At 46.4% G+C, this 68277-nt stretch overlaps 7 protein-coding genes across 11 annotated transcripts in view; 2 read left to right on the top strand and 5 right to left on the bottom strand.

Annotated features, from left to right (window-relative positions):
• Positions 1–9270, bottom strand: part of QPRT (quinolinate phosphoribosyltransferase) — a 14717-nt gene extending 5447 nt beyond the window's left edge. Inside the window, exon 1 of the mRNA XM_043977887.1 lies at positions 9113–9270. Within this exon, the coding sequence (XP_043833822.1) occupies positions 9113–9125 (13 nt within the window). The 5' untranslated portion in view covers positions 9126–9270. The remainder of the gene's footprint in view (positions 1–9112) is intronic.
• Positions 9271–14863: 5593 nt separating this feature from the next.
• On the bottom strand, positions 14864–16865 carry SPN (sialophorin). Its single transcript, XM_043982135.1, has 2 exons — positions 16730–16865; positions 14864–16311 (listed from the first exon to the last, which is right to left on the bottom strand). The coding sequence occupies exon 2, from the start codon at positions 16243–16245 to the stop codon at positions 15163–15165; it is 1083 nt and encodes a 360-aa protein (XP_043838070.1). The 5' UTR covers positions 16246–16311; positions 16730–16865; the 3' UTR covers positions 14864–15162.
• Positions 16866–24157: 7292 nt separating this feature from the next.
• Positions 24158–27671, bottom strand: CD2BP2 (CD2 cytoplasmic tail binding protein 2). 5 transcript variants are annotated; one of them, XM_043978592.1, is made up of 7 exons: positions 27562–27671; positions 26796–26906; positions 26419–26554; positions 25630–25787; positions 25024–25444; positions 24581–24687; positions 24158–24456 (listed from the first exon to the last, which is right to left on the bottom strand). In XM_043978592.1, the coding sequence occupies exons 2-7, from the start codon at positions 26865–26867 to the stop codon at positions 24346–24348; spliced, it is 1005 nt and encodes a 334-aa protein (XP_043834527.1). In that variant the 5' UTR covers positions 26868–26906; positions 27562–27671; the 3' UTR covers positions 24158–24345. The 5 variants fall into 5 exon arrangements, with proteins under 5 accessions (XP_043834527.1, XP_043834526.1, XP_043834529.1 ...); XM_043978591.1 differs by having other exon boundaries at positions 26796–26939; positions 27562–27664; XM_043978594.1 differs by having other exon boundaries at positions 27462–27592.
• On the top strand, positions 27500–29480 carry LOC122751242. The gene is made up of 3 exons (XM_043998222.1): positions 27500–27917; positions 28182–28376; positions 28771–29480. The coding sequence occupies exons 1-3, from the start codon at positions 27500–27502 to the stop codon at positions 29433–29435; spliced, it is 1278 nt and encodes a 425-aa protein (XP_043854157.1). The 3' UTR covers positions 29436–29480.
• A 118-nt stretch (positions 29481–29598) lies between these two features.
• On the bottom strand, positions 29599–37680 carry TBC1D10B (TBC1 domain family member 10B). Its single transcript, XM_043976289.1, has 9 exons — positions 36075–37680; positions 34826–34925; positions 34291–34398; positions 34003–34109; positions 33129–33243; positions 32841–32906; positions 32511–32700; positions 31540–31694; positions 29599–31427 (listed from the first exon to the last, which is right to left on the bottom strand). Exons 1-9 carry the CDS (start codon positions 37325–37327, stop codon positions 30819–30821), a joined length of 2703 nt encoding a protein of 900 aa, XP_043832224.1. The 5' UTR covers positions 37328–37680; the 3' UTR covers positions 29599–30818.
• Positions 37681–41633: 3953 nt separating this feature from the next.
• Positions 41634–45762, top strand: MYLPF (myosin light chain, phosphorylatable, fast skeletal muscle). The gene is made up of 7 exons (XM_043975663.1): positions 41634–41789; positions 43581–43673; positions 44091–44166; positions 44850–44954; positions 45092–45170; positions 45382–45430; positions 45544–45762. Exons 1-7 carry the CDS (start codon positions 41787–41789, stop codon positions 45646–45648), a joined length of 510 nt encoding a protein of 169 aa, XP_043831598.1. The 5' UTR covers positions 41634–41786; the 3' UTR covers positions 45649–45762.
• Positions 45763–47752: 1990 nt separating this feature from the next.
• On the bottom strand, positions 47753–61048 carry SEPTIN1 (septin 1). The gene is made up of 12 exons (XM_043974782.1): positions 61010–61048; positions 54763–54878; positions 54415–54508; positions 54220–54306; positions 53719–53842; positions 51898–52032; positions 50502–50619; positions 49821–49922; positions 49569–49668; positions 48651–48816; positions 48378–48468; positions 47753–48252 (listed from the first exon to the last, which is right to left on the bottom strand). Exons 2-12 carry the CDS (start codon positions 54763–54765, stop codon positions 48172–48174), a joined length of 1101 nt encoding a protein of 366 aa, XP_043830717.1. The 5' UTR covers positions 54766–54878; positions 61010–61048; the 3' UTR covers positions 47753–48171.
• Between the last annotated feature and the right edge of the window lie 7229 nt (positions 61049–68277).

Here is a 68277-nt window from a genome sequence, read left to right as displayed (position 1 = left end):
TTAATTGTGTCTACAACCTGATAATTAAAAAATAATCTCTCAGGAGAAAGGTTCATAAGTTATAGTTTTAGGAATGGGTACCCAGAAGGTACGCTTGGAACCCAAGGTAGTAGTCACCTCCCTGGGGACCCAACCTGCAAACTTGTGAGCACCAGGTTGAAGAGGCAAGCCCAGATTGGGTGCTACATTCAAAATAAATAGCAGGTAATTTGTCGGGGGTGGGGAGGCACTTTCTGCTGGGGGAATTGGGATGGCATCATGTAGGAGGTGGTACTTAAGGGAAACTTCGAAGGAAGCCAGGGTAACTAAGATGAAGAGGGAGTAAACACATTTAGGAAGGCCCCCCTCCATTTTCTGCCCCGTTCTACACACATAGACATATCCCCTAGGCATGAGAGGCAATTTATACAAAAACACATAGATGGAATATCAAGTGTGAGGAGCAGTAGAAAGACCAGTATAGCTACACCATCAAGTAAAAGGGGGAGCGATAAGCCTGAAAAGGAAAAGTGAAATCAGATTGTGATAATCTTTAAATGCCAAACAGAAGAGTCTGTACTTGAGTTTGTATTTGTATTGGACGCTGAGGTCCTTTTTCAACAAGAATGGGCAAGCAATCAGTCTCTACTACAGAGAGCACAACTCTGATGTGCTGGCCACAGTTCAAATGCCAAATGTACATTTGCCTAAGAGAGTATTTTATGGAAAACTCACACAAGGCAAGTGCTCACAGAAGACCCCATACAAGGACACTCTCAAGGTCTCTTTGAAGAACTTTGAAATAGTGAGACATGGGATACACTGGCACAGGACCACCCAGGATAACGTGCCCACATCAAATAAGGCACTGCGCTCTATGAGCAAAGCAGAATTGCAGTAGCTCAAAAGAAACGTGAGATGCACAAATATAGAGACATCTCCATTCCAAATGTTCATATGGATGATCTGTGCCCCACCTGTGGTAGAGCCTTCAGAGCTGGTCAGACACACTGTACCTTGACCCCAGTATAGTGATATCATTTTGGTCATCTTCAAGCATGAAGGACAACAAACAGCCAATCATTTGAACGCAGAAGTAATACAGAGCCACAGAAGTTTATTGAGCAGAGAAGGCATATGTTCAAACTTGTGCTTTAGGAATATCACTTTGACAGCTGTATGGAGGATGGATAGGAGAGAGAGAGACTAAAGGCAGGGAAACCAATTAGGAAGTTATTGTATTAGTCCAGGAGAAAAGTCTGAACTAATGTGATGGCTAAGTAAGTAGTAAGAAGGGGATGGAACCTTAAAGTCTAAATCCCTCATTTTAAAAACAAGGAAGTGGGGGCGGCTAGGTGGTACAGTGGATAAAGCACCGGACCTGGATTCAAGAGTACCTGAGTTCAAATCCGGCCTCAGACACTTGACACTAGCTGTGTGACCCTGGGCAAATCACTTAACCCCCATTGCCCTGCAAAAAAAAAAAAAAAAAAAAACAAAACAAGGAAGTGTGACTTCCCCAAGGTCACAAGGCAGCAGTAGCAGAGCTAGGATTCAAAGTCAGGTACTTTGGCTCCAGATCCAGCTCTCTTTCCACTGTACCAGGGAATAGATCCAAGAGATGCTGTAGGGGAAGAATCATCAAGACTTGGCAACTGATTGGCTATTCAAAACCCTACTCCCACATTTCCTGTCTAACCTCTCCCCAAAGTCCCCAATGCAAACCTACCCCCACTCCAGCCCACCTGACCTCCTCACTCTCCCTGCGCCAACAAATAAAAAGAAATAAAGGTGGGTGGTGGAATACTATAAGAAATGATGAGGTGGGTGGTTTTAGAAAAACCTAAGACATGAACTGATGCAAAGAGAAGTGAGCAGAACCAGGAGAACATTGTAGATAGTGTAACAATTGGAATGATGCCACCTGCTGGAGAGCTACTGTAGGAAAGCTCTGCCATGAGGAAAAGGCTTCTGAGGGCAAACCATGTGGTCAGTTCCTTGGTGTCAGGAAGTGATGCTTGCTCGTGGGTACTGTCTATCAAAGCTACCAGCCAATCAACTTGAGGAGCCTCCCATTTCTGGGAAGAGGACACAAAGTAGGAAGCAGATGCTGGTGGAGGGGGTCTCTCTCTTTTGGTTCCTGACCTCGCCATGGCAGGTTGGATGATGGGGTCTCTTAGAAATAGTTAGATTTTTACCTTTCTCTCTGATCCTAATGCTCTTTAATAAATACTTAAACACTTAAATACTTTTGCTAAAGCTTATAATTTATTGGTGACCACTCATTAGATTTTAGATAGTATAGCTAGAGCTTTAGCTCCTTACAATAGTAACAGCAATATTGTAACAATGATCAACTTTGTCTTAGGTACTCTAATCAATACAATGATCCAAAGGATGAATGAAGAAAAATGCTATCTACATCCAGAGAAAGAACTGATTAACTCTGAGTATAGATTGAAATATATTTTTTTCCACTTTATTTTTTCCTGTTTTTTTTTCCCCTACAGCATGGCAAATATGGAAATGTTTTGCATGATTTCACATGTGTAATTGATATCATATTGCTTGCCTCCTCAATAGGTTGGGGAGAGGGGAGAGGGGAGAGGGAAGGAGAGAATTGGAAATGCAAAAAAAAAATTAATGAATGTTAAATAATTATTTTTTAATTGAGAAAAGCAGTTTGCTAATACTAATAAACATATCAACTGAGTCTGACAGTATATGCAATGTTCTACACCACAGCCTCCCATCTAGGTTAAGTCTCCTTTTTTAAAATCACCAAACTCTCCTCCATTTAAATTCAATTCAACAAACACATATTATGTACCTGCTACATACATTATGCTAAACACTGGGGATGCAAACACAAAAAATATGAACCATTACCACAGAAGGATATAATGTAGACAGTAAAGTTAATACATATAATAATACAACTGGCCCTTCCTCTCTGCCTGCAAACACTCTCAGAATTCCCCAATCCTAAAAAAAAAAGAAAGTCGTCCTTTAACCCTTCTCCCTAATTCTGCCATTGCCCCACATCCCCACTGTCAAAACTGTAAGTTGTGTATTCAAACTGACTCAAGTGCTTTACCACCCATTGTCCTCCATGCCTTGCACTCTAACTTGTGTCCAACCACTCTACTGAAGTTACTTCCTCTGAGGTCTATCAGTGACCCTGCCCGCTAATCACCAAATCCAGTTGCAACCTTTATGGTCCTCGACCTCTTGGTAGGTTGTGAACCTGTTAACCACACCGTTCTCTGCTTGGATCCTCTCTTTACCCTTGGCTGCAAAGACATGATTCTTCTGGTTTTTTTTTCTGTCTCAACCATTTCTTTTGTCTCCATCACTAACTTGACATCCCCTCTCCAAGTCCTTTCTCTCAATACATTCCTCTGACAATCTCATTTTATCCTCAATTTAAACTATGCAGATGACTCCCAAATCTGACTTCTTTTCTGAGATCTTGACCCATATCTAGAGGGAAACCAAATAGTAATCAATCAATTAGTAAGCATTTGTTTGGTTTTGGGTTTTTTGTAAGGCAATTGGGGTTAAGTGACTTGCCCCAGGTCACTCAGCTAGTAAGTGTCAAGTGTCTGAGGCCAGGTTTGAACTCAGGTCCTCCTGGCTCCAGGGCCAAGCACTGGTTAAATACCCATGTGCTAGTTAGAGGGAATACAAAGACAAAAATGAAATCCCTGCCCTCAAGGCGCTTATGGTCTATAGGGGAGACAACATGTACATGGATAAGTATATGTAACCCAGGTTTCCGGATGAATCTAGAGCATTTTGCATGAGACTCTCCTAACTGAAAAGAATGTCTGAGTGTCTATTGAGGTGATGTTAAAGTTGTTTTTTGTTTGTTTTTCTTTTTTTGTTTGTTTGTTTGTTTGATGTTAAGGTTTTAAAGAGAAAAAAATATTCTTTATTCCTGCTTCAAGAAAGAAAGACAAATTAGGTTTCAGACTTTCTTGGGGATCAACTCCAAATATGTGGGGAGAGAGACAGACAGACAGACAGACAGAGACAGAGGAAGAGAGGGACAGAGATAGAGACAGCGACAGAGAGAGACAGAAACAGAGAGAGAGAGAGACAGACTTTGGAAAGCAAATATGTTGCAGAAAGATGCTCAATGTATCCCCTTATTTCCAGCTTGCTTCCCTAGACACTGGGGAATTTCCCCTTGAGTGAGATCAGGGCCTCACTCTTGGTTGAGCCCCATTTAAGATCAGATCAAATTTTTCAGGGGCCCAGTCATAACTGGAAACTCACATCAAGCTTGCAGCCCACTAGAACGCCACACTACCCCCAGAGTTTGCTCAGAAAAGAGGAAGAGAGAAAGAAGAGTTTTGAATTTGAATATGATATTAGAGCTCCAATTGGTTTAGAACATAAAATACCAAATGGCTATGCTGGCAGTAATATGAAATAAGGTTAGAAATGCTATACTAAATGAGGCAGGGCTTTGAATGCCAGGCAAAAGAGTTTGAAATATACTTGATAAACAAGAGAACAGGGAACCATTGAAGTTTCTTTAGAAGAGTGTTAAATCCATACCGCCTAAGGCAACAGAATGAAGGAAAGGTTGGAGACAGGAAGAACATGAAGGTAGAGACCTTTTTAGGAGACTATCACAACAATCCAGGCAGATGTGTGTGAGGGTAGTGGCAGGGGGTACAGAGAATGGAAGTTCTGAGACATATTGTGAATGCAACATCAAAAAAGCACTCTATATTTAATATCTCAGAGGATCCTCATAACAGCCCCGTTTAAGATCAGATTGACTTTACCAGGTACCCAGTCATAACTGGAAATTCATATCAAGCTTGCAGGGGCAGCTAGGTGGTGCAGTGGATAGAGCACTGGCCCTGGATTCAGGAGTACCTGAGTTCAAATCTGGCCTCAGACACTTGACACTTACTAGCTGTGTGACCCTGGGCAAGTCACTTAACCCCAATTGCCTCACCAAAACAAAACAAAAACATATCAAGCTTGCAGTCCACTAGACCCCTCCATCCCACACCCAGATTTTCTACCTAAGCTCACATCGAACCTCCCACACCTTCTACAGCCTCTTTTTGTGATCCTGGTGTTTTAATCCTATACAACTTAAAGTGCTGTCATCAACCCTTCTAAATTCTGGCAATTCTGGTTGCCCAAGCTTAGTTGTTGCTCTGCAAAGAAGTCAGGACAAGGGTTTTGTTGTTGTTGTTGTTGTTGTTGTTGTTTTTGGCAGTTTTGAACATGTTGAATTCACTCAACTTACATTTGTGACCTTAGAGCTTAGTGCAGTGTACTGCACTTAGTGGACAAAAAAGGTATAAGACACTATTTTAGGTGCTTGGGATCCAAAGACAAAAAATAGGAACTTACACTTTATTGGGTTTGAGATGCTTACAGGACAACCAGGGGGTGATTTCCATGAGACAGTTGAAAATGGGGCCCTGGAGCTTGAGAGAGAAGTTGGGCTATAGATAAAGATTTGGGAGCAGGGAAAAATGTGATTTCTTTGGTAAACATGAGGATGGATTCACAAGAGACTTGATCTGTAATAACCAACATGCCATACATACACATGGTTCTGATGGGGAAGGAAGGAATGCAAAGATAATGATGTCATTATTGTCATTGTGTTCATATGATGGGGGAGAAAGATAGGGCCAGGTAAGGCTTCCCCTCTGATTAATTGATAAGAAGTGAGCCACATAGCCAAACCAGCTCTCAGTCATACAAATCAGAAGATGAGCTGAGCCAGGACCTTTACTGAGCATCCCAAGTGGAAAAAGAAATGTGTGGCCAAGGCTTGGGAGGAAACACATTTTTGTTTGTTTGTTTGTTTTCGGGGCAATTGGGGTTAAGTGACTTGCCCAGGGTCACACAGTTAGTAAGTATCAAGTGTCTGAGGCCAGATTTGAACTCAGGTCCTCCTGAATCCTGGGACAGTGCTTTATCCACTGAGCCACCTAGCTGCCCCCAGGAAACACATTTTTCCTGTACAGAAATGGTGGCCTTGCCTTAGGAGACTGGACCTTTCTCAGGATGTCAGGAGATGTCAGGATGTCAGGATGTCAGGAGACTTAGCTTAAATTAGGGAAGTTAGCGTTTATTGATCTCTTACGTGTTGTGGCAAATGACAAAAATATGTATAAACAGGGGAAGCTGGGTGGCACAGTGGATGAAGCACCAGAGTCAGGAGGACCTGAGTTCAAATGTGACTTTAGACACTAACTGTGTTACCTTGGGCAAGTCACTTCACCTCTGTTTGCCTCAGTTTCTTCAACTATAAAATAGGAATAATAATAGCACCTACCTCAGGTTGACTGCCTCCCCCCAAAAAAGTTGAATAAACTAAGAGCTCTGCCCACATCAAACTAAGATGAGCGAACATGAAACATCACTCTATTATCCTATTTACCTAAGAAAATATCAGAGGCAGTAACAGTATAATGGCAAGAGGAGATAAGTGCTCTATTCTCAAGTCTGCTGTGAATTCCCTTTGTCACCTTAAGACAGTTCATATCCCTTCTCTGGGCTTCAGTTTCCTTCTCTGTAACATGAGGGAGTTTGGATTATAGGCTACTGTTCTCACCTTTTTTTTTTTTTAATTATGCCCCTAAATGCTGTCAGATTGGCTTCCTTGCCTCCATCTCTTAGAATACCTGGTTTCCTTCCAGAGTTAGCCAAAATGTCCCCTTCTACAGGAATACCTTCCTGATTCTCCCAACTGCTAGCCTCGTGGCCTCCTTGGCCAAATAAAACAAACAGACAAATAAGTGAGTGAATGAATGAATGAATGAATGAATGAATGAATGAATGAATGAATGAATGAAATCTGACTTCTATTTTTCAGTGTAATGAGGACCAGTCACTGGGTCCTCATGAAACTGTGCAAAGTATATCAGCCTACTCAAATGTTGAAATTCCCCACATGAAAGTCTAGGGGGCCCCTAGAGGTATGCTGACATGGGTCTCAGAAAGACTTTGGAGTCTCTTCTATAACTGGTTTTAGTCTGCTAACCACATGTTTGACAGTAGCCTCTTTGATTGTGTGACTCTTCCCTGGTGGCAGGCAGTGAGAGACGGCACTGGAAGGGAAGAGGCCCTGCATACTCTCTCTCTTTCTCTCTCTCTCTGAAACCAACACGTGGCCCCATGAAAACAGGCCTCTGTCTTTCACCTCAGTATTTGTTCTTTCCTTTTGGGTGGAGGAATTGGAGGCTCTAATTTTATGAATTTCAGAAGGTGAAGAGAGTGAGTATTCTGTACATCCAGGAGTTTGGAGAGTCTTGGGAGTGTGAAAGTCAAGTCCATTCTGGGTTTTACAACCAGCCCAGTGTGGATGCCCTAAGAGGTAACCTTTAGGACCCAGCCCAGCAATAGCCTAAATAAGGGGTTCATCCAGCATTGGTATTGCATTTAATGCTATGGAGAAATTGTGTTAAGTCTGAGCCCATTCTATCCAGGGACTGAGGTGGTATAGAAGAGTGTGGTTCTTGTTAGATCTTTGAAATAAATATTCTTTTGGAAAAGTTAATGTACGGGCAGCTAGGTGGCACAGTGATAGAGTACCAGCCCTGGAGTCAGGAGGACCTGAGTTCAAATCCAGCCTCAGACACTTGACACTTACTAGCTGTGTGACCCTGGGCAAGTCACTTAACCCCAATTGCCTCACCAAAAAAAAAAAAAAGTTACTTGATCTTAATTGGTTAAATAGAAATGGGGGCCTAGTCACTGGCACCTAGGAGGAACATGGCCAGTGGAGGCTTGACTGGACAATGTTTAGAGAAGAGATACCCCAGTCCCTAAATGGTATCCCTGGATTCTTGAGGGGAAGATGTACCCAGACTGGTTCTGAGATAGTTAGCCAAGAGATAAGCTCACTAGACTTTATATTCATGTTATCTCCCCCTAGAGAACATAGGTTCCTTGAGCGGAGAGACTGCCACATTCATCTGTATATCCAACATGGCACAGTACATAGAGTTGGCCTAAAAGTCAAGGATACTTGAGTCCAAGTCTCGCCTCTGGCTGTGTGACCCTGGACAAATCACTAAGTCTCTAAGACTAAGTTGCAGACATAGCAGAGTCAACTCACGTTGCTTCCTCATCTGAGAGTTTCATATCCCACTGGATCACGGGTCCAGTCTCTATCCCCAGTGTCTAGCACAATGCCTGGCACACCACTGACCCTTAATAAATGCTTATTGATCAGCTGATGATGCCCAAGGTCCCTTTCAGCTCTGACATCTGATCTTTCTCCCTCCTTTGTAATAGCAAAATAATATGTTCCCATCAAATGGTCAGAATGGCCAACCAAAACATAGAAATGGGGACTGGAAGGGGCCTTAGAAATCATTTGATCCTTCATGTGACATAAGAAGAAACTGAGGCCTAGAGAGAGGACACATACAGCATAGCAGAGCTAGGAATAAGTTCTGGGTCTCCCCACTCCTCTCCTAGTATTCTTTGCACTTGCAAAAATGAGTTGTTGTGGCAGCCAGGTGTCCTAGTGGATAGAGCATCAGCCCTGGAATCAGGAGGGCCTGAGTTCAAATCCAGGCCACTTGACACTTACTAGCTGTGTGACCCTGGGCAAGTCACTTAACCCCAATTGCTTCACACACACCCCCGCCCAAAAAAAGAAAAAAAAAGATGAGGAAACAGAAACGAGTTGTCACGATCCTGTGGTGTCACATCTGTGCAGATGTTATACCGAATCATGTTGGCTTCCCACCCCTGGGGAAGACAGCAATACCCAGTAGACAGGGTCCCTTCCCCCACTCCTCCGCAGCCTCACCAGAACTTTGCCCCTCCTCCTTTCAGGTTGGTAATTGGAAGGCGAAGTTCAGAGACAGCTCTGCAAATACCAACTCTGGCCTCTTCCCTCACTCCCTTTCCAGGAGACAAAAACCTCCCCTGTTGCCCCGTCCTCCATTTCGTGAGGTCCCTGAGACTTCCTTCTTCCCTATGCCTCTTTTTGGGAAGCAGAAAGAAGAAAAGAGAGGAATCCAGAGAGTCTTCCACAAGGAAGGAAATACAGGTGTTTAGGAGGAAAAGATGAAAGGTGAGAAAGAGGCAAGGTATTGGAAGGTGGGGGTGAGAGGCTGAAGAGATGGGTTTTTACCTTCCTTGTCCATGGGTGAACTGGGCTTTGTACCTCTCAGTTCTGATCACAAAAACCAGGTGAAGACAGAAGAATGGGGGTGGCGAGTGGGGTAAGGGAATGGGTTAAGCACAGTCCCTGGTCTACCCTTTCCCAGAACTCCAGAGCCTGTTGATTGGCTTGCCTCACCCCCTCCCTCCTCCCATTGATCCCCCAATCCCCGCCCAGAACCTCGGCCAGGCCTCTGGCTCCAGACTCCCTGGGCCCCAGAGGAGTACTGACCTCCTGCTGTACCGGGCTGTCCATGTCTCCTCTCTACCTCCAGGTCCTTCCTCCCCCCGGTTTTCCCTGGAACGTCCCTCCCTTCTCCCCACATATGGGGAACTGACAGTGTTTTAGTGTGTGCGTGAAAGGGGTTGGGGGAAGGTATGTATTCCTGTCTTCTAAGTGTGTATATGTCTTTTGTAAATGTTGAGGGCTATCTGTGTTTGAAATTGAATTACTCTGATTTTTGAGGTGATGGAATCCCTGTCTATAATCATTCTATCCTTTATGGACCTATTGTCTCCCAGAGCTAGAAGGGACCCAACAAGTCACCTTGGATGAAATCTAAGCAGGAATCACCAACATGAGGGGATTCCCTCTTCCAGAAGCAACTCATCCCACTTCTGAACAGTTTTTGTTGTTAGAAGTTTCTTCCTGTATCGAGGTCAAATCTGCTGATCTACAATTTCTACCCAGAGCTCCTTTTTCTGTCCTCAGGAGCCAAAAAGAAAAAGTTGAATCCTCCTTCCACATGATAGTCTTTCAAAATACTTAAAGACAACCATCAAGCCCTGTCCTACCCCATACCCTGAAGTCTTCTCTTCTCCACGTTAAAATATTTCTAGTTCTTTCAGAGATCCGTAGATCTATGACACATTCTCTTCTTTTAACCAAAATCTGCTTCTTCTCCCCACCCCTTTACTCTTTCCTCCTTCCCCACCTCCCCCCAATTGAAAACAGAAAGAAAAACAAAACCCTTTTTGTTTGTTCGTTTGTTTGTTTGGTGAGCAATGAGGATTAAGTGACTTGCCCAGGGTCACACAGCTAGTAAGTGTCAAGTGTCTGAGGTCAGATTTGAACTCAGGTCCTCCTGAATCCAGGGCCGGTGCTCTATCCACTGCACCACCTAGCTGCCCCCCAACAAAACCCTTTTAAATAAATATACATAATTAATGCCTGTGTTGTCCATGTACAACCCAAGGGCACTCTAATAGAGGTCCCTCTCTATATTGTATTATCTTGATTGTGGAAAGGAAAAAGAGAGAAATGGGCTTTTAATTTTTTTTTTTGTCATGAACCCATTTGGAAGTCTGGTGAAAACTATGAACCCTTTTGCAGAATGTTTTTAAATGCATAAAATAAAATACAAAGGATTACAAAAGAAAATCAAATATATTGATATAGACCCCAGGTTAAGAGCCCCTGCTCTAGAACCAAAAGGGGCATCAAAGGTTGTCTGTCCAGTCCTCCCATTTTACAGCTCAGAAAATAGCCCGAGGCACAGACAGTTGACCAGTTGGCTAAGAGCCTAGGATTGGAATGTAACCAGAGTCTCAAAGTCCATTTATAAAAGTTTCCTCATTGATGGAGATTGATTAACCAATGTTCCAAGCCTGCATATAAGGGCAAAAACTTGGGAGGAGAGGAAGAGAAGATAGAATAAAGAAGGAAGAAAAGAGGGGAAAGAGAGAGAGAAAGGAAGTAGAGAGGTTGAGAAGGAGGAGGGAAGGATGGGCAAGACGGGGAAGGGAAGGAGGAGGAAAAGAGAGGAAGGAGATAGAGGAAAGTGGAGAGAGAGAAAGAAACAGAGAAAAGGAGGGGAGAGAATGAGCTGGGAAGAGAGAGGGAAGGGGAAGGAAAAGAGGAATGGAGGGGAAAAGAGAAAGAGAAATTCATACAAAAGAGCTTTGAGACTCTTATTGCTGGAAGAACCAATCAATTAGCTCAATATTGGCTTGGGGAAAGGTCAAAAAAGCTTTGATCCTGTTTGGGCAGGAGAGGAACCTGGGCATGAAACCTGGGAAGACTTGTGTGAACTGATGCAGAATGGAGTGAGTAGAGCCTAGAGAACAATTTTTTTAATGACAACATTGTAAAGAAAAACAGCTTTGGGGACAGTTAGGTGGCACAGTGGATAAAGCACCAGCCCTGGATTCAGGAGAACCTGAGTTCAAATCCAGCCTCAGACACTTGACACGTACCCTGGGCAAGTCACTTGACCCCAATTGCCTCTCACACACACACACACACACACACACACACACACACCACAAAAACAAAACAAAACAAAAAAGTTACATGTTGAATTTATTGTATACTTAAAGCGAGCTCTACATAATAGAGATTTGAAATTTCATGTATAATCTTCTGTTCTTCAATGTTAGGTGCAAATGCTCGTTTTATTTGGTGTTTGTTAAATTCAAAATAAAAAAATGAAATATAATTTTGAAAAAGGAGATAAATCAGCTATCATCAGACTAGAACATCTGGTTACAAGTGGCCCCACCTTTAGAAGTGGGGTGGGGAAAGGTGGGGAGGTGTTAATTAGGGATAGAATGCAATAGGGAGGAACCAGAAGGGTCCATGCCTCAAGCTGCATTTCACTGCTTTGAAAGCAGTGAAAACTTTTGTCTTGGGTCTGCTGGCAAAGGTCCTTAGCCTGGTTCCAAGTAGAGCTGAGGGAGGACTACCTGACTTGTTGATTTAGGTCAGGAGCTGGATCTTTCACTTACATAAGCTAGAAATACTGTTAAGTCTTTTCCAGGTCCTTCCTCCTCATGTAGACTTGATGCGCAATCATTCTTCACCATCACCACTCAAACCCCATCCCCAGAAGGACTGGACCATTTTCTGGACTGGGATGGTTCAGATTGACTCCCAATTATTCTCCCCCTCACCCCCAATCTGATTTCATTCCCCTCCTCCCTATCAATATAACAGTCACATTCTATTTCTTTTTCCCACAAGGTCACAAACCACACACACTGACTCAATAGCTTCCTTTCTTTGTAAATTTCCCCTTTGCATGTCAACACCACCCAAGAACCCCTACACACCCATTCACCACAGCCTGAGTTGGGCTAGGTTAGGCTGGGCTGGACTTTCTTAGGATGGGCTTTGGGCTTTGGGTTTGGACTGAGCTGGGTTGGACTCATCTCTGAGTTTAGCTAGGGCCAAAGTGATGAGACCAACCTAAACAGCCTAAGCCTATTTTAAAAAATGGTATCACTCTTCTGCCAGTCCCCTGAACTGAGGAAGGAAGCTGCAGGTTCCCCAAACCTGGTCTGACTTCCCTATCGTGGTCACAGTTTATTCTCTTAGGTTAAGACAATATCTTAGGAACCTAGACATGCTTGACCAGGAATAGGAGGTTTATTCAGGGGAGATAGACAGATCTAGTCCAGCTGGAGTGGCTAGTGGGGTCTATGGGGCAGGACTAGGTCACCAGGCAAGAAGGCTCAAAGCCTGGATGCAGAGCCTCTAAATACCCAGAATGGAGTCTTGTTGTTGAGTTGTTTCAGTCATGTCCGACTCTTCATGACCCAATTTGGGGTTTTCTTGACAAAGATACTGGAGGGGTTTGTCATTTCCTTTTCCAGCTCATTTTAGAGATGAGAAAACGGAGGCAAACAGGGTTAAGTGACTTGCTTAAGGTCTCATAGCTAGTGTGTGTTCTGAGGCTAAATTTGAACTCATGAGGATGAGTCTTCCTGACTCCCAGTTCAGTAATCTATCCAACTCTGGCTCCTAGCTGCTCTTCCAGGATGGAGTAAGGAACTGAAAGAATGCAAAGGCTAACGGAATAAACTTCTTTGGAAAAGTGACCAAAGATATTGCTGGGATGATTAATAATAATAATGATACAACACACACTTTACCTTTCTAATAAACTCTTTTTTTTTTTTTTTTTTTAGTGAGGCAATTGGGGTTAAGTGACTTGCCCAGGGTCACACAGCTAGTTAAGTGTTAAGTGTCTGAGGCCGGATTTGAACTCAGGTACTCCTGATTCCAGGGCCGGTGCTCTATCCACTGCGCCATCTAGCTGCCCCTCTAATAAACTCTTGAATTCTTTATTGTACCATAAACAAGAGGCATCCAATTCCCTCCCATCTCCTCCCACTCCACAGCTATCAGACGTAACTCTAGCCTCATTCCTAACTCTATTCCCCCCCACACACCCCCTGGGGTTGCAGACTCTACTCCCACCCAGTCACTTTATAAACATTCTCTCAGCACCTTCCCTCTCCACTACCTCCCCAGGCTTCTCCCTGGTATTTATTCCTGTCCCTTCACATCCCTGGGAGCTCTTAGGAAGAAACCCTTTGGTCTGGACCTTCCAGTGACAGCATGATTTGGATTCTCCCTTTGGGAATACAAAACAAGGCCTAAGGCCTCTTTGCTGCTGTGGTGTTTGTAAATATCAATCATTTAACAAGCCTTTATTGAAACTAGAGTAAATGAACTACTGAGTGGCAGCACCGCATGGCATGTTGGAAAGAGATCTGCTCTCAAAGCCAAGAACATTTGGGTTTAAAGCCTACTTATGCCACGTGTGCGACCCCAGGCCAACATCTGGGCAGCTCTCAAAGACAACACATTGCAGAGAGGGTGTTGACCTGCTTTTTTTTGTTTTTGTTTTGTTTGGTTTTGGTGGGCAATGAGGGTTAAGTGACTTGCCCAGGGTCACACAGCTAGTAAGTGTCAAGTGTCTGAGGTCAGATTTGAACTCAGGTCCTCCTGAATCCAGGGCCGGTGCTCTATCCACTGCGCCACCTAGCTGCCCCTCTGACCTGCTTTTGCTGAGGCAGTTGCCTCCCTAGTAGTTTCTATACTAATGAAATCAGACATCTGGTCACTCACTATTCCTATCCCTATCCCTACTATGTGCCACACACTAGGACTACACAGACAAAAATGAAACAGTCCTGGCCTTCAATAAGCTTATAGTCTGTAAAAAAAGAGACAATGGGTACACATAGAAGCGAATTCCAAATCTGTATACAAACACAGTGACGTGGTTCTGGCTGAGGAGGCACCAACAGCTTTGAGGATGAGAAAAAGCTTCATGTAGGAAGTGGCATGTGGGTTAATCTTTACAGGAAACTATGGATTCTAAAAGTCAGTGTTGAAGAGAGAGGGCATTCCAAGAATGGGGGACCACCTGTGCAAAGGCATGGAGGTGAGAGGCAGAATTATATGTGTGAGCAACAAGTCAGTCAGGTTGGCTGAGCCACAGAAAGCATGGAGTGCAGTAACGTCTGGAGAGGCAGGCTGGAACTCGGTCATGAAGCTACCTCAGGGATGGCTTGGGCCAATCCAGGGTCAGTTTCATTAGAATTAAAGTTAGCAGGTGGGCTGGTCATTAACTGGGCCATTGAACCAAGGAATAGAGAAGGTTCTGTCAGAGATACAAAGGGTGTGTCAGTGGCCCAGTGGGAACTAGCGTCCTGAGCTGAAGCACAGCCGATGGCTCCTATGGTAGACCCTGGATGAGTCTTTTGGGGCAAATCCATGACATGAACTTGTCAAAATATCTTTTTCTTGAAAATTAGGCAGTCGGGGCAGCTAGGTGGCGCAGTGGATAGAGCACCAGCCCTGGATTCAGGAGGACCTGAGTTCAAATCTGACCTCAGATACTTGACACTTACTAGCTGTGTGACCCTGGGCAAGTCACTTAACCCCAATTGCCTCACCAAAAAAAAAAAGAAAGAAAGAAAGAAAATTAGGCAGTCCAGAAATGTTGTCCCATGAAGATTTTACTGGAGAGACCCTGGGTTTCCCAAACAATATTCCGGGACTGTAATGGTGAAGAGGAAGATGACAAAAATTATGGTCATGGAGACAATGAAGGTAGGGTGGATGGAGGTAATCATGGTGATGAAAAAAAGGTTGTTAAGATGATTACAAGAGTTGATAAAGAATGGGGAAGTTAAATTCTTGAAGGCGGGATCTTACACTTGTCTCACAGTGCCTAGCACTGTGCCTAGAACACCTTCATATATGCCTCATTGATGACCCTGGTTCCTTCACACCTTGGTCACTGGGGCTGAGGGCAAGTTCCCATCTCCTGCTACAGACCCATCAGCACTTGAGTCATCAGCTTCAGAAGGCTTTACAGCTCCATCCACATTTTCCACAAGGGGTTCGCTCTCATCTTTGAGGTTGTTGTTGACTGTCCCAGCCTCCAGGTCCTCCAGCATCACAGAACCCTGTCTCGACTTCCGCCTGCCAAAGAAGGTGGTGAGTGTGGGCCTACGGCCAGTCCCCTCCCCTTCAGGGGTCCCGATCTCCCCTTCCACTGCTGCTGACCCAGATGCAGCCTGCTCCTCTGTAACCTGAGCTGGCCCAGCCCAAGCATCCCCAGCTCCCTTATGTTTCCCACTCCCTGAGAGTATCAGAGCCCCTGTCCTTCTCTTTTGCCGCCGCCGCCACAGAAAGAACAGGACTGCCAAGAGAGTCATCGTCAGGACCACCACAACCAGAATTACCAGCACAGAGTTATTTCTATCTTGTTTCAGTTGGTTTGCAGGAGACACATTGGTCAATGAGGTGGAAGATGTGAAGGTGGTCGGGAACACTTGGGAACTTCTTGTCATGGTGAAGGTGGTTGTGTTAGCTGAAATAACCTCAGAGGAGGTTGTTTCTTTAGTGACCAGGGTGGTATTCTCCTCCTGCCCTGAGATGTCGGCCTTCTCCTGCTTTACGGTGGGATCGAAGGTTGGGAGTGAAGAGAAGGGAGTCGTTACCATGGTAACTGCACTTGATGGATGTGTAGCCAGTTCCTTGGTGCTACTGGGCCCTTCGGTAGAAGCCAAAGTGGTGGGGGATGCCGCTTCTGTAGTAGAAGTACTTTCCCTGACCTCTGTCATCAAGGATGTCAAGGGCCCAGCATCCAGGATGGGAGAGGGCTCGGGGGCCATATCTGAAGTTGAAGCCGGTAAGGATGTGGCTTGCAGGGCCAGGTGAGAGGATGGGGGGTACAGATCCGAAGAGACTGACACAGACGTCATATCCAGGGTCTGGGTGTCATCCATGGCTACTGAGGCTGTCGAAGCCCAACAGCACTCAGTGAGGATGAGGAGCAGCAACAGAGACAGAGGGGACACCATCTCCACAACAACAGGCGGGATCTCCCAAGGACCCAGAAAGCTTCTGGGGTGTCTGGGAGTCAAAACCTATGAGGAGAAACACAAGGAGGGATCTGCAGAGGCTAGAATATCCTCCCTAATCTGCCCACACCTCCACCAGCTGCCTGGTTGAGTTTGTGGTTCAACGGCTTTTTCCAGCCTCAGAAGTAATCGGGGTGGAGATGCCCAACATGAATGCCCTCCCACTTGCTGAGTGCCCCTGGATCTGGCTCTCACTACAAACTCCTCCAGTTTTAGACCTAGTGACCAATCAAGCCCTTGACCTCCCCCATCCCCAACCCTCCTATTACCCCCTTGGATAAGGACGCTTCATCTATTCTGCTCCAATTCGCCCTCCTCCTTCCTTCTATCTTGAAAGATGCTCTTCCCTAGCCTCAGCCTTGCCTGGGGTGGCCCAGCTCATCACAGCCCTGACCTTGACCCAGCCAGTCGTCTTCATTCTTACCTGCAGTTGGAGGTTCTCACAGCCCTAGCTGGAGATCCTGAAGGGAGCCTGGTAGTCTGTCTGAGTTCAGAGCCCTTCTCAGGCTGATGGGCAGGACTTAGCCTAGGTTCCCCCCCCCCAGAAGGGAAGGAAGTGACCTAGCTCCACCTCCTTGTAAAAGGGCCTCAACCCTCAACATCCTGCACCCTTCATCTGCCCATATCTCAGCAGTGAAAGTGTAAGAAGAGCCACAATATGAACTCTCCTTCCCATCTGCCAATGTAGTTGAAAATGGGTATTCCTGGGTCCACGCTAGGGGAACTTCTAAATCAGCTAGAAGACTAGTATACCTAGGTCTGAACTGGTGGGAAAGCTTTGAGCTGAAGGACAGGAATGCTGACTGGGGACAGGGCAGGATCACTCATCTAGAATTGGAAGAGATCCCAGAGGCCATCTAGTCTAACCCCATTATTTTACAGACGAGGAGACTGAGGCCCAAGGAAGTTAAATGACCTGCCCAAGGACACACATGTGGCAAGTGTCAAAGACAGAACTCAAATCAGGTCCTCTCATGAGAAAGCCAGTAAGTCCTCTTTCCACTGGACCAGCTTGGTGTGGATCTGAGCCAGCCGCACCTCTGCTGAGGACTAGAACAAGGACTTCAGTAAATGTCTGCACTGAGGGACAGGGATGCACCCACCTGCCTTGCACTGGGGTAGAGGGCCAGGGATGGCATTCCCTGTTTATGGTCCTTGCCCCACCCCTTAATTCTCACTACAAATGAGCCATATCCTGCCCTAGGGCTTTCCTCATTCCCTGACCCCAGATCCTAGAGAAAACAGAAGTTAGTTTCTTCCCACCAGGACCTGTGTACCTTTGAGAGAAGCATCTGGGGGCAGGGTCAGAGAGGAACACAGGCTGAACCCCAGCTACCCAGGCACTCTAGTGAGTTTGATTTGGATTCAGAGGTCCTGGGTTCAAGTCCTAATTCTGTCACTTACTATTTGTGGGCTACTGGGCAAGTCACTTAATCCTCAATTTCTTCGTCTGTAAAATAAGGGGATTGGGGTGGCTGATCTCAAAAGTCACTTCTGAATAGAATTTTATTTTCCAAAATATATATAAATCTATGATCCTGTGAGTGCAGGAGAAGCTAATGGAGCTTGATGTGAGCCTGGCAATGAGCAGGCTGAGAGAACCAGGTCCCAGTTGTTGGGAAGAGGCAACATAAGGTCTAGTCTCGACTCTACCCCTAACCTACTATGTGACCTTGGGAAAGTAATGACCTCTCTGAGCTTCAGGTTCCTATAAAAAGGGAGCAATGATACATGAACTACCTACCTTAACAGGGAAACCAATTTGCAAAATCTTAAAACTAAATAAATGGTATTATTACATTGTGGTCTATTATCACTACTAGTGATTCCTTCATCGCCATATAGGATTGGGGAGAGCTCTGAGGAGTCACTGCCTGTCCTCCACCATCTTGGCTCCACCCAGGAAGTGACCCATCTCCATATAGGATGGAACTGAGTAACCAAAACTGCTAGGGATGGGTGGAAGGTGGAAGGTGGGAAGGAGGGAGGGGAAAGCCCCAGGTAGGTCCACAGAGAGTAGATGGGCTGATACCATCCTAGCACACAGTCAAAACCTCAGTGACAGCAGGACAAACTGCTCAGGCCAGGGGAGAAGGGCTGCTTCCTTTTGCAGCTGCACAAACTTCATTCAATTCAATCCAAGGAAACCCAGTATGTGACCTAGTCCTTGCCTCCTTGAATTTGGGAGTTCACAGTCTAGCTGGAGACATAAGACATACTGCACCATCTGAAGAAAACATCCCTTGGTGCCTGAACCTTAGAATGTCAGAACGGGTCTCATCCCATTCTAGCAAGGGGAAAAAGAGGGACCCAGAAAAGAGAAGGAATTTACCCAAGGTCATACACTGAGTTGAGTCAGAAGCAAATTGGGAATTACTCTAGGACATTGGTTCTCAACATGTGAACCTTTGACAACAGAAGGGGGAAAGAGAAGGGCTGATTACTACAAAGGGATCCATTTCACCACATGACTCAGTATATCAAACAAACCTTCAGTAGATCAAATACATATTCAAATGTTACTTATTTTCCAAATCTATTCAGAGGTTATTGTAATAAAATACAATTTCATGTTAAAGGTCTGGCTGAATTTAAAGCAGCCTTTTCTCATTATGTATTCTCTCAAACAAGAGGTATTAATGATGCAGGTCCATATCCCCTGAGTGGGTGTGGGGGGAATGGGCGTATCCCAGAAAAGTTGTTGTCGAAAACAGGTCTCTATAACCATTTTGTTATGCTAAAAAGGTTAGGAAGAACTACTATAGAAAAGAGATGCTGTGTCAAAGACCAGTCACTTAGAGATGCAGTGTGAAAGACTAGCTTGTAGAAAAGGCATATTTTTTATTCATGCATTGATGGCTGCCTTTCTCAGCAAGGAAGTATTAGATAGCCACTGATTAGGTAGAAATGTGAGCAGCGCCTGTACTATCCATTAAGGAGGCTTCCTGATTGGCTGAGGAGGAGCCTAGGATTTTTTTTTTTTGGTGAGGTAATTGGGGTTAAGTGACTTGCCCAGGGTCACACAGCTAGTGTCAAGTGTCTGAGGCCAGATTTGAACTCAGGTCCTCCTGAATCCAGGGCCAATGCTTTATCCACTGCACCACCTAGCTGCCCCTAGGATTTTTTTTTTTTTAAGGCAATGGGGGTTAAGTGACTTGCCCATGGTCACACAGCTAGTGAGTGTCAAGTGTCTGAGGCCAGATTTGAACTCAGGTACTCCTGAATCCAGGGCCGGTGCTTTAACCACTGCGCCATCTAGCTGCCCCGCCCCTAGGATTTTTTAAGTGAACCAATGATCTGGAGAGCAACTTGGAACCATGGCCAAAATGCTATAAAACTGTGTATCCCGTTTGACCCAGCAATACCACTACTAGGTCTATATCCCAGAGATCATAAATAAGGGGAAAGGACCCACATGTACAAAAATATTTATAGCTGCTATTTTTGTGGTGGCAAAGAATTGGAAATTGAGGGGATGCCCATCAATTGAGAAATGGCTAAACAAGTTGTGGTATATGGATGTAATGGAATACTATTGTGCTGTAAGAAATGATAAGCAAGGAGCAGCTAGGTGGAGCAGTGGATAAAGCACCGGCCCTGGATTCAGGAGGACCTGAGTTCAAATCTAGTCTCAAACACCTGACACACTAGCTGTGTGACCCTGGGCAAATCACTTAACCCTCATTGCTCTGCAAAAGAAAAAAAATATAAGCAGATAGGTTTCAGAAAAACCTGGAAAGACATGAATTGATGTGGAATGAAATGAGCAGAACCATGAGAACATAGTATACAGTATCAACATTTCGTGATGACCAACTGTGATACTTAACCCTTCTCAGCAATACAATGATCCAAGACAATGCCAAAAGACATCCTGAAAAATGCTCTCCACATTCAGAAAAAGAACTGTGGAGTCTGAATGCAGATTGAAACATACTATTATCACTTTTGCTGTTGCTTTTTTTTGTTATTATTGTTTATTCTTCCTTGCATTTTTTCCCTTTTGTCCTGATTCTTCTCTTACAACATGACTAATGTGGAAATGCTTAACATGACTGTAATGTATAACCTGTATCAAATTGCTTGCTGGTTTCAGGATATAGGAGGGAAGGGTGGGAGAAAAATTTGGAACTCAAAAAATATCTTTACATGTAATTGGAAAAAATTTTTTCAATAAATTTTTTTTTTTAAAGAGTGAAAACAGGGGGGCGGCTAGGTAGTGCAATGGATAAAGCACCGCCCCTGGAGTCAGGAGTACCTGAGTTCAAATCCGGCCTCAGACACTTGACACTTCCTAGCTCTGTGACCCTGGGCAAGTCACTTAACCCCCATTGCCCCGCAAAACAAAACAAAACAAAAAAAGAGTAAAAACAAACAAACAAAAAAATAAAGTGAACCAATGAGTTGAGTTCTGAGAGCGTAAGGGCCTTCTGGGACAGAAAATGACTCTCCTAGGGGCCCATGGCCAGGAAAACACAAGCTAGATATAGATACCTCATAAATACCCAGTCTGGGATTGGGCTGATCTGTTCTAGTGACATCTAATAACCTTGCTCTGGTGCATTATTTCTGAACTTCTGCTCTTTCCCCTTGTAAATAAATCCTGGAAAACTGCCCCTTTGTGAGATGGAGAGTATAAAGGGTAGGATTGGAGGACAGGGTGAAGGGAGAAGGGAAGAGCAGAAACCAGGCCAGGGCATCGAGTTCCAGTGGAATATCTCTGAACCCAGGGCCCAAGCCAGTTCAGAGTCTGAGATGGTCCAGGATACTCAGGTACAAAGTAAAGCGTTTACCTAGAAAGTAAGCTTCCCTGCTGTGTGTGACTCAATACTTCCATTTTTGAAAAGTATTTTGAAATTATGCAAATAAAGTGACTAAAATATCCATACCCTTTAGCCCAGAGATTCTATTATTAGGCTTATACCTGGAGGAAGTAATTTAATTAAATATTTATAGCAGCACTTTTTTTGAGAGCAAAGAATTGGAAACAAAGTAGATGCCTATTGATTGGGGAATGGTTAAACAAATTATGGCACACGAATGTTGATGGAATATTACTGTGCCATAAGAAATTATGAATGTGAAAGTGTGCAAAGATCTACATGAACTGAAGCAGAGTGAAGTAAGCAGAGCCAATAAAACAGCATACATCGTGACCATAACTGAGTGGGAAGAAGAGCCACACAAAAAAGCGTAGACTGAAACGTTACAAAGAACAAGCATGACTCAAAAGAAGAAATATTAGAAGACACCTCCCTTCCCCTTTGCAAAAGTGGGAGGTCCAAAGTATACAACGCACACATTTTCTGATATGTAGATCAGTTTTGCTCATTCCCCCAGCTTCACCCCCCACCTTTTTTTGTCTTTAAAAATTGTCATGTGACATAGCTTTCTGACTATGGTGTTATAGAAAACAAAAGACATCCATTAAAAATTTTTTTTTCAACGAGTTTTCTGAGGCCAAGGATAGGTCCGTTTTTATCTTTGTATTTCCAATGCCAATCATAGGGTGGGCGTGGTTAACTGGGGGTTCAGTGATTGGGAAAACAGCTAAAATAAATAGCAAAAACCCTGGAGCTAAAGGTATGATTTCCAAAGGAGGCAGCTAGGTGGCACAGTGGATAAAGCACTGGCCCTGGATTCAGGAGGACCTGAGTTCAAATTCAACCTCAGACACTTAACACTTACTGTGTGACCCTGGGAAAGTCACTTAACCCTCATTGCCCCATCAAAAAAAAAAAAAAAAAAGGCAAACCTAAGGGTGGGAAGCTAAGGTTGGCTAGGTCTTTTACAACCTCATACCCTGCCTTGCTTGTCTCTACCCCTCCCCTCAATTTTTTCCCATGAGAACACTGTGATGAACTAAAAAGTCTGAACCTGGGGTCCATAAGGTATAGAACACTTATAACAACTTTTTATATGGGGGACAGAGGGGAAATATTGTTAAAAGGTCCTTAAAAGGTGGAATAGGTTAGCCTAAAGGAAAGTACTGTCGGGCCAGCTAGTGGCACAGTGGATAAAACACTGGCCCTGGATTCAGGAGGATCTGAGTTCAAATCTGGCCTCAGACATTTGACACTTACTAGCTGTGTGACCTTGGGCAAGTCACTTAACCCTCATTGCTCCACCCAAAAAAGAAAGAAAGAAAGTACTGTGAATTGTGAAGTTTCAAGCATAGGGATTGGGTTGGTCATTCCTCAGCTTCAACTCCAGGAATCCCAAGCTCTCTTTAAGTCTGAGCTCAGGTGCCAATTCCCCATGCTCCCCAATAACACCGTACAGACATTGTGCTTAACTGTCTATTGTCATATCCCCCAGAAAAATGTAAGTTCTTCTAAGGCAAAGACTGCTTCACTTGATGTTTGCTGAACCCAACACCAACTGGTAGACTAGGTGACCCTGGAAGTGAGGTCTCATCACAGCTGGAGGTGAAGGGAGGTGGGAGGCAGGAACTTGCTCCCCACCACCTGGGAAAGCAGGAGGCCCCTGGACCCAAAGAGGGACTTTGGTATTATTTCCCCATTTTCTGACAAAGGGAGGAAAATGAAGGAGACCAACTGGAAGCATCACATCCAACTTTTCCAGGGACTTTTTTTTTTTTTTTGGTGGGGCAATGAGGGTTAAGTGACTTGCCCAGGGTCATACAGCTAGTAAGTATCAAGTGTCTGAGGTCATATTTGAACTCAGGTACTCCTGAATCCAGGGCTGGTGCTTTATCCACTGCGCCACCTAGCTGCCCCAAATCACAGGATTTTTTTTTGGGGGGGGGGGGTGAGGCAATGGGGGTTAAGTGACTCGCCCAGGGTCACACAGTTAGTGTCAAGTGTCTGAGGTCAGATTTGAACTCGGGTCCTCCTGAATCCAGGGCTGGTGCTTTATCCTCTGCACCACCTAGCTGCCCCCAAGGTTACTCTTATAAGTCCCTGGAGGGCAGCTAGGTAGCACAGTAAATAGAGCACCAGCCCTGGATTCAGGAAGACCCAAGTTCAAATCTGGCCTCAGACACTTGACACTTACTGTGTGACCCTGGGCGAGTCACTTAACCCCCATTGCCCCACAAAACAAAACAAAAAAAAGAGTAACCTTGGGTAAATCCCTTCCCTGCCCTGGGCCCTTTTTCCCTATAAAAGGAAAGAAGTGGACTGGTTTAGGTTACTGAGGCCTCTTTTACATCTAACATTCAACATTCTAGGGTTTGCCACCCTGCCCCTGGCATCCACCTCCTCCACCTGTTCCAGTCTTCCATATCTGACCCAAATTAAGGTAAGAAGAATGGAAAAAACCAGACCAATTCCCTTGACAAAGCATCTTAAAGTCTTACAACAAATCACATTTCTCAAGCACTTTAAGGTTTACAAAGTGCATTCCCCACAACAACCCTGTGAGGTAGGTAGTATGATTATCCCCATTTTGTGATAAGAAAACTGAGGCTCAGGAAAGAAACTATAATTAGAGGTCTATAGCCAGGCAGTTTGAGATTCAAACTGAGGTATCTTGAGTCAAGCTCAGGCCTCTCTTGTGGGATCCTTCAACACAGTACTAGATCCAGGTTCACAGATGCAGACACAAGCCCAGGCAGTAGAAGTCGAGCCAGGGAATCTTTCTGGGCGGCCAGTCCTAGTAAGGATCACTCCATCGTTTTCATGGGAGGCCTCATTGAGGGGAGTGGGGAATCAAGGAGAAGGAAAGGGGAGCAGAGGGGAGGCCCAGGCACGGACCAGGATATTGTGATTTAGGATCGGAGGCCCACTCTTGACAGTACCTCTCTAGGGTGGAGAGCAAAGGGAAACACAGCTCTGGGTGCAACTATGCCCACTCCCTTCCCTTCTCTTTTCCCCACACTGAACACTCCTTTTACACAACTAGAGATTTTTATTGAGACAGGAAATGGTTCCCCTCCAAGACCAGTGCCATTCCCCCACCCCACCCCAACCAAGGTCCATACAAGCCCCAGACTAAGTCCAGCGCCTCCTCCTGAAAGCATAGCCTGGAAAGTGCTTGTCCCAGCCCTCTTCCCCTACCCCCAAAATAAAAACAGGTTCAGAAATAGAGACCGAAATCTATACGTTTAGAGTTGTAGAACTGGCCTTCAGGGGGATCCATCTTCCGGCAATAAACACCATCTGGGAAATAGCCTTCATCTGCCCAGGCCTAGGACAAAAAGAAAGGAGAGGTGTGTGTGTGTGGGGGTTAGTGTTGTGGGTAATATACCTAACATAAGGAAGGAAAATCAGGGGGGAGGTAGGTAGGGTTTGGGGAGAGAAGGACTCCTTACCTGCATCTGGGCACTGGTGAAAGGCCCATAGAGCTCTGCGTCATTTGTGTTTTCCCATTTATATTCCCACATCACATCAGCCAAACCATCTCCCACGGTGGCTGTTTCTAGGAAGACAATCAGGAAGGCCTTCTCAGGTATACCGCCCTGTTCCCTCTGAGCCAAAGTCACTCCACCCCACCTGTTATCCTCCCACATGCAACCAGTCCCTAGCTCCTTTTATTATCCCACCACACTTCATCCCCCCCATATATACTCAATTCCCATTCATCCATAGATCTCATACTTTGCCCACTCAGCTCTGTCCCTCACAGCCCCACCTGGTCCCCACATTCTCTCCAAATGGGTCCCCAGTCTCCTTCTAGTATCTTTTCATGATCTATATCCTTTCAAGTCTCCATGTCCCTGAAAGGAATCTATATTCCCAAGCCTCCAACCCTCACCTCCTCCTTGGGCTGGGGTTGGGGTCTCAAGCTCCCCCTCCCCAACCTCTTCAGCAAACATGTCCAGGACAGGACGAGATGCTGTGTCTGGGAGCCCTGGTGTGCGGCCCCCCAGTGCTTTCAGCCTAACAGCTAGCCGTTCCCTGGTCTCCTGGTACACTCCATGGTTGCCCCGGGCAACCATCTGGTCAGCCAATCCTGAGAGCCGGTCTAATCGTTGAGGGGAATTTGGCCTCTGGGGTCCTTCACCACCCTTCCGGGCACCCAGACGCCTCAGTGCCCCAGCAACTGTCTCCCCTGGCAACAACATCTCCAAAAGACCCTCTAGGAGGGCCTGAGGGCCCAGTGGTGTCTGGCCAGGGCTGTCTTCCTCTGAATCTGAGGCAGGGTGCTGGCCTGGAGGGCGCTCCCGGATCTTCACCTGAGATGAGATGGGACAGGTTATTTTCTTAAGCCTTCTGGCCGTATCCCTCCTAGGATCAAGATATACTGCTCCCTAGTCCCAGCCCCCAATCCAGACACTCCCACCTCTGTCTTGGTCTCTAACCCATTCCACAAATGAAATATCACTCCCCATCCAGGACCCAAGTCTCCTGGGACCCTAACCCAGTCAATGTTATCCAGCCAGCTGTCCCGAATCTGGGCATCCCGGTGCAAAAAGTAGTTGCCATCTGAATCAAAGTGGCCCTCTTCCATCTCCTCCTGCAGGTTGAAGGGTGTAATACGCACACCACCCTCACTCGGGAGTGTGGCCGCCTCTTGACCTGGATGAACGGAGACCCATAATTGTGCAACAAAGGAAGCACCACCTGAATCCTATTGCCTTGTCACTCCTTCACTCAAAAAATTGTATTTTCTTCTGAGTGACTACTGAGCAAAGTCCAAATTCCTTTGGTTCTCCCCATCTTCTGTCATTACCCTACCTTCTCTGCCTTAGCCTATATTACTGGTTTCCATGAAGTCTACACTTCAGCCAATCAATTCTGTTCTCTGACCTTTCACCCAGGCACCTGCCTTGTTGAATTCCTGGCTGTCCTTCAAAGTCCAACTCAGGCAACGTTTTCTCCATGAAGTTTTCCGTGGGAAGTCTGTAATGACTTCCCACCTTGAACCTCACATACCACCATTTTACATCTCTTTAATGCATATAGTAATATAATGTACCACACTAGGCTGTGAGCTTTCTGAAAGTCAAGGTTGTCTAAAATTAGTATCTTCTCCCCCTGCTTCGCCCCACCACATTTTGGCACAATACTAGGCCCAGACCAGTACTTAATAAATGTTTACTGAAAATATTCTCTGGGAAGAATCTGCCTTCAACTTTCAAGAATCAAGCCTGAGGCTGAGGAAGATGTAGGGAGAAGAGTATAGGACTTTCAGGCCCCAAAGCCTCACCTTCCACATCTTCTGAGGCTAGGATGACATACTTGCTAGAACCATCCTCATCATCATCTTCTTCATCACTGTCCAAAGAATGTTTGCCTTTGAATCTGCTCCCAGGGCCCCCTGCTCCTGTCACAGGATCCACCAGCTACAGGTAGAAAAAGGGTTGGATAGTGTAGACCCAAATGCTATGAAATATAGCATAGTTCAGTCCCTTCCAACCCCACTTACCTGGGAACTCAGGCATTCTGACCCTGCCCCACCTTCTTTTTGGGGAGATCCTCTCTATTCCACATCCTGGATACCCAAGCCTCCTGACCCCCACCTTCTTTTTGGAGAGATCTTCTCCATTCCATATCCTGGAAACTCAGGAATCCTGACCCCCTCACCTTCTTTTTGGGGAGATCCTCTCCATCCTCTTCAACTCCCACATCCTGGAATGTTACTCTCCGCTTGGACATGGTGGGACTTTCAGGGTAGGATCGGGTCCTTCCCAGGAGCTGAGCAAAAAGGAGCCCCAGGGTCAGGAAGCCCTAAAACAGCGTGATATACTTAATGGGGGTTCAGAATTCAATTTCCCATTTCCTAGGGGGAGGGTACACTATGTCCTCGGACCTGGGGTGTTTCAATCTCTGAGGTAAACAAGGAAAGAGAGGGAAGGGAGTAAGAGCTTGCATCTGATTCTCCTGGAAGCTCCCCAGATCCTTGATGGCGTGGAGGGGGGGGGGGAAGGACGGGACTTAAGCTCTTTTAACTTGGGGAAAGGATGCTCTCGGACTATCAGGCAAGGCTCCCGTGCTATAGCTCAGAAGCCCTGAGGCCTGGATTGTTTCCCGGAGGATGGCTGTCTTCCATCCCCGAGCCCCATTACACTTGGGGTGACAGGGGGCAGAGGTCAAGGGCTGGGGATTCCTCTTGGCCGCACACACTAGAGATCCTGCCGCCCCACTTCCAACCCGGAGGGTCCTTCTAGGACTCGGGGCCCATTGCAGGGAGACCCAACCCTCTATACACCCCTACCCTAAACCCGCCTCGACTCCCGGTCCATCCCTTACAAGCGCCCCCGTCCCTCCTTTCTCCTCTTAATATGTAAATGAGCAGGGAGTCGAAGGAACCCCACGGGACTCGGGGCTCACTCCGCGTGCGCGCCCTCACCTGGGGCTCCGGGGAGGGGAGAGGAGAGGGGAGAAGGGGGCGGGAGAAAAAGAACGCTATCGCCTGGGTTACATCCGGGGCACCGCTCCGGAGTCAACCGGAAGAGATTCCTAGAACGCTTAGAAACTACCCGGAAGTGGCTTCATCCGTTTTAGAAGACTTTGTTGGGAAAGAGGGCGGAAAGAAGAACCTAGAAACCATGGGGGTGACGTCACTCTCTGTGAGCGAAGGGAATGGTAGTGAGGGCGGAAGTTGCGATAAACTGGTCGGAAGTAGCTTCTATCCCTCCTGGCAGTATTGGGCTGGAGGAGAAGGGTTCAGGGCGGAAGGCGTGCGAGCCGTGACACAAAAGAGGAGTGGGATGGGGCACAAAAGGGGAGAGGCCAGGGAAAAAGGTGTATCCCCGAATGCCCTTGCCTAAGCCTAAACAGGAATACAGGAGTCTATGGGTTCCGCCCTTCCTTCTGTAAGAAGACCATTCTCTCTCTCCTCCATCCTAACCCCCCTCCCAGCTTCACCCTGAGGGCAGAAATAGAGAGTTCAACTTCGTCTCTCTTTAAGGGAAACCTGATTTATCCCCGTTAATTCTCTGATCACCTCCAGTTTCCCCTGAAACCTAGCGCCCTCTAGGACCCAGGAGGAAGCCTCTTTTCGCTCTAGGGCCTGGCCCGAAGCCCATCCCCGGAAGGATTTCCTGGTTCCTGGGGTTGGGGGGGTGAGCCATCAAGAGATAGGGAAACGACCTCCCCGCCCCGCCCCCTGCACCTGTTCCCACTGTCACTGTCCGGAGGGGCCCTCCCGCCCCCTGCTCTCAGGTAGGCCCAGGGTGGAGCCAGGGTCCCCCAACACCAGCTTCCTCTGCAGCTGCATCCCGTGAGACTGGAGCCCCAGTTGCCCAACCCGCTGCGCCCCACTGAAGTGCCCCGCCATGGTTCAGGTTTCCCCTTGCTCACTCGCCCCTCAAGCACTGGGGGTAGCCAGAACAGCCCAGGGCCCTGGTGGGAGTCACTGATGTAAAGTCAAAACTCATGTGTCTCGCGTTAGGATATAATTTCCATGAAGGCAGGGACGGCCTCTTCCCCAGTGTCCAGTGCAGACTACTGCACGCAGCGGGCGCTGCCTTTACTGTCGCTAGCCTCGCCCCTGATCCACCAACCCCAGGATTCCTTCTCCCCCCACGCCCTCCATGAACCCGTGGTCCCTTCTCAGGTTTAGCTACCATGAAACTGCACCGGAAGCCTGTGCTCAGCTACCTTCGTGGAACAGGAGCCCGGGCCCCAGACCGGGAGGGAATCTTGCTGAAGAAAGGGACCCGCAATTCCAGCTACCAACGCCGCTGGTTCATCCTCCGGGGAAATCTGCTCTATTACCTGGAGCACCGAGGGGATCGGACCCCCCTAGGCCTCATCTTGTTAGACAACTGCCGGGTGGAGCCCCGGGACAGTAGTGCTGGGCTCTATGCCTTTGTCATCCAGGCTTCCTCAGAAGGGGGCCGCTGCTACAAACTGGCAGCGGAGAGCCAGGATGACTTCCACGGCTGGCTTCGAGCCCTGCTTGGGGCAGGATGGAGCCAGCTGTGGGAGCTCCTGCAGCCCTTACAGCAACAGTATCAAAGAGTGTGCCAAGAAGCTGGAGTGGAGCCCCGGACCCCTCCGCAGGAAGACAGACTTCTGGGCCTCCCCGGCTCTCCAGCCCCCTCTGGCTTCCAAGAGCTGCACCAGCGCCTGGGGGAAGAGATCCAGGCACTTGCCAGGTCCTGGACCACCAGGAGGGCGAGTGGACCACATGGGGTACGGGCTAGAGGAAGATGTGGCAGGTGTAGAGCACTCCAAGGGACATCTGGGACTGACCTGGAATTGTCTTGGGACAACTAAAATGAAATAGATTCGCACAGCCTGGAAGTGCACTTCAATAAAAGTCCCAAGGCTAAGCACTCATCTGGTCACTGTCTATTGTACACCTATCCCTTCTATCCCTGTGCCCCAGCATCCTAAAAAAAAACCCAAAATAACCAGGCAAGAGTCAAGCATAGGGCAGGACAGTAGATTTGTTCTTTCCTGGTTCCACAAAGCTCTGTACAGTTCAGGGGGAAGGGGGATGCAGTAGGGGAAGTGAGGGGGCAGAGAGAGAATGTAAACATGAGGGCCCCCCCACCCCCTTAGAGAACAGAGAGGAGAGGACACCCAACCCAAACGGGAGCAAGAGGCTCGAGGAACAAAAGAAGGCAGGACAGAATAGGAAAGAGATCATGAAAAAAATTAGAAAGGGCTCAAGGATGAGATGGGTGTGTGAGACTGGAAGGTGTGGTGGAAAGAGTATATGAAGAAAAGCAGCTAGAAATGGGACTGAAAGGCAAGCAGTCTAGCTGAGGGACCCTTCCTGATGCAGGTCAACTCCCCTTAAATAAACCAGTGAACAGAGCAAGGGGGGAAGAAGAGGTGGAACCCCCCTCCCCCAGGGTCCTGTGTACATAATTACAATGCAGAGACGTCAGATATATATATATTATATATATATGCATAGATAGATATATATATAATATAGAGAGAGGCCCCTCTGCCTCCCAGTCTGGCACAGTAGGGAGATGTAGGGAGATGGTTAAGGCTTGAGGGAAGAGGAAAGGCTCACCCAGCTTTATCCTTGTGGAAACTGAGCCACCTAGAGTGAAAATTTAGGAACAGCCAAGGCCATTTCAAAAGTCCACTCATGCTGGAAGAAGGTGTGAAAAGGTTAGGTCAGCAAGAGGGGGAAAAGGAGAAATCAGTTGTTCCTGGGAAAGAACAACTTAGTAAGGGAAAGGAGAAACTTAATGGAGTCAGGAAAGGAAGAACACTGGTTGAGTAGAATGGGAAAGGGAATCAAGGGCGAGGGGGTCAGGGCTCACTCCACGTTGTCTCATGAAATGCTGCTAATTTGGGGTTTCAAGCCCACTAGATGGGGCTGGCTTGGGGACAGCGTCCAGCGACAGCTGAGGGAATAATCGGGCCTGCTCCGGATCATGGAACAAGGCCCGCCGAGGGATCTGGGGAAACAGCACTAGCTCCTTCTGCTCCTGTTGAGATGTGGCCACTTATACCAAGATGGGGAGAAGGCCTTCTCTAGGAGAGAACATCACTGACCAAGTAGAATGAAAGGAGACCTATGGCTGGCTCCCTGGGTCTGGGCAATCAAAGGAGTGCAGAGGGCAGGCAATGAAGTTCATCATAGTGAAGGGAAGCCAGCGCCCCTAGTAGCGCCAGCATGGAAGGGACAGAAGGTTAGAAATAAGCGTCCTGTCTTGCCCCGGCTGCTGAGTTCCCATCCCCTCCATCTTGTGGGGGTGGAGAACCATCAGCCTTCCGTCGAAGGGACACCTTCCGTCCTTGGGCCTTCTTCTCTTGTTTCTGCCTCTCCTTTTCCCGCTCCTTTTCCTGTTTCTGTCTCTCCTTCTCCTGTTTCTGCCTCTCCTTCTCCTGCTTCTGAAGCTCCTTCTCTTGTTTCTGCCGCTCCTTCTCCTGTCGCTTGGTCTCCTTTACCTGTCCCAGAGGTGTGCTATTTCCAGTTGGTGAGGGCAGGGAAGGATGTAATCCTTCGGCTGTGACCACAGGGCCTGGGGCAGGGCCAGCACTAGCCCTTCGAACAGGAGGTGGTGGGGAAGAAGAAGCTCCGCCCCTGGAGGCACGACTTTTGAGGCCTGGCAGGCTGAGGAGGCTAGATGACGGGCCCAGAGGGGGCTGCTGTCGCCGGCGCTCCTCATGGATCGCCCTTGAGCCGTGGAGCCTCCTGGAAGGTCGGTACTGCAGCTCCCCCCGGGTCTCTCTCCACTTCTTTAGCTGGGCTGCATTTTCACGCTCTATAAGGGCCTCTGTCACAGGGAGGCTTGTCACCTGAAATGAGAAGAATGGGGCATGAGGCACAAGAGTTCCAGGAACAGTGACAGAGGCAGCTGGCTCCAGGAACTATAGAGATGCTGAGTGAGAAAGGGCAGGAGGCACCTACCTCATGCACAAGAAATTCTTCCTGCATGCACTGTTGAGGCAAGTTCCTCAGCTGCTCCATGGTCTCATACATTCCCTGGCAGGCCCGAAGCTTCTCTACAGAGCCCAGCGTATGCCGCAGAAGCACCAGAGCCACCCTGAAAATGATCTTGACTCCTGGGGGAAGATTAGGTGTCAGAGGTCATTAGAGGGTAGAGAAGGCTGCTGAAGACCTGGCTGATCCCAAAGCCCTAACTCTTTTTAAAATATCAAGGCCTAGATGGCTCCCTCCCTTTTCCCACCTTCACCAAACAACATTGCATTTTGCTGGAGGATTTGTGCCCTGGGTGATCAGAAAGATGGTATTCTCTAGCAGCTGCTACAGAAACCACTGCATGCTGAGGGTAACTGTTTGGTTTAAGTATGTGTTAGCAACCCAAGGACAGTATGTCGTTCTCTCAGCTGGGTCACAGGTATCTATGAGTGATTAAGATTAGGAAGGGCAGGGCAGCTAGGTGGCACAGTGGATAGAGCACCGGCCCTGGAGTCAGGAGTACCTGAGTTCAAATCCGGCCTCAGACACTTGACACTTACTAGCTGTGTGACCCTGGGCAAGTCACTTAACCCTCATTGCCCCGCCAAAAAAAAAAAAAGGCTTAAAAAAAAAATTATGAAGGAAGGGCTACTAATATTAGCCAACTAATGGGAAAAGGGGAAACTAATCGAAATCTATTCAATATGTAAGCTGCATTCCATTCCCAAAGTTATTCTCCCCCTCTTTTAGAGCTGGTATATAGTAGTAAGAGTAGAAAACTCTTGAAATCGACCTGCTAACTGGAGCCAATGATGACAGTGCATGATAGTAAATAGCTGGCTCCTGTGTGAGAGGATTTGCCCTCAGATAAGAGCAGATGGAACAGTAACAAACAGAAGAGTAGAATAGAGACAGAAGTCCTACAAAGGGGGCTAGAAGTATCCCCTAACCACTGGTACCTTCACAGAAGAACATGTCCCAGACCCGGAGAACGGAGGCCCAGGGCAGAGTTCGGGCAAAGATGCACATGAACCACTCGGTCATGTAGAGCACAGGGTCAATGCGCTGACGCCGAAGGTGTCGGTGCGCTAGAGGGGAAGCCCGCCGGAGAAGGGCAAAGAAGATCTCCCCATCCAGCTGGATGGCCTCCTGAACAGCGAGCAGAGAAATGAAGAGACACCCATGTTCACAAGCCGAAGGGGAAGGATTCACTAACCTCCCTTCTCCCAACTTCTCCCTTCCAGCCTGCCTTGGTTCTACACCCTTCCTGAAGCCAAAGCATTACTCACCAGCCCAGCACTGTAGTAGCCAGGAAGGTATTTGTCACATATCTGTACCAAGCACCAGAAGGCTTGCTGGAGAGGAAAAGGAGAGTAGATGTGTAAGGAATGAAGGGCACGGTGTTACACTTCTCCCTATCCCAACTCCACTGACAGTCTTGTGGTCACTCCCCTTCTTCCCACCCCAAAGGGCTTCTGGGGTGGTCCAGTCAGCTCTCTGAACACAAAAAAGGTACTGCCAGAGACTCCAGTTCCTCCCATTGTCCAACCCTAGTTCCCTTATCCCTGCCCTCTGACCTCAGCAGGCATATGCATGAGCAGCACGGCTGCCACAGGGGCCTGGGCTTGGCAGTAACCCTCATCAGGCCGATAGATGGTGTAGGCCTTCAAGATTCGATATAGGTCTTGCTGCCTGCAGACATGGGAAAGGGAAGAAGGTTACCATAGTAACTGGGATCCAATGGTTCTTGAGGACATCTGTTCAGACTGCCCCAAAACTATCCTAAGATACTGCTTACAACACATGCCACTCTAGCCCCCCTTCTCAGCTCAAATCTGTGCTGCATATCCACAGTTCCCAGATTAATCTTCCTAAAGCATAGCTATGATTGTTTCATCCCTACCCACCTACTCAAAACCTTTCAATGACTTCTTCCCACTGTCCACAAAATAAAAGTCCAAACTCTTCTGCCTGGTTCTCAAACCCTAACCTACCTTTCCAGTTTTATATTTCTCCCCCTCTTCAGATACATCAACCAAACTAAACTACTCTCAGTATATCAAAACATGGCTGTAATTTTTCCCTTTCTGCTCTTCTGCTTCCTCTATTCCTACTACTGAATGCCCTCCCCCTTCTCTACCAATCAGATTTCTGCATATTATTTGGAGCCCAATTCAAATGCTCTTCAAGGATTTCTTCCTAATTTTCTAGCCAGAAATTCCATAGCAGTCTGTACCTCTCTCATGGCACTTAATCATACTCTATTCTTTATTTCAGTTAGTTTGTCTTTCCCCCCTACTAGCCTGTGTGCAGAAACCAACCATATTTTCACCTTTGTATTCTGCATAACACTGAACAAAGGGCCCTTAAGGTGTATCAAAATCTTTGCTGAATAAAATTCTACCCAAGATCTTTTTTGATTGTACGCTGTCACCCACCCCTAAATCTTACCCATGACCCCCTCGGGCAGCAAACATCTCATGAAAGGGGAATTGTCGATGCAAGTCCTTCTCAATCACATCCAGCCATTTAGGGTCTCCAGGGGCCCGTTCCAGCTCCTTCAATAAAATGCAGAAGTTATAGCTCTGTGTAGCAATCCTCCCCCAAACACACACACATTCAAGGGAGAGATCTCTATACCCTTCTCCCAAGCCACAAAGGAAAGTCTTGGCTTGACCAGAAGACAAGGTAGAGCTGGCGTTCCAGTATAGTGTCCTGACAACCAGCTGCCATCCATACCTCAAATTTACCAGGGTTCTGATCTAGGAGTTCCTTGCTGTTGGACAGGAACTGCCAGGCTTTGGCTCTAAGGGATGAGGGGATGCCCTTCCGGCATCGCAGCTTCACCTAGCAGAAAGGAAACATGAGTGGGAAAGATGACATAAGTGAGGACAGACTTTTATTCAGCCTGGATCAGCCCTGATGCTCCACTGTCTACTGGAAGAAACCAATCAGCCTTCAGGGCTCATCCTAAGACCTAGCTTCCAGCTCTCAAGCTGGAGTGGCCCCAGGGTTATCCCAATAGTGGACAAAATAAAGGCACTTGTGCCATATCTTTACATATTTAACATGTGCCATTTTTGTGTCCCCAACACACAGCACGACATACTATCCAGTCTTCAAGGCTGATCCTATTCCTGTTTTTTGCTTTCTCCCACCCTCCTTATTCCTACAAGGTTGAAGGGCAGAGAAAAGGGAAGGAATGGGAAGGCTACAGGCCCTCACAGGTGAAGGGTGTATCAAACTCCGACCTTGCTCTCCCCATTTCGTGTACCTTCTGAAATCGACGTGATAACCACTTATCCCAGTTACTGAACATGTCCAGCCACTTTAGCTCCCGCTGACGGGCCACATCAACAGGGACAGAGCTTTCCCTGGGGGAGAAAGGAAGAAGAGTCCAACTGATGTCACCCCAACCATAAGTTTCTCCATCCTCTCTTCAGTAAACCCTCAAACTTCTCCCTTTCAAATCTCCTCAGATTCCACAACTTCCCATTTTTAAAACCTAATCTTTAGGTGTTCAACCACTATATCCATGATGACCTAGCCCAAGGGAATGGAGATGTCAGGGGTCATTCCATTATGTGGCAGGAAGGGGAACAAGGATGACCAGAATGCAGATAGAGGGAAGGAAGGAGTCACAGCAGTCACACCCCACACCTCGGGAGGGAGTGACTCAGGCCATAGGAGGCAAGGGAACTAGGAAAGAGGGCAGGGCCCCAGGGAGATGAGGAAATGGAGACCAGGCACTCCTACCCCTTTCCCCCGTGAAGACCTAGAAGTCTCTGCTCCCTCACTCTGAAAAGTTTCATTCAATGTTCACCTCCCCCTAAGTCATCCTCCATCCCTTTATTCTTTTTGTCACCTCCCACATCAGGGCAGGAGAGAAGTATAAAGCACATGGAACTGGCTCCCTATACCCTGACCCCACCCTCCAGGAATCCCTTGTCACCTAAATTATACTGAGGCATTGTGGTTTCCTTGCTTGAATAAGGCTATCGATCTCCATCACAGCCTGTAATCCAACTAAATTTCTAAATACTACTCCTAACCAGCTGCTATTTAACCTTTAAGCCAGTAAGACCTGGTCCCCTACCTGTGGCCAGGTTTTAACATAAGAGAATCATAGACTGTCAGAACTGTTAAGGGACCTGGAGATCCAGTGTCCAAGCCCCTCTTTTTACAGATAAGACAAAACCCAGGGACTATTGAATGACTTGCCCAAGGTCAACAATGCAGGTTAGGAGCACAGATAAAACCAGAACTCAAATGATCCAATTTAGAGGATCTGCCCAGTATTCTTCCTACCACACCATTCTTCATAACAAGCTATTGATCAAAGGTCAGTATAATTGAACTAAACTTCCTTTTGCAGTTTAATTCAAAGCAACCCTCAATATTATCTAAGAGGGACTCCCAAGTTGGAGGAACCATGGAACTGACAGGATTTGTAAATATCACCTCTTCTGAAGGGCCCTTTCTCCCCATACCAGGAGTGGTCCCATGGGGTCCCCAGTACTCACAGGCTTCCAGAGTACTGGCTGCCCCCCAGGAATCCATACTTGTCTGTCTTTCGAAGGGCAAGTCCGTTGATTTCTGAGTCTGAGCCCAAGGAGCTCACATCATCTGCCAAGGACTCCAAGGTCCCTGACATGAGGCTCACAGAGTCCAGGTAGCTCAGGCTGTCTGGGGCCTGTCCTCGAGGTCCTTGAATTCCAGGGCCTAGGCTAGACATAGAGCCCAGGTCCTGGGAACCTTCTGACGGCTCAGGGGCTGGGGTCACAGTTACCATGGCTACTGGAGTCTCACATACTGCAGGAGACTCTGTTCTTGTCCCCAGTGGCACTGCAATGGCTGGCCCTGTCACTGCCACTGCTACAACTGTTTCATCCATTGCCACTGTCTCTGTAGCAGCTAGCCCATCTGTTGTCAATCCTGCTGTTACAATGGTAGCTGGTCCACTTGTTCCTGAAACTACCACCATTCCTGGTTTGGGTGCAACAGGAGGTTTGGCCATCATCGAACCAGAAGTTGTAACAACAGGCACAGGAGTTGTACTGTCCGCTGTCATGGATACAGGTGCTCCTGATAGAGCCAAATCACCTAATCCGGTCTCCAGTCTCGGTGCTGCCACCACTTCTGATGTAGTCAGTCCCACTGAGCTGGTGACCAGGGACTCACCTCTGGGGGCTGCCTCCAAGTGTGCCAAGGTTGCTGTTGCTGCCTCTGGTCTGGCTACATAGGAGTCTGTCCCCACCTCAGCGGTCACAGCACTGATGGGCAAGGCTGCTCCTAGCGCTGCCACCATTCCTGGTGCCACCGGCCTGCCATGAGCTTCAGAGGCTGACCCGGGCCCAGGCTCTGTCCTTGGGATTCCTGTGGTGCCAGGGCTGTCTGTCCTCACCTCCCTGGTAGTTTTGGGGTCAGGCTCCTGCCCAGTGGCCGAGGCTGCAGCCACAGCTTCCAGAGTCAGCACCACCACTGTGCTGCCACCAGTCCCCGTGCCCCCAGCCGGCCCCGATGACCCTGCAGGGGCTGGCGGCGGCCGGCTCCCGGAGATGCTAGGCGGGGGCCTGGGGCCGCTCGACCCCCAGGCCGGGCGGGCCTCCCCGGGGGCCACCAGAGTGACCGGAGAGGAGGTGGCCGTGGTCACTTGGGGTCCCGGGGCCACCACCAACATAGGCCCAGCTCGGGAGCCCCGAGGTGGTGGGGAGGGGGCCACTGAGGCGCCATGGCGGCGTGGGGGGGCCACCAAAGGCGCCGGGCCTGTCTCCATGGCGACGGCCCCGCTCCGAGGTGCTCCTCACATCCCCCTCCCCGGAGGCTGGGCCTGGGGGAGGAGCCACCCCACCCACCGGGAGGGAAAGAGGGAGGGAGGGAGGGGGCAGAGGGTGAAGGGCGCGGCCTAGCCAGATGGCGGGCGCCCGAGATGGAATGAGAGGGAGGGGGAAGGAGGGAGGGGAGGGGGAGGAGGGGGCCGCACAGGGCGGGCGCCTCGCGGGGGTCCGGCTCGCGCCCTCTCACCCTCGCCCGCGCGCTAACTCTCTCCCCCCTTTAGGCTGGTGGCCGTCTTCACGCCTGCGCACAACATCGTTAGCTGGGCGGAGCGCTCCCCACTCCACCAGCTCCAGTCAAACAACCAGCGCCTGCGTAAAGTGTAATCCCGCCCACTTTGCCTTCCCCAGCCAGCCTTCAAGAGAATCCTAGCCAATTATTAGGAGACGGAAAGTGGTGCTCCTACCAATCAAGGAAAAGTAGGTGGGATTCCGGGGAAGAGGAAGCGGGGGTGGGGGAGTGCTGCGAAGAAAATGCTCTGGGAGCCAACCAAAATGTGAGGGAAGGCGGAAGAAGGTGGGTTGAAGAAAGTAGCCAATTAAAAAAAAGGGTGTTGGCAACTGTTGGCCAATAAAAAAAGCTAGCGAGAGTTTGACCGCGGAAGGATAAAGGAAGGGGTGGAGTTTTGGAGGGAAAAGGAGGGTCCCAGCGTTTTCAAGCTAGTAGGAAGGGAGAAAAGGAACCGGGTGAGCCAATGAGAAAGGGACGGCAGGGTCAAACTTGACAGATGTGATGTCATATAAGACGGTGATTGACAGCAGGTATAATCAATAGAACGCTTTAAAGACCTGAGGTCCTCCTGAGAAGCAGAGAAAAGAATGACCGCTAGTGGGCGGGCTAATCGTAGGAGGGATTCTCCTTTTTCCTCCAATGAATGCGTCTGCAGGAGCCGGGGGCAGAGAAGAGAAACTGACAACTGTGGCAACCAATGAATATTTCGGGAAGGTCCCGCGGCTGCCAGCTGGAGTGGTGGCGTTGGGGACAGGCAGTGACAGTCCGTGGCAGGTGGCGGGAGGGAAGAGCGGATGACGGGTGACAGTCGGGGATAGCTCAGGAGAGCGCCTCGGCGCCTACTTCTCCCTCTCTGGCCTCCTCCCCCCATCCCTGCTTCTGTCTGATCCTTTATATCCCTTAGCAATGCTCTGCACACAGTGGGAGCTTCAAACACATTCTATGAATGAATGAATGAATGAATAAGTGAATAAATGAATGAATCTCTAGCCCCGGAACATTTCCCCTCTAAGAATCCTTGTGTAGATTGATTCCTGTGTTTCGCACAATTCCTGCTTTATAATAGGTTCTAACTAAGTGATCATTATCTTGATTTAATCTGCTGCACCACCCACCTTCAAGCCCTTCTCCCTAATCACTCTGGGATTACATTCTCCCCCTAGAATCCACTTATCCAAGACTCCCAACTCTCCAGTCCAGTCTGCATACCACTATCTCTAAGACCCCATTCCCCACCCAGCACTCCCCAATTTCCCAGAATCCCCTAAACTTTCTTTTTTGAAGTAATCCCATTCTGCCCGGAACGCCCTAAACTTTCTTTTTTGAAGTAATCCCATTCTGCCCGGAACGCCCTAAACTTTCTTTTTTGAAGTAATCCCATTCTGCCCGGAACGCAGACGTCAGAGGTCCCAATCGTCAAGCCCCTGTTCTTCCCGAGAACCTATTCCCACTCAGATCCCAGACATCGATTTCCTCCAGCCCCTCAAATCCTTAATCCTTCTCTGGAGGATCTCCAGCTACCAGTGCATCCAGCCCCCCAGATTTCAATCCCTCTTCCGGTTCTTCCATAGCACTCTGGGACACAATTCCACACCTAGAACTCAACCCACAAGCTCCAAAATTCCCTCAATTGGACTACTATTTTTTGAAGAAATTATATTCTCTATCCAGAACTCAGGCATCCAATCCGCTATCTTTCCAAACTCCTCACCTTTCTGGTGCCCCCCAATCTCTCCCTGAGATGGCATTCCTTTTCTCTAGAACCCACATCCAACCTGGAAACCTCCATTGTCCTTTCACTTTCTTTCTGAGATTCCATTCTCTACCCAGAACTCAGATGCCCTGCCTTTTAGATACCATAAAGGAGCGATAGACCCCAAGAATAATTTATCCCCATTCCCCCTCCCCTCCATGGTCTAAGTCTCCTCTCCCCACCTCACTGGGTCCCTCTTGTCCTTATAAGGTTCTTCAGCAGTAGGGCCTTGGGGTCAGGGGATGGGGCTTAAGGGAGGCCAGCAGGGGGGCAGCTGGTGCTAAGTTTAGGTGGCTCCTTCCCCCCCCCCTCGCCATCAGACACAACAGGTGGACTGTCCCCAGTGCCCAGAAAGGAAAATGTCTTAGAGGCATTGGCGTGGTACTGGGGGAGGGTCATCTTCAGAGGCAAGGAGCACTCCCCAGAAGGGCAGGTTCCTGCAGAAAGAACAAGCTCCCGGCCTCCTGAGCCCTATCCATGTTCTTGGGCCCTGTGTTATTCCCCCAAACCTAATTTTCTCATCTCATCGCTATCCATCCTTCTGGTCCTTGGCCACAGTGCTTGCTTCTCTCTTTCTTTTGGGGGAAAATGCCTGGCCATTTCCTTCCTTTGGGAGTTCAAGCCTGGCCATTTCCTCAGACTGTGCCCTTTCCTGCAGATCTCCTTTCCTCTACCTAAGGCAGAACTATTTCAAAACTATTTGTCAAAACAGCTTTGAATATCATGCCCCTCTCTTGCTCATAAACTTTCAATAGATCCTTACTATGGGGCAGCTAGGTGGCAAAATGACTCTGGAGTCAGGAGGACTTGAGTTCAACTCCAGCTTCAGAACCTTACTAGCTTCGTGAGGGGCAGCTAGGTGGCGCAGTGGATAGAGCACTGGCCCTAGATTCAGGAGGACCTGAGTTCAAAGCCAGCCTCAGACACTTAACACTTACTAGCTGTGTGACCCTAAGCAAGTCACTTAACCCCAATTGCTTCACCAAAAAAAAACAAACAAAAAACTAGCTTCGTGAGCCTGGGCAAGTCACTTAACCCCATTGCCTCTGAAAAAATAGATCTCCATTTCCCATAGGATCAAGTCTAAACTCAGCCTTTCAAGGCCCTCAATATTTTAGGCCCAACCTCCCTTTCTAGCCTAACTATCCCCAATCCTCTGAAGAAAGGGAAGGGACTAAGCATTTATTAATCACTTCCATTTTTTTTTTTTTTGGTGAGGCAATTGGGTTTAAGTGACTTGCCCAGGGTCACACAGCTAGTAAGTGTCAAGTGTCTGAGGCTGGATTTGAACTCAGGTCCTCCTGAATCCAGGGCCAGTGTTTTATCCACTGTGCCACCTAGCTGCCCCCTATTAATCACTTCTGATGTACCAGGTGCTTTACAAATACCATCTCATTTAATCCTCAAAAACATCCCTGAGAGGCAGGTGCTATTATTATCCTCACTTTACATATGAGGAAACTGAGGCAGGGAGAGATTAAGTGATTTGTCACACAGCTAAGTGTCTAAAGCCAAATTTTAGCTCAGGTCTTCCTGACTTCAAACCCAGGGCACTATGCCACTGGCTACCCCTACAGCTAAGAATCCTCACATGTTCAAATTTTGGCCTCTTTGCCAATGTTGGTCTCCCAGTTTACAATGCCCTTTCCCCATCGCTCTAATTTGTATCTATCTGTAAAATCCCAGATTAAATTCTACCTCTCCTATGGAGTCTTCTCAGATCACCCCATCCAACAATGATCTTCCTCTGAATTTCAACTTAGTTTACTGTTGGGAACATGCATGTGGTACCTAGCATAACTTCCTGGTATTGTTAGCTCATCCTTGTTATGAAAATGTTTTGCTTCCCTCTGGATGCCTTGAGAAAGGGCATATGTCTTATTCATTTTTGTATCTTCTTTACTGCCCAAGAAGCCAGTGATTTCCCAGATTTCTCATTCCTTCCCCATTCTAGTCCCCCTGAATCTTTGTGCCTCCTGGGAATGTAAAAACATCCCATCCTAACTTCATCTGCCACACCCACATTCTGCCGCCCCACCCCCCCACTGGTACACCCGTCCTCCACGAAGGCCATGCCTGAGTTAGTACTATCCCTAAGATCTCCCTCCATCTCCAGTTGCTTCCCTCCTCCTCACTTCTCCAAGAAAGGAGAGGCCTGTGAGCTAGAGCTATTTCGGTATCTTGGGTAGCCATCTGTTCCCCCCCTTCATCCCTCCCCCACATTGGCCCCTGGATCCTTTTCTACCCAGCCCCTCCCCTTCCCAACTCTAAGACTCGGCTAAGGTTACCCTGGTATGTTAAGGGCTCCCCCGGGTGGGGTATATAACCTCAGAGGAATTGTCCAAGCCTTGTCACTCTGTTCCGATTCCTTCCATCGTCCCACCAGAGCCGTCACCCAACCCCTTAGAGACGAGATATGGTAAGTGAGTTCTCTTTCCCCCTCCCCACCCTTGGACCTCCAGATGCTGACCCCCAGATCTGTTAAAGTAGAGGACAACTTCTGGGGGTGGGGCAGGAATGTTATTTGAAGAAGTGAGATAGCTAAGAGGATAGTTGCGTGGAGATCAAGAGAGAAAAGTTTAACCTCCTAGGAAAATATGTCAGTAACAAAGAGGGGAATGCCTCTAACATGATGAAGTATCAAAATGTTAAAGGTAGAAATAGCCTTTGGGATCACCTGGTCCAACCCCTTCACTTTACGGACAGAGAAACTGAAGCTCAAAGGAGCATGGCTTAAGGTTCCATAGCTAGTGAACGGTGGAGTAGACACTAGAACTCGGTGTGATGGAGAAAGACCTATAAAAACAGACCAGATGAAGCACCCCTCACTTTCACCCCCCACTAGCCCCACCCAAAAGGACTACGAGAAATGTCTGCCCATATACCATCCCCTTGCTCTTGTACTGGGAAGTGTACTATACTCTCGTAACTGTCAGTGTTATCTCAAGAATAGCGTTGCTTAAAATGATTCCAGGAATTGCCACAGTAACACCTAGAAGAAATCCCCTCCCACCCCCCTCCCCTAATATTACCTTGAGAGTAGAGGATCATGGAGCTATAAATAGCAAGAGAGCATTTGCTTTAAAGGATTGGGACCTGCCAACTTGACCTCAGGGTACATAGGGTCAGAGAGGTTGACCTCTTCCAAGTCTAACTTCTAGGCCAGAAAGAAAACCCCATCAGTATTACTGCAAGATAGGGATACAGGATATCATTGGCAGTTCCCTCCTTACTTCCACCTCCACTATTGTAAGACAACAGAGAGTTATTCACAGAGAGTTATTCTAGGAACCAAGAAAGACCTTAGTCAAATGTTACTCCAAGCAACTGTCATGAAATCCTCACTGCACTTCCCCTACACACACACACACACACACACACACACACACACACACACACACACACGTCCCTGAAGTACAGCTCTGACCCAGGCCTCTTCCTCCTCCCAAATCTTCAGTGATGCCAGACTACCCACAGAATTCAGTCTATCACATACTGGGGTAGGAGGGACATTTCATGATACCCTGGTAACAAAGACAAGGAGACTAATAACCATGGTCTGACTTTACTGTTGTTAACTGAACCTTTCTCCCCATGTTGTGCCTTGATCTGGCCCTACACCAGTCAGATTCACAGATCACCCAGCTTTAAGTCACACAGAGGTAACTGATAAGTCTATCTGTCCAACTAAAGGGAGAGAGTTCTGTATAAGAAAAGTCAGGAGAGACAGACAGAGAGCTAGTGAGAGAGGGAGATGGTGGGGCAGAGTATTGGCCCCAGGCCAATAGTAGTTACTCTACTCTCCTGCCTGTAGCATGTTCCTTACAGATTTCCCATCATCACCACTACCACCACTAGCGCTCATGCTCGCGCTTGTGCTCAATCTCTCTCTCTCTCTCTCTCTCTCTCTCTCTCCCACCACCATGCCCTAGAGATTGGGGTCATGATGAGGGTGTAACAAAGACCACAAATAAGCAAGGGGCACGTGGAAGGGGTAGGAGTCCTTGAAATCAGCCCAAAGAGCCTCAGTCATTCTGCTCCTGACCCCCACAAGCTACCACCTCCTGCCCTGAGGACTTTAGCCTGTCTTCTCCTCCCTACTATTCTATGGTTGCTGATTCTCCAGTGATTTTTCACTAGGTCTTGCTAGCCTGTGGGTCCCAGGCATCTGACCCTTCTCCTCTCCTTTGCCCATCTCCTCTCTCCTCAGGCACCCAAGAAGGCCAAGAGAAGGGCAGTAGAGGGTGGTGGCTCCAATGTCTTCTCCATGTTTGACCAAACACAAATCCAGGAGTTTAAGGAGGTAAGGAGGAGGGGAGCAGAAGCATTGGGAAGAGGGATGAGGGAAGGTGATGAGAAAGTAAGGAGTCCTGATGCCAGGCTGCCCCGTGAAGCCAGGTGCCCCAGGCCCCTGCTTGTCAATCAACATGATTTCTTCCAACGCTGGGTTCTTCTCCCTCCTTTCCCTGCCCCTCCCTGGAATGTGCACCTGTCCCAGAGTGGGGGTAGGGGTGAAGGGAGGGAAAGGGAGATGGAGAATTCCTTCCATCCCAGGGCTGACTTAGCAAAGGAACAGCTGGGGGTGGAGGGAGGAACAAAGAGTATGATGCTGGGGGCCTGAGGAAAAGAGTTTAAAAGAATTGAGTAGTATGAATGAGAAAGAAGAGTAGAACCCCAATACCCTCTCTTCCTGTTCCTCAATAATCCCTTCCCTTCCTAGGCTTTCACCGTCATTGACCAAAATCGAGATGGCATCATTGACAAGGAAGACCTAAGGGACACCTTTGCAGCCATGGGTAAGAGGACCTCTGCCCCATAGCCCTTAGGTTCCGGTCAAATATTGTTCCCATTCTGGGATACACCCCCCCCCTCCTGCCCAGGAGTCTTAGCCTTCCCTATCTTAGCCTCTGGTAGCCATTGTTTTCTGTCAATACTTTGGTGACTTAGCTCTTCTGTCTTAGCTTCTCATAGAGTCTAAGAAAATAGAAACATTGGGGGCAGCTAGGTGGCGCAGTGGATAAGGCACCGGCCCTGGATTCAGGAGTACCTGAGTTCAAATCCGGCCTCAGACACTTGACACTTACTAGCTGTGTGACCCTGGGCAAGTCACTTAACCCCCATTGCCCTGCAAAAAAAAAAAAAGAAAGAAAGAAAATAGGAACATTAATTAAAGTTGGAAGGAACATTATTTAGTCCAATCTCCCCATTTTCCAGAGGAAGAGACAAAGGCAGTGATTTGCCCAAGATTGCACAACCATTTAGTGGTAGTGGTAGGCTTCATACCCAGGTCTCCAGACTCCTAATTCAGTTTCCATTGTACCCATTCCTGGCCCCTTCCACCTTAATCCCCCTCCCAGAATCCTATTGCCTGTCTCATTCCTCCAATCAGCTTCCCCCCTGCACACCCTATTAGTCTGCCTTTCCCAGGAGCACAATTTGAAACCTATCCCCTCTCCATCTTCCCCATCCTACCCCATAGGTCGACTGAATGTGAAGAATGAGGAATTGGATGCTATGATGAAGGAGGCCAGTGGACCCATCAACTTCACTGTCTTCTTGACCATGTTTGGAGAGAAATTAAAGGGTAGGTTTAAATGTCTTGGGTATACGTACCACTCCTCTTACCTGACTCACCTTGGGGCTCCGGGATTCTGTCCTCCCCAGAGACACAGCCTCCCCCCAAAATGTGGGAACTTAGCTTCCATCCTTCTCCGTCCCCAGGTGCTGATCCAGAAGATGTGATCACTGGAGCCTTCAAAGTCCTGGACCCTGAGGGGAAGGGATCCATCAAGAAGCAGTTGTGAGTAGTGGCTTATTGATCTGTTTATGGGCAGCCCTCTCCCTGTCTCTAAGGTCCCATGCCCTCTCTTTATTCCCTGCCCCCAATTTCTAGCCCCAGCTCTTTCCATCTATGACTTCCCCTGCCTCTCTCTTTCTTTTGGGGGTTGGGAGGTAGCTGCTGTTTTCTAAAATAAACTGATATATTCCCTATGATCCTCTTTCTTCCCCAGTCTGGAGGAGCTGCTCACCACCCAGTGTGACCGATTCTCTCAGGAAGAGGTGAGTTTTTTGGAGGGAGAAAGTTGAGGAGAAGGAAGAGGGAAAGAGAGAGGAAAGGAAGGCTCCTGTGGGAGATGAGCCCTTCTATCTGATTTATCCTGTCTCTCCTCCAGATCAAGAACATGTGGGCAGCCTTCCCCCCAGATGTAGGTGGCAATGTGGACTATAAGAATATCTGCTATGTCATCACCCATGGAGATGCCAAGGACCAGGAGTAGAGAAGCCTCCAGAACTTCAACCTTCCTTCCTTTGGTCCCTGGAATGGGGAGCATTGAGCTCCTCTGGATCCAAACCCCTTTATTCCCCAAATAAAGATGAACTTGTGTTTCTTATTGGCGATTCCCCTCTGTATCTTTCTGAGGAGGAGGGTTGAGGGGAAGGTGGGGTGTCTTTATTTTCACCTGGAGAACAGGGGATTAGGACTGAAAAAAACACCTCTGGAAACCTGCTTATGGGAGGAAACCCTTCTAGAAAGGCTTTTGTGGAAGGGCTCTGGTTGGATTCCTTCGAGGGCAGGGCTGGGGCCTGGAGTAACAAGAAGGGGATCTACAATCAGGTCATGGTCTCCTCCCTCCTCTTCCTCTATAGCTTCATACAGTAGACCTTGGAGTACTCTAACTTCATTCAGACAGGGACATTTTGGGCACAAAAAGGGACGCACAGAGCAGTGAGTAGGAAAGGAGGGAAGGTTTGCTTGCACTCATAGGATGATAGAGCTGGAAGGAAACTTAGACACTACCAAGTACAACCGCTCTCATTTTACAGATGGGGAAACTGAGGGACACAGAAGTTCCTGACTTGCTCAGGGTCCCATCACAGTGTCTCAGGCAGGATTCGTTTTTGTTTTTTATTTGTTTTTCTTTCCAGGGCAATGAGGGTTAAGTGACTTGCCCAGGGTCACACAACTAGTAAGTGTCATGTGTCTGAGGCTGGATTTGAACTCAGGTTCTCCTGAATCCAGGGCCGGTACTTTATCCACTGTACCACCTAGCAGCCCTCAGGCAGGATTTGAATCCAGTTTTCCCTACCCAAGGTTTAAGTTCCTCATCTACTACACAACACTACTACCAATGACTTACTCAAGGCCGTACAAGGAAGTCCCTTCTCCTCTCTGGATCTCAGTGTCCTCATTACTAAAATGAGGGAGCTGAATGGGACTTTTAATATCTTTTCTAGGTCTGAATCTATGATCTTACGACCTTATGTCCGTATGAGGGAAATGTTTGTGCACAGTGGAGGTTGTGTTCATGGTCTAGATACATGAAGGGCATGTATATCTGAGGAAGGAAATGTGTGTATATGGGGGGGGTGTTTATGGAGAGTTTATGTGTGAGGAGAGGAAGTTCGTGTGTGTAGCAAGAATGGATGTGTATGTAGAAGAGAGGCATACATACATATCTAAAAAGGAATGGGAGGAGTAAACATATATTATAGGGGCATGTTGCAGGGCAATGTATATATTTATGTTTTATATATTTGGGAGGAGTACGCATACACACATACATATATACACACATATATATTCAGACACATATTCACACATACATATACACACTGAGTATATGTGTACATGATTGTAGGAAGTATATGCTTGGGAAGAGTGTTTATGTGCATGGAGAGCTCACACAGCATGTGAGTAGGGAAGTACTTGTGTTGTGTGTGTGTGTGTGTGTGTGTGTGTGTGTGTGTGTGTGTGTGTGTGTGTGTGTGAGAGAGAGAGAGAGAGAGAGAGAGAGAGAGAGAGAGAGAGAGAGAGAGAGGAGATGAGTGTAAATGGAAGAGGGAAGGTATGTTACTGGAGGCTGCAGTATGATGCTTGGGGATGATCTATCTGTAGCTCAGGCTAGCCCAGGGATGGATTGTTATCAAGATTCAGTCTGGGGTGGGGGTGGGGCCCAGCGCTGCCTTTCACAGCTCTCCCTCCCCCTCCCTCACTCCCTCCCACTCTGGCACTTTAGTCTGAAGGTAGCTAAGAGCTATAACTCCATTAGGCTTCTGAAGGGACCTGGCTATCTTGTTTCCCCAGTCCCAGCCACTCCCTTTTGTCCTCCCAGACTGCCAGAGACAGGGTCCCCACCCCCTCCCTATTCCAGTCTGGCATGCAGCAGGGTTGGGCCCCTCCAGTCTTATAGGGAAGCATTCTGTTTGATTGTTGCTATTCTCCCTTCTTGGCTCAAACATTAAGCAAGTATTTCCCCAGCCCCGGAACACCTTTCGCAATTCTCCTTTCCCTGTCACTCCTCTTCCTCCCCTGCCCAGCCCCAACACCAGACCATTCTTCCCACCTCCCTCAGCAATATACAGAGCAAGGACCCTAAGGGAAATCAACTTTTATTTCAAGACGTTTGGGTACATAGTATGTGCTTAATAAGTGCTTGTTGTGAAGAACAAGATCGACTCTGTCTTGGAGCAGCCTCAACAGAGACAACTGACTGAACAAGGAGCAGAAGTAAATGGAGAAGGGGTTCATGTTGCACAAGATCAGATGGAATAGGAGACATCTGGGAATGGGAGATGGGGGGAGGAGGGAGGTCAGTAGGACTCCCAAATATGCACGGAGAAGGAGATGAGCCTCAGTGGGATAAGAACCCTTAGCTCAGTTAGAGTTAGAGTTCAGCCAGGCATGTTTTGGGAGGTGAGTGCTGAGCGATGGGTCCTCGAAGACTAGGGGAGAAGAGGCAGGGCTAGAGGCAGCTCCCTGGGGGTGTAGAAGGGGAGTGAGTAAGAGGAAGACTGCAGGTTCAAAGGACATCCGACTGTTCTCCCTGGCTCTGCTGCATCTGGGCCTGCATCTTCTCCAGCATCTCCTGCATCCGGCGCAGCTGCAAGGGGAAGATGGTGGGGAAACTCAACTGGCTGGGAGATAGGACTCTCCCGGCCAGCTGAGGGGACCGGGTGGGAAGCCAGCTCCCTTCTGGGGCTGGTTGAGGAGGCCAAAGGCACTCACCTCCTCATCCTTTTCCCTGATAAGTTTCTCCGTCTCTGCCAGGGGCAGCATGGGGAGGGGTATTTCAGTGGCACTCTGTCGAGACAACTTGCTGGAGGCAGGGAGGAGAAAGGAAGAGACTGGGCACTGGCTTGGAACTTATCAATAGATAACCCCCCCTCCATCACCACTACCATCATTACCGACACCAGCCACTCACATACCACCCTCCTTTGCCCCACCTCGAATCCAGGATCGGGGAAGTGTTTATGCGGCCTTAGAGGCCTCCTTCACCTTCGACTGGCACGTTCCCGGGCCCCAGGACGGGCCAGGCTCTGAAGACAACGGGCCCGATAGCCTTCATAGAGCAAGTCGTGGGTCACCTCCTTCAGGTCCTGTAAGTGGGTCTGTACTAGCATTCGTCTCAGGTTGAGGAAGTCACAGTGATGAGGATTTTCCACTGGCAGGATACGAAGGGGAAAGGGTGGGAAAGGGACCAAAAACAGGAGGGGGGGTGTCATGACCACATTTGGAAATAAGGGAATCAATGGAAAACTGTTTAGAATCATAGAATGTCAGAGATGAAAGGTACCTCAGAGATCATTTGGCCAAACTCTTATGATGTTTGATGTAGGAGAAGACAAATGCTATGGTTCATTAAATACCTCCTCAATAACATATGATTTCAGTCTTTGATTTCTGTGACCTTATCAACTGTGATGGGAAAGGGGAACTGCCTTCCCTACATAGAGACAAGGAAGCTGAGGCTCAGAAAGATGAAGTGATGTCCAAGGTCATGACATATAGTAAATGAGCTTAATAAGTGCTCATACATTCATTCATTCAATAACCTAATACAGGACTTCTCCCTCTTTCACCTTTGACTATGCCCCGGCTATCCCTCTGGCCTGGCCTGTCAATCATTGCACTGGGTAGGTTAAGCAGCCATGATCAGTATAACATCCCCTGTTAGAGACTGTGAGGGCCCAGGCTAGAAAGCCTCATCTCGGGGGCAGCTAGGTGGCACAGTGGATAAAGCACCAGCCCTGGATTCAGGAGAACCTGAGTTCAAATCCAGCCTCAGACACTTGACAATTACTAGCTGTGTGACCCTGGGCAAGTCGCTTAACCCCCATTGCCCTGCCAAAAAAAAAAAAGAAAGAAAGCCTCATCTCTTACTGCATCCTCAACCTTTCCCCCAGCTCTGCTTACCTTCGGCTGTTCCCCAGGGGTAGAGCCGACCCCTCACTGGCCTAGTGGCACCATCCTTCACCACGGTACTGGAGCCAATCACAGCAAAGGGGATGCTCTCCTGAGGGAGGGCAAAGGTCAGACAACACAGTCAGAGGTCTCACCTTACTCACAGCTCCCATTCTTCTCCCTTGCCTTCCTCCACTTCCTCTTCTCTGACACTGGTCAACTGATTCTTGGTCTCCTAAAAGCCTCCACCCTCTTGGCCCTCACTTTCATCTCAGCATCCTGTTTCTTAAAGTCTTCATCCTCATCTGAATCACAGTCTGGAAACTGGTAAATGTTGATCTCCTGTTCCTGCAGCTGCTCCCGGATCTGGTAGAAAAGAGGAAATACACCAGAGAGAGAATACAGAGGACAAACCCGAGGAAGCATTGTGGTCACCCTAACAAAGCTCTCCTTTACAAAGGGTTTTCCTCATCCTCCTCAGTAACCCAGGTGTTTTGATTCAGATTTTACATATAGTCAACTAAGGCCCCAAGGTATGTGATTAGCCCCAAGTATCACAGCTAAGTGCCTGAGGCAGATTCCAAGTCTCAATCTATGACATTGTTCTCATTAAGAAAACCCATCTGCTTTCAAGCCGGCCTTCCCAAATCACCCTACTGGATGATGTTTTTCAATCCGGATTTTAAAGTCTCCTGGGCAGAAGAGCCCACAAGGTCCTTTGGGAAATCTTTTTAGAGCCTAAATACCCCCTCCCTATCAGGAAATTCATTCTTAAGCTTAAATCTTTTCTTGAAAAAAAGAAAAAGAAAAAGTCAGTACAAGTGAAGAGAGGCGTTATTAGAGATGGGGGAAAATGTTAGCTTAACTTTGGCATCTGTTAGGGCCAAGGAAAGAGGTCGGAGGTTAAAGTCCTCCTCAGCACACAACTGCCCTCCCCAAACATACCTTCTGCTTGAGAACCTGAGTTTCCTTAGGAGTCAGGGCATCAGCTTTCCCGATGACAGGGACAATGTTGACCTTCTCATGCACAGCCCGGAGGAATGCTACATCTAGAGGACGGAGCCTGAGCCAAAAAGGCAGTCAAGGTCTAGACTTCTACCCCCACCCCTCCAACCCCCTCCCCCCAAGGTCTTATTGCCCTTCCCCTACTTCCTCTACCCCTATCCCTTTCCTGAGCGAAAACTTTTTCCTCTTCCATTCCCAAGACTCATCTCTGCCTGAAGTGAGAATCAGATCATAGAAACTAGGTGGGGAGGGGCTTAGAGGATATCTAATCCAACCTACCCAGTTGAGAAATTGCCTCAGTATCCCTGATTGAATTCATTCAGACTTCCTAGTTGGGGGAGGGGTTCAGAGTCAGATGAGGCAGATTAGATGACCCTATTCGGGCAGCTAGGTGGCGCAGTGGATAGAGCACTGGTCCTGGAGTCAGGAGTACTTGAGTTCAAATCCGGCCTCAGACACTTAACACTTACTAGCTGTGTGACCCCGGGCAAGTCACTTAACCCCAATTGCCTCACTTTAAAAAAAAGAAAAAAAGTGACCCTATGCACCTCCAGATTGATAAAGTCTAGTCTTCTCATTTTACATGGGAGGAGACAGTTCCAGAGAGGAACCCTGATCTACCTATGGTCACCTAGCAAATTAATGACAGACCCAGAACTAGAACCCAATTCTCCTGACTTCTAGTTCTAGGCTCACCTGTTTCCTAACGGGTTAAGCTAGAGGATTAGGTTAGTGATCTCTGAGGTCCCAGTTAATTCTGACATTCCATGTTTTTTAATTCTTTCCAATATACTATATTGCCCAACATCCAGTGGTATGCAGAAGTCAGCTTGTATAGGCTACCCTGTTAAATGTTTAATGTGAACATTTACACTTCGGAAATCAGCAAAGGCTATTTCATTATCAGGGCTTGACATTATTTTATTCATTTGTAGACTCAAGAAGGTGATGGAGAAATGTCATTAACGTAGATTAAACCTAAAAGTGCACCCCATTCCTACCTGCCTTTTTTGGGGGGGGAGGTGAGGCAATTGGGGTTAAGTGACTTGCCCAGGGTCACACAGCTAGTAGGTATCAAGTGTCTGAGGTAGGATTTGAACTCAGGTCCTCCTGAATCCAGGGCTGGTGCTCTATCCACTGCCCTGCCCCTTTTTTTGAGAGAGAGAATCAGTTGTTAAACGTTTAGCATCCTGACTCGATCTCAGAGTGACTGAAGAGTCTCTCTAAGGCAGCCTCCCTCTTCAGCCTGGGTGGGATCACTTTCTGGCCAGAAACTGCATTGGCCCATCTCCCATTTCTACCCTTAGGGCTGTAGGGTCTTCTCCCTTCGCCTTACCCCCGACCAAAGGGAGAGATGAAGTAGAGGCAGCAATGAACCCTCGAGTCCTGGATATTCTTCCTGTTCAGGCCACTCTCGTCCCTCAGATACTGTTCAAACTGCTCCTCGATGAATCGAACCACCGGCATCCAGCTAGGAAGTAGCAGGGGTGGGGGTAGGGGGGCCGGTAGGGGAGAAAAACCTCAGGTTCTGGAGCAGAAGCAAGAAAATTAGGGAGCCCAGCAAGGCTGTGATAGGAAGCTGGTGATGCTCCCTCACCCCAGACTGAATCTACTGGACCAGCAAGGATGATTAAGTCCTGTACATATGTGTCAAACTCAGGCAGAGGGGAAAGAAGATGAGGCCAGAGGAAGAAGACAGCTATAGAGGAGGGGGACCGGGAGCCTGAGCTCAGAAGGATTAGCACCTGAAGATGAACTAGCATTTCTATGGCTGCTTTAAGGTCTGCAAAGGGACTTACAAATATTCTATCATTTGATCCTCACAGCAACCCTGGGAGGCAGGAGCTATTATTATCCCCATTCTACAGATGAGGCAACTGAGGCCGAAAGAAGTTAAGTGATTTGCTCAGAGACACACAGCTAGTATGTGTATATTCTCTTTTTCCAAGGAGTTCTGAAATAGGGGGTGGGATGTAAATGGAAACAAGGTTTGCCAACAGCTAGCACATCTGACCCTAGAACAGGAGACCACCAGAATCACTGGAGAGCCTTGGAAAGATTGATTGGATTGGTCCTTGATGTTCCTTCCAGTCAAGTTTCAGCACTGGAAGTGGTCTGTGTGCATGTGTGTGTGTGTGTGTGTGTGTGTGTGTGTGTGTGTGTGTGTGTGTGTGTGTGTGTCAAAGGGGCTGAGTTCACCCAGAGCTCCTCAGATTTCTAGAGGATTGCTCTCTATTCCTTTCCCACCTACTCCACCAGGAAGTCCAGAGTAACCACACAGTCTCTGGTGGTCCTGACCAACAATTTCTTTTTGTAGTTGGACATGGAGGATCCTTTCCTGCCATCCCCGTATTCCCAAGCCAGCTTGTCTCCAGATCAGCAGCTCCTGGTTGACAACTCTATCTTCCATTTAGGGCTCCTAGGTCAGGAAAACCCAGGGGAAGACAACAACGGGAGATGAGCCTGAACCAAGCTCCCAATCTCCTCTCCATGGCTTCCCCCTCCCAGGCCCCTGGCCCTAACCTTCTTCCCCTTTGTTCTCCTGTTGCCATGCACCCCCTGGTTACCCCCAAGCCCTTTTTATGTCTTCTATACCTTTGGCATTGTGGTGAAGCCCATGGACCTCTTTTCAGAATGATTTTTTTTCAGGGCAACAAGGGTTAAGTGACTTGCCCAGGATCACACAGCTAGTAAGTGTCAAGTGTCTGAGGTTGGATTTGAACTCAGATCCTCCTGAATCCAGGGTGGGTGCTTTATCCACTGTACCACCTAGCTGTCCACCCCCCACCCCACCCCGTGATATTTTTAAATGCATCAAATAAAATCTACAAGCTTACAAAGGAAATCAATTATATTAAAATGAAGATGTGATCCAGCCCCCACCCCCCCATCCAAGTTCACAGACTCCCTGAAATCTGTCAAGATCCTTGGATACCAGTCCCCAGCTTAAGGATTGGAAAACTGACTCTCATTTAGCTTCTTCCTTTGCAATTTTTCCTTTCCCTGAGAGCCTGTGCTTTAGGCCCACTCCCCTTCTCAGGCTGAAGCAAAACAGTCTAATTGGATTAATTATTATTAATCACCTTCAATGTTGATCCACCTGCAGTGAGGCAGAGCCTTCTCCCTGTGGCCCATGCTCTCTGTCTCCCAGACTCACCAGTCCCCATTGTCCACTGCATCGCCAAAGCCAGGGGTGTCCACCACTGTGAGCTTGACTTTGATTCCTTCCTCTTCAATCTCCACACCCCTGCGCTCAATGGTCAGGGTCTGGCTCAGGCGAGCTGTACCGGAGCAGGACAGGGGTCGAGGGAAGATCCCAGAAAGGAAAAAGGAAGGGAGGGAAGAGAGATAGTGGCAGGAAAGTCTGAAGAGAGGAAAGGGACTGTGACTTGGCACGGTGAGAGTTCCCTCCTAGGGAAGAGGAAAGGCTAAGGGAGAAGAGAACTAGGAATGACCAGTGTGTCAAGGCCGAAGTATGACTGGATTTCTTAGTCTGTCTCCCACTCTAGCCTGACCACTACAGGACAACCAACCTGTGACCAGAGAGCTGGAGAGCTTGCTAAGACAGGCTGGGGAATCAAGGAAGGAACCAGCCTGAGGGAGACTGAGAAGCCAGGGAGGAAGAACATCACATTCCAGCCAGGGGCCCTTCACTCACCACTGGCATCAGGTATCAGTCGGTCCTTGTAGAGGTCGGTAAGGAAGAGGCTGTTGATAAGTGTTGACTTCCCCAGGCCTGACTCCCCTAATGGGATCAATGGGGCTGGTCAGAGACAGAGAGAATAGAAGTGCCTCCCTACCCCTTGCCCGCTGGACCTGACAGAGAGTAGTTTTCCACCCCCAGACTCCTCACCTGCCACCATGAGGGTGAAATCAAATCCTTTCTTCACGGACTTTCTGTGCAGCTGACTGGGCAGGGCTGCAAAGCCCACATATTCTTTGTCCTGCTGTGGGGAGAGGATGTGGGAGTGAGGAGGAGAGGGCTTGGGGGGAAAGAGGAGGAGGCTGCAGGATGGAGCAGAGATTGGGTGGAGAGCCCTTGTATCATTCAGGGAGAGAAGAGATGGGTGGGGGGTGTTAGAGAGGAAGGCTAGTGGGAAGGTGAATGAAGGCTGGGGCCTGAGGATTGTAGGGGATAGTCATGTCCTGTAAGGTCTGAGGAGGGATGCTGAAGATACCAGACTTGCCAAGAAGAGCTCACCATCGTCCTGGAGTCTTCTTGCTGCACCTGGTTCAGCTCTCCACTTCCTCTGCAAGAGAAGGAAGTTGACAGTGGCTTCAGCAAGGCTATGCAGGAAGTGGTGTGTCTATATGGGGCTGTGTGGGGGAGAGGGAGGGAAGAGTTCATACCTGTTCCTAGAGAAGAGAGTAGGGGGAAGGTGGGTTGAGTGTCCCAGGGGAATCCTGAGGCACTTGCAGATCAAAGATTGGACCCTGAGTCCCTCTCCCTTGGGACTCAAAGTCAAAAACTGGGGAGTTCACACCCTTTACAAACTTTTCCTGATTTTTATCCATCTTTTCTCCTCTATATACTTCAATTTCTTGTTCCTCCTCATTCCCATTAGTTTTTTGTGAGGGTGTTGAAGAGATATATTTCTTATTGGGTGATATTTGGTCAGGGAAAAAGAGAGAGAAGCTGAGGAAATATGCCATGCTTTAATCTGTCAGAACAGGACCTAGGGATCCAAGTGGAACCAAAGCTGACCATGAATAATAACTAAGTGGTAGGAATAGAGTCAAGTATACAGTGAGAGGGTAGAACTAGATGAACTCTGAAAAACCTTCCAATTCTGAGGGTATGAGCCTATTGCATAAAACTGGAATATAGAGTTGAAGGGAGGAGGTGTAAATCCACTAGGACTCTCATTTGATGCTGACTCACTCACAGGCTTGTCTGGACTAAGGAGCAGGAAGTATGGCATCCTTTTACGGATATCCCTTGTGGGAAAGTCATAGACAAGCTGTAACCTCTTAACTAGATTGGCCATCATAGAGGGATGGATAGGAAGAAAGCGTAGGCTTAGAGTCTAGAGATATGGGCTGTAGTCCTGGTTTTCTTGCTAACTCCAAGTATGGCTTTAGGCAAGTCATTACCTCCTCTCTCTAGACCTCATTTTCTTCTCTCTCAAATGGGGATGGAAGTAACTCACTGGAGTGTTGTAAGAGTCAAATGAGATAATAGATTTGAAAGTGTTTTTCAACACTAAAAACACCATGGATATACAGGGAATTCTTGTAACCCTTGTGTCTGAGGCTCTCAGGACATAAAAGACCTGGGTGGGTTTTTAAACATTTTCTTTGGAAATGGCTGCATGAGACCCATCTTCATTTACTCCACATACAGTAATAATACCATAAAAGAGAGTGGTGTACTTTTTACTTTTTTAATTACATGCAAAAACAATTTTTTTTTTAGTGAGGCAATTGGGGTTAAGTGACTTGCCCAGGGTCACACAGCTAGTAAGTGTAAAGTGTCTGAGGCCGGATTTGAACTCAGGTACTCCTGAATCCAGGGCCGGTGCTCTATCCACTGCACCACCTAGCTGCCCCATGCAAAAACAATTTTAACATTCATTTTAAACTTTTTTGAATTCCAAATTCCCTCCTTTCCTCCCCACCTCATTGAGAAGGCAAGCAATTTGATATCTGTGCAGTCATGCAAAACATATTTCAATATTAGTATTGTTGTGAAAGAAAACATGAACCAAGAAACCCCTCATCCTTTAAAAAAAAATAGTATTCTTTGATCTTCATTCACACTCCATCAGTTCTTTCTCTGGTGGTGGATAGCATTTTTCATCATGTCTTTCAGAATTGTCTTAGATCATTGTATTGCAGGGAATAGCTAAGTCATTCACAGTTGATTATTAAAAAATATTGCTGTTATGGTGTTCTCCTGGTTCTGCTCACTTCACTTTGCATCAGTTCATGTAAGTCCAAGTTTTTCTGAAACCATTGTGCTCCTCATATAGCACAATAGTATTCCATCACAATCATATAGCACAACTTGTTCAGCCATTACTCAATTGATGAGAATCCCCTCAATTTCAATTCTTTGCCACCACAAAAAGATCTGCTATAAACATATTTGTGCATATAAATCCTTTTTCTTTTGTTTAAAATCTCTTTGGGATACAGACCTAATAGTGGTATCGTTGAGTCAAAAGGGTATGCACAGTTTTAAAGCCCTTTGGGCATAGTTCCAAATTGCTCTCCAGAATGGTTGGATAAGTCCACAACTTCACCAACATTGTTTTTTTTTTAAATAAAAGTATTTTTGTTCCAGTTACATGTAAAGATAGTTCTCAACATTTGTTTATACAAGCTTTCCAATTTCAGATTTTTATCCCTCCCTCCCCTCCCTCCCACCTCCCCTAGACAGCAGGTAATCTGATATAGGTTATATATATATATATATATATATATATATATATATATATATATATATATATATATACACACATATACATATATATAATAACATTAAACATATTTATGTATTGGTCATGTTATAAGAGAAGAATCAGAGCAATGAGGAAAAACCTCAAAACAAAAAAACAACAGCACCAAAATTGAAAGAAATAGTATGGTTCATTCAGCATCCACTCCACAGTTCTTTTTTTTTTCTTCTGGATTTGGAGATCCCTTTCCATCATGAGTCCCCTGGAACTCTTCTGTACCATTGCATTGGTGAGAAGAATATAGTCCATCACAGTAGATCAACACTCAATGTTGATGATACTGTGTACAATGTTCTTCTGGTTCTGCTCATCTCACTCATCATCAGTTCATGTAAGTCCTTCCAGGTTTCTCTGAACTCCTCCTGCTCATCGTTTCTCACAGCACAATAGAATTCCATTACATTCATATACCACAACTTGTTCAGCCATCCCCCAATTGATGGGCAAACCAACAGTGTCTTAATGTCCCAATTTTTTTACATCCCCTCCCACATTTGTCTTTTTTCTTTTCTCTCACATTAGCCAATCTGATAGTTGGATGGTGATACCTCAGAGTTGTTTTAATTTGCATTTCTCTAATCAATAGTGACCTAGGGCATTTTTTCATACGATTATAGATATTTTTGATTTCTTCATCTGAAAACTGCCTGTCCATATCATTTTAGCATTTATCAATTGGGGAATGAATTGTATTTCTATAAATTTGACTCAGTTCTCTATGTATTTGAGAAATGAGATCTTTATCAGAAAATTTGCTGTAAATCTGCTTCCCCTGGCCCCCTCCCAGTTTTCATCTTTCCTTCTGTTTTCCTTCTGTTCCTATTGTTTTATAATACGGTTTGAGATCTGGTATGGCTAGGACACTTTCCTTCACTTTTTTTTAGTTGATTCCCTTGATATTCAAGTTGGTTACATTTAAAGAAGAAAAACAATCAATCAATAAACAAACCCCTACCACGTGATAAGCACTAGGAATACAAAGTACATCCCAAAAATATTAGTGCAGTTCAAAGTTTTAATAAAAGTGAAATATAAATGCTACAAACACAAACAATTTTGAAAGAATAATTGTAAATTTTAAAATATTGATATATTTCTTATTAAAATTCAACATAACCAAAAAAAATTTAAATTAAAAAAATTTTAAATTTCAACATAACTGCTGTTTTGTGCTATACATTTCTCTACTCAGTTTTAGAACTCTGTAAAAACTTTGATAAGTCGCTGTTCAGTGACTGAAAGGATTTCATTTGCAATTGTGGTAACAATTTTGGAGTTTAGCTGACTCATTTGGGAGGGGCCACACCTGGCCCACCCTGAAATTACATATGCTACTGAGGTCAGAAGGAGAAACCTCTCCATAGGCAGTTTTTGAAGGACCTCCCCTTTTGGGAGAGGAAGATTGAATGCTCACTGAGGGGAGGCTGAGTCATTTCTGGAATGCTCTCGCTCCAGCTCTTTCTCTTTGGTGGTGCCAGAAACTAGCAGATGTCCCAGGTGTGGTGAGTGAACACAAAAACCCTGCATTCCTTTGAATTAGCTTAATTGGAAATGAACTGGGGATTGTATAGATTTAGGTTAGAGTTAGGAGAATTTATCTGTATTTCTTTTCCCCTATTTCCTTATCTTTGATTTTAATTAATTTCACCTTTGTTGTTTAATTAATTCCCAAGCAATAAAATCTGATCCTTTTGTGAAAAAGAAGCTGTAAGGCTCCTTTCTTATTGGCCTTGGAGAAATATCTAAAAGGGCAGTTCAGAGGTGAGAGAGCTTTGAACCTAGAGGTCCCTCATTATTTCTGGGACCCCAATATTTTGGCGAGTCACCCAATTAATGCTCCATATATTAAATTTGGGCCCTACACAATATTGACCTTCTGATAATCCAAAGAAAAAGGCTCTGGTATATGCAGTATAGTTTTTTTGTTTGTTTTTTTAGTGAGGAAATTGGGGTTAAGTGCCTTGCCCAGGGTCACACAGCTAGTTAAGTATTAAGTGTCTGAGGCTGGATTTGAACTCAGTACTCCTGACTCTAGGGCCAGTGCTCTATCCACTGCACCACCTAGCTGCCCCTACAGTATAGTTTTAACATAACTTCTCAAGAAAAAAATCTACTAAAAGTAGATAAGGTGACCTGAAGTCATCAAGCAAGACAACCTCCTCTACTGATCCACCAGTCTGAGAAAGTGTCATCCAGACTGTTGCACTCAAAATGCAGAATGACATGAAGCCCTGTCTTGTCAAAATTAAAATTAAAAGCATTATAATTCAAAATTCATAAAACTAAATAAGTGTAAAAGAAATTTAAATAGTTAAATTTCCAGAGGACATTTTTTGTAACTAGCGTTCATACTGCTGAAGTTATTAAAACTTAAAATTGCACTAAGACTTTTGTTTTTTTTAGTGAGGCAATTGGGGTTAAGTGACTTGCCCAGGGTCACACAGCTAGTTAAGTGTTAAGTGTCTGAGGCCGGATTTGAACTCAGGTACTCCTGATTCCAGGGCCGGTGCTCTATCCACTGTGCCATCTAGCTGCCCCTCACTAAGACTTTTGAGATAACCTATATATGCAAAAATGAAATGGCCCTTGAGTTCAAGGAACTTATATTCTAATGGAAGAGAAAATAAGAGACTCTTAAAGGAGCAACTCTGAAGACTCCTCTGAAGACTCCAGGCTCCAAGTCTTGTTTTTTTCCATTGTTCTCCATCATTCAAAACAGAAAAAAGAAGCAGAGCAACTTCTCTCCCCCTCTCCCCCTCTCCCCCTCTCCCCCTCTCCCCCTCTCCCCCTCTCCCCCTCTCCCCCTCTCCCCCTCTCCCCCCTCTCCCCCTCTCCCCCTCTCCCCCTCTCCCCCTCTCCTTACTCTTCTTGATGGCTCTTCCCAGCTCCATCATCCACACAGTTTTTCAATCAAGGTAAAGATCAGTTTCTAGGGTTTTCATGTTCTTCTATTCCATCTATCCCAAACAATATGAGGATAAAAGTTCTAGGTCTCCTTCCTATTTTTCCTTTCCCCAGCTCTTCTTTTATTCTTTGGTGTGTTTTTTTCCTCCAGACCCAGAGTATACCTTTGGGAAATAAATTTATTCTTTCCCTCTCTTGAATAGAGATACTGTCACCAATTAACTAATTAATGTTAACAACTATTTATTAAGCACCTGCTGTGTGTCAGGTATTTTGATAGGCAATGGAGAGACAAAGACAAAAGTAAAATTGATCCTTCCCTCAAGGAGTTTAAATATGAGGGAAATGACTTGTCCATTTATGTCTAGTCCCAAGAGAATACTCAGTTGGGCCCATGGAGAATGCTCTCTGACCTGTACTCAATTATTATTAACCCTCACCTGGCATCCTAGGGACAATACTAATTATGGCTCACAAGTATAGGGATTCAGTTGTATCCCCCTTTGATCTAGTAATGATATTAGTAGTCCTATACCCCAAAGATATCAAAGAAAGAGGAAAAGAACTGATAAGGTTTTTTTTTTATTTAATAGCTCTTTTTGTAGTAGCAAAGAAATAGAAACTTAGGGGATACTCATGGGAAATAGCTGAACAAATTATGGTATACAACTATAATAGAATACTGTTGTGTTCTAAGAAATTATGAAGGGAGAGAGCATCAGAGAAACCTGGGAAGACTTGTATTAACCGATGCCGAGTGAAATGAACAGAATAATTTCCACAATAACAACAGGTTTTTTTAATTGAAAAAAATTTTAAACCAAATCTAGACATTTCCCTAAAACCAAAAATTAACAAAGGCACTCAATATACAGTATGAATTTAGTATGTTAGAGGTAATTTATTTCTACTCACAAAAATGAATGCTTAAGCATACAAGGACAACAGTGCACATTAATAGAATGATTAGAACAGAATTCAGTAATTTATCTGATAACTATAGTTAGAGGTAGGTAAGCCAGTGTTTAAGCCTTATCAAGTCATAAAACAGTTTTGCAACACTACTAGCAAATTACATTTCACCTTGGCTGATGACAGTTCCATCAAACAGCTAAGCTTGGGTCAATCCTTCTTTTTGGTAGCTGTACTTTGATGCAGAAGTTTCCCTTGGCACCAGCCCATTGACTCTGGATCTTTTGAATTCACAAGGTCACCTTGTGACTTCAAAGGAAGAAAACAAAAAAGAGGCAAGGACTGCTAGGGTCCTAGGAATAAGTTCTCTTAATTTCAGCCCCTAGTATTAGCTGCCAGGGAGATAGGATACCTACCACACTAGAGAAAGACTCTTTCCTTTCCCATCTCTCACTATAATTATATCTTGCCACCTGGAGAATCACAGCCAAAAAGACCTGAGCTGGAACTTATTTTTTTCTTTTAATAAACCCACCCTTACTGTCACCATGAGGTGGGAGAAAGACCAAAAGACCACTCAGGATTTTCCATATCAGCTTAAAATGCCAGGTTCCTTTAGCAATGGGTCACCACATGGACAGACTCAGCCCCTAAATTCCTACATGGTTGGCCAGAAGCAAGGAGAAAATGTCTGTGTATGTACTATACAACCACATTATATAAGATATACAAAACATATACAAGGTAATGGGATTGAGAGGAGGCACAGAAAAGTCTCATATCGAAGGTGGTACTTAAGCTCAGCTTTAATAGAAACTAGAACTCTGCTCTATGAGAGAGCTGTGCTTTTTTTTTTATGGGGGAACAGTAAGGAAGAGGATTCTCCTGGTATTTCTGAAATTGAGACCTCCTACAGAACTTATTTTTGTTTGTTTGTTTTGTTTTTTAGTGAGGCAATTGGGGTTAAGTGCCCAGGGTCACACAGCTAGTAAGTGTTAAGTGTCTGAGGCCGGATTTGAACTCAGGTACTCCTGAATCCAGGGCCGGTGCTCTATCCACTGCGCCACCTAGCTGCCCCTCCTACAGAACTTATTAAAGGCAATTAAATAATAATTTATTAAGCACCCACTATGTTCAAAGCACTGAGCTAGATACGTCGAGGTAAAACCAGACATAGGGCCATATATGGTCAGACCCATTTTATGGAAAATGTGACTGTTTGTTTACTGGTCATATTTGCATAATGTGATCTTTTTTTTTTTTTCCAGTGGCCTAAAGCCCAGAGAAGGAAAGCTCTGAGAGGGAGAGCATTCTGGGCAGGTAGGAATATGGAGACATACTTATAGCAGCTGAAGGGTAAATCTTCATGTTCAGAATCATCTTAGCCTCCTGGCTTCTTTTAAGAGTCAGCTCATGGGGCAGCTAGGTGGCAAAGTGGATGGAGCACCGGCCCTGGAGTCAGGAGTACCTAAGTTCAGATCCAGTCTCAGACACTTAACGCTTACTAGCTGTGTGACCCTGGGCAAGTCACTTAACCCCAATTGCCTCACTAAAAAAGAATCATCTCAGCTCCCCCCTTCTGCAGGAGGCCTTTCCTTGCCCTCTCCACCCTGGCTAGTACCTTCCCTCTGAGATTATCTTCTATTTATAAGGTACATTTTTGTATATACATAGTTATTTGCATGTTGTCTCTCCCCATGAGAAAGTACACTCCCAGGGGACAGGGACCGTGTTTTTGTCTTTCTTTGTATCCCCAGAGATTAGCATAGTGCTTGGTACATAGTAAGCACTAAATAAATGCTTGCTGACTGACTCCCTGTAACCTCTAAAAACCACTCCATTTATAATCATGTGTCTCTTACACACATAATTAGATAAATCCATTATTTCCTTCTTCCATCAACACAGATCAAAAATTCTTCCATGCCTTCTCATCTGGTATGATTCTTTTTCCTATCTGTTTGTTTTCCTCCTTCTGGGTTTATCTGTAAATTATCTTGGGATGCTCTAGTTTATCCGTAGACTCATTTTCTCTTCAGCTGATGTTAACTATCATTTGAGGGAATAGCCTCAAAGACATCCTCTTCTGAAACTCTGGGTAAATGAACTTGTATGCTGAACCTGTGTTGCCTTTGATAGCTATCTCTACTTAACAAGGGGGTCCAGCAGTTGGTTGTTGGAATTTCTTGGGTCTTTCTGCTTCCTTGTAGTAGTAACTTTGTATCTAATAAACCTTCTAAGAAATGATACTAATCAAAGGCAATGTCTTTGCTTTGACCCATTCTCCATTTTTCAAAGTGAAAGTTTATTTAAATAGATCAGTTCAAGTTGAATGTAATTGTACACACTATCTTCTCATCATCAGCCTTCTAATTTGATCATTTTTACTTTGCTCTAGCCAACCTGTGGTCTGACTGTAGAACTATTTCTGAAAAGAAATGCATTCATAAGCAGTCATTTCCTTTTGGTGGAGGTGGTCAATTTTATTCAAGATGGTGTTATTCTGTGCTTGTCTGATTTTCTTATTGAAAAAGTATTCCTGTTATGACATTTCACACTCAGTAAGAAACAAGTCTTTGGTCTTTCATTTCTCAGCTTGAACCCATATTTTCCAACTTACCTTGTACTGTCCTCTCCTGCAGCTTCTTTTACATTGAGCTACTCAAGGTATATGTTGACAGCACATATATATAATAAAGGGAAGTATGTATAGGATAGATAGAGATTAGAAAGAGGAATTTTCTGATTTTAAAATCGAAGCTGATGCAATAAAAATGACTGGGGGGGCAGCTAGGTGGCGCAGTGGATAAAGCACTGGCCCTGGATTCAGGAGTACCTGAGTTCAAATCCAGCCTGACACTTGACACTTACTAGCTGTGTGACCCTGGGCAAGTCACTTAACCCCCATTGCCCACCAAAAACAAAAACAAAAAACAAAAAAATGACTCCGGAATTTGTTTGCCAGGGTAGTGTAGAAAGAAGAAAGACCATTGAAAGGGCACTCTGACCTCAAACAGATCATTTTACTTCTTTGGGCCACCCTTTGTCCAGCTACAAAATGAGAACAATAATACCCATACTACCTACCTCATGAGGTAGATCAAAGATTAAGTGAGATGTTTGAGGATAAAATGAGATATTTCTAAAACACCTTACACTTTACATAAACCTTAAAGTGCTACATAAATGGTATTGTTTATTGGTCCTAAGTACTATTCAAATGTAAGATATCTATTGTTAGAGATGCCTCCTACAGGAAACCTTTTCGTTGATACCTCCAGCTGCCAGTACTAGTTGTTCAGTCCTTTCACTTGTTACTGAATCTTTTTGTGACCAATTCTGGGGTTTTCTTGGCAAAGACACTGAAGTGGTTTGCCACTTCCTTCTTGACTTGCCCAGGGTCACACAGTTAATAAGTGTCTAAGGCCAGATTTGAACACAGGAAGATGAGTCTTCCTGATTCCAAGCCCAGTATTCTCTACACTGTGATACATGGCTGCCCATGCAAAAATATACTAGGTTTCCCTGCAAAAATGTTACCTTATAGTTATTGTATATATTGTGACATACAAAAAGTTAGAGAGATCTAATTTCTGGATAATTAATCATTTTGTTGATTATGACTAGCAAATAATCAATAAAAGGTTATTGGTTATTAATATAAGATAAATAATAATCTCTCTCAATATATTTGTAGTATGTGCTCTGGACTCCCACTTAAACTGGCAGGCTGGGTTTCCCTAGAGTCGGGTTAACCTTGAGGAACTGGGGGGGAGGATGTCCTAATGCTATAGCTCAGTGCTTCCCCCATAATTATTAGTGGTTATCAATGAACTACCTAGACATAGTTAGCTTTTAGACACGGGGATTTAGGACAGCTAGATGGCACAGTGGATAGAGCACCGGCCCTGGAGTCAGGAGTACCTGAGTTCAAATCCGGCCTCAGACACTTAACACTTACTAGCTGTGTGACCCTGGGCAAGTCACTTAACCCCAATTGCCTCACTAAAAAAACAAACAAACAAAACCGGGGATTTACATTGGTGGTATAATTGTTACAAAACAATCTCCCAAAAGTCTGACACATTCTCTCACAAAATATAGAGTCCAGAAGGACCCACTTGGAGCATATAAAGAAGGTAGCTCACAGCCCCTGGAAGTCTTTTCATTGGAATCTTTAGGGTGTCTTCTCTAGGTATGGAATAACTTTTCTGCTGGGCCCCTTGTAGAGCTTTGAAGGTGCCCTTCCTCATCTTGGTCAGTCTACCCAAAGGTCCCAATGCAGACACTAAGTACCTAGATGTTGTCCTTGACTCTTCCTCCTCCTTCTCTTCCTTCTCCTCTCTCTCTCTCTCTCTCTCTCTCACACACACACACACACACACACACACACACACTCTTACCTCACTCTGTCTAATCTGTTGCCTTGTCAATTTTACCTCCGTCAATGGCACATTCCCCCTTTTCTTTAACACTGCCACCACCTTGGTCAGGCCCTCATCACCTCATGCCAGGACTATTCCAATAGACTGCTGGTTGGTCTCCTTGCTTCAAGTCTCTCCCTCACTCCAGGCTATCCCCCATGTAGTTGTCAAATTGAACTTCCTACAAAACACAGCTCTAATCATGTCACTCCCCTATTCGATAAACTCTAGTGGCTCCCTATTATTTTCGGTTTTGTTGTTGTTGTTTTTTTTGAGGGGCAATGAGGGTTAAGTGACTTGCCCAGGGTCACACAGCTAGTAAGTGTCAAGTGTCTGAGGTCAGATTTGAACTCAGTTCCTCCTGAATCCAAGGCCAGTACTTTATCCACTGCACCACCTAGCTACCGCCTAGCTCCCTATTACTTTCAAGATCAAACCCTTCAATTGGCTTTTAAAGCCCTCTATAACTCGGCTTCTTCCTACCTTTCCAGTATTTATACATCTTACACCCTTTCATGCATTTTGTAATCCCAGTGTCCTGGGGTCCTTGCAAGACACTCTTGTCTCCTGACTAGGCATTTTCTCTGTTTCCTATGCCTGGAAAGTTCTCTCTCATTTCTGTCTCCTGGTTTCCCTGGCTTCCTTCAAGTCTCAGCTAAAATCTCACCTTGCACAAGGAATCTTTCCCGGTCCTCCTTAATTGTTGATTATTTCTAATTGATCCTGTATGCATCTTGTTTGCACATAGTTGTTTGCAAGCTATCTCATCCCCATTAGACGGAGCCCCTTGAGAGCAGGGACTGTCTTTTGCCTTTCTTCTTTGTCTGGTACACAGTAAAGGCTTAATAAATGCTTATTAAGCAAAGTACTTACTATATGCCAGACACCAAAGATGAAAATAAGAGAGCTGAGACTACATCACAGCTGACAGTTATGTCCAGAACCTCAACCTTCCTCATCCAAGATCAGTACAAAGGTTAGTGTTATGAAAGTGACCCAAAATGGAAGGGAAAAGTAGGGACTGGAACAAAAAGAAGCCCCCAAGGGCTTGTGACTGTCTGTTATTGTGAATTCTGGTAAAGTGGTAAGTCAGGGGCAAAGAAAACCTTTCTCTCCAAGTTTCCTTTGCCTTACTAGTTCAAACTCTTGAGGTCTAGAGCTAGGAACATGGGGGTGTTTCCTCCCCTGGCCACCTTATTTCCTCTTGATAATCTATGTTGTTCGGTGTTTAGGGACCTTTCCCTAGGTACCCCAAAGACTGGGGAACCTACTAAGGAATTTGAGGAGGCAATGGGGTATTAGGCTTCACATGGGGAACACTTAACCATTTTCACTATGCTTAATAAACTGACATGTTGATCACCTGTATCTCTTGATTATGGAAGATCATTCAAGGGAGAGGAAAGTCCAGATGTGGAGATGGAACCACAGATTTTCTCATTTAAAAAATCTATTTTAAGAAATATTTCATCATCTTATAGTTCAGAACTTATTAACTGCTCTTTGTACCATGGACCCCTCTGGTAGTTTGGTGAAGCCTGTGTACCATTCTCAAAATAATATTTTTAAATAACTGAAGGAGGAAGTGCTAAATTTTAGTTGGTGAATGAAAATAAAGATGTTATTTTTCCCCTCATCCGCATTCATGAACCCCCCTGACATCTATCCATGGACCCTCCTCCCCACCCCCCAACTCAGGTTAAAAACCCTCGCTCTAGTCTAAATTTAGAACTGGGACATCTAATCTGAGCTCATCGGCTCCTGCGCGTGCATGCACGAGAGCCCTGGAAGCAACCATTTGGCCGGTGGCTTGAATATATCGCCACCTGGTGTACAAACATTACGCTCCTTCACTGGACAAAATACAGGCGCACATAACCAGCGGCGGGCTTGAAGGCAGCACGAGAACGACTTTGCAGTGTATCTCAAGTGTCACTTGTGTACCCCAGTGTGGCTCACACAGCCCACAGGTATCACGTGATAATACTAGGCAGCACATATGCTAAAAAATAAAGAGCCCAGTCTCCAGACAAGACACAGAAAAATCAGTGGGGACTTCATGGAAGAGGAGATGGGTCTTGAACTGGTTCCTGAATGGCAGACTAGAATTCTGATAGGCAGAGAGAAAGGAGAAAGCCATTGTTGGGTGGAGGAACAGGGCAAGGAAAACGCGAGTGGGAAGCCACCATATCCTGATGTGTGGGAGAGAAAAGTCCCTGAACTACTAGACAGTCCAGGCTTTCCTTGCAAAAGCTATTATATATCCAGCATTTATACAAGACCTTTCCTGATCCTTTCCAGTTCATAGCTCTCCCTTTTGAAATTACTTTGTTTCTACTTGTATAATTGTATTTCCATGTACACATGCTGCATCTCCCAGTAAAATGTACTCTCCTTGAAGACAAATTGATTCTAGACAGTTACATGTTCTTGTTTTTTTTAATTGTCTGCCTTCATGCTGGGCATCTAAGTGTATTTTAAATGGTCTTTGCCTATCAAGATTTAAAGGAGGAAAATTTACCCTCAGCACGGGGGCTGGTAGAAAGTAGGTGAAATTGGGAGTGTCCCATAGTCTTGAGTTTGACAGAGTACGAAGGAGGGGGGAATGGGATTCAAGGCAGCTTTTTACCCCTGTTAAAAATGGCTACAAGATAAAAAGCCCCCCCCCCCAGTTTCCTGGGAAGGGCCTCAGAGAAACCATCATTGAGGGCCTGAACCAGCCCCAGTGGAGAGGGAAAGACTGACTCCATCCTAACTTAGCCTCTGGGTCTTTCCAGAGCCTCATACAATACTCTGGCTCTAACCTGGTGCATTAAGAGCTGGTCCACACTGTTCTAGTATTACCAACAGCCTGACCACCTCTTCCCCCACATGCAGGAACTTGTGTGTATACATAGAGAACAATCATAACCATAAATATCTGGCACTGGAGCAATTTTTAAAACTTGTTTTATCTGAAGTTCCTCCCATCTATTATCTCATTTTATCTTCATAATGATACTTATTTGTCTCAAG

This window comes from Dromiciops gliroides, chromosome 1 (assembly GCF_019393635.1).
Source record: "Dromiciops gliroides isolate mDroGli1 chromosome 1, mDroGli1.pri, whole genome shotgun sequence".
NCBI lineage: Eukaryota > Metazoa > Chordata > Mammalia > Microbiotheria > Microbiotheriidae > Dromiciops > Dromiciops gliroides.
This window is presented reverse-complemented; position numbering and strand designations above follow the sequence as displayed.

What these genes read in the sequence shown, in the direction of transcription:
- SPN (XM_043982135.1), bottom strand. Translation starts at nt 16,245, where the DNA reads ATGGTGTCCCCTCTGTCTCTGTTGCTGCTCCTCATCCTCACTGAGTGC.
- CD2BP2 (XM_043978592.1), bottom strand. Translation starts at nt 26,867, where the DNA reads ATGTCCAAGCGGAGAGTAACATTCCAGGATGTGGGAGTTGAAGAGGAT. An exon ending in AGCCTCAGAAGATGTGGAAG is followed by an intron (nt 25,788 to 26,418) that starts GTGAGGCTTTGG and finishes CCGTTCATCCAG; the next exon opens with GTCAAGAGGCGGCCACACTC. An exon ending in AACCCCAGCCCAAGGAGGAG is followed by an intron (nt 24,688 to 25,023) that starts GTGAGGGTTGGA and finishes TTGTCTTCCTAG; the next exon opens with AAACAGCCACCGTGGGAGAT.
- LOC122751242 (XM_043998222.1), top strand. Translation starts at nt 27,500, where the DNA reads ATGAGCAGGGAGTCGAAGGAACCCCACGGGACTCGGGGCTCACTCCGC. An exon ending in AGCCGTGACACAAAAGAGGA is followed by an intron (nt 27,918 to 28,181) that starts GTGGGATGGGGC and finishes CCTGAAACCTAG; the next exon opens with CGCCCTCTAGGACCCAGGAG. An exon ending in CTCCCGCCCCCTGCTCTCAG is followed by an intron (nt 28,377 to 28,770) that starts GTAGGCCCAGGG and finishes GTCCCTTCTCAG; the next exon opens with GTTTAGCTACCATGAAACTG.
- TBC1D10B (XM_043976289.1), bottom strand. Translation starts at nt 37,327, where the DNA reads ATGGAGACAGGCCCGGCGCCTTTGGTGGCCCCCCCACGCCGCCATGGC. An exon ending in GCTGCCCGAGGGGGTCATGG is followed by an intron (nt 33,244 to 34,002) that starts GTAAGATTTAGG and finishes CCATGTCTGCAG; the next exon opens with GCAGCAAGACCTATATCGAA. An exon ending in GCTACTACAGTGCTGGGCTG is followed by an intron (nt 32,701 to 32,840) that starts GTGAGTAATGCT and finishes CTCGCTGTTCAG; the next exon opens with GAGGCCATCCAGCTGGATGG.
- MYLPF (XM_043975663.1), top strand. An exon ending in GTTTGGAGAGAAATTAAAGG is followed by an intron (nt 44,955 to 45,091) that starts GTAGGTTTAAAT and finishes CTCCGTCCCCAG; the next exon opens with GTGCTGATCCAGAAGATGTG. An exon ending in ACCGATTCTCTCAGGAAGAG is followed by an intron (nt 45,431 to 45,543) that starts GTGAGTTTTTTG and finishes TCTCTCCTCCAG; the next exon opens with ATCAAGAACATGTGGGCAGC.
- SEPTIN1 (XM_043974782.1), bottom strand. An exon ending in CTCAGGTTCTCAAGCAGAAG is followed by an intron (nt 49,923 to 50,501) that starts GTATGTTTGGGG and finishes CTTTTCTACCAG; the next exon opens with ATCCGGGAGCAGCTGCAGGA. An exon ending in AACAGGATGCTGAGATGAAA is followed by an intron (nt 49,669 to 49,820) that starts GTGAGGGCCAAG and finishes GCCCTCCCTCAG; the next exon opens with GAGAGCATCCCCTTTGCTGT.